General features: G+C 41.2%; 2 protein-coding genes and 1 long non-coding RNA gene across 5 annotated transcripts in view; all 3 read left to right on the top strand.

The window, feature by feature from the left end:
• The first annotated feature begins 685 nt into the window (after nucleotides 1-685).
• Nucleotides 686-4,748, top strand: LOC125381080 (cytochrome P450 3A19-like). Its single transcript, XM_048397275.1, has 3 exons — nucleotides 686-1,056; nucleotides 2,184-2,334; nucleotides 4,065-4,748. The coding sequence occupies exons 1-3, from the start codon at nucleotides 920-922 to the stop codon at nucleotides 4,158-4,160; spliced, it is 384 nt and encodes a 127-aa protein (XP_048253232.1). The 5' UTR covers nucleotides 686-919; the 3' UTR covers nucleotides 4,161-4,748.
• A 28,554-nt stretch (nucleotides 4,749-33,302) lies between these two features.
• On the top strand, nucleotides 33,303-69,092 carry LOC124140833 (acid phosphatase type 7-like). Its single transcript, XM_048397588.1, has 9 exons — nucleotides 33,303-33,694; nucleotides 53,205-53,413; nucleotides 55,605-55,697; nucleotides 56,576-56,725; nucleotides 58,890-58,965; nucleotides 59,576-59,696; nucleotides 61,744-61,941; nucleotides 64,539-64,735; nucleotides 66,234-69,092. The coding sequence occupies exons 1-9, from the start codon at nucleotides 33,574-33,576 to the stop codon at nucleotides 66,764-66,766; spliced, it is 1,698 nt and encodes a 565-aa protein (XP_048253545.1). The 5' UTR covers nucleotides 33,303-33,573; the 3' UTR covers nucleotides 66,767-69,092.
• Nucleotides 69,093-70,258: 1,166 nt separating this feature from the next.
• The window catches only part of LOC124140832, a 3,943-nt gene continuing 2,112 nt past the window's right edge, over nucleotides 70,259-72,089 (top strand). The window contains exons 1-2 of one of the 3 annotated variants that reach the window (XR_007221728.1): nucleotides 70,259-70,738; nucleotides 70,885-72,089. The exon at nucleotides 70,885-72,089 is cut by the window's right edge and continues 2,112 nt beyond it. This is a non-coding gene — a long non-coding RNA (uncharacterized LOC124140832). Of the gene's footprint in view, nucleotides 70,739-70,780 lie in introns of all 3 variants that reach the window. The other 2 variants (XR_007221727.1, XR_007221726.1) reach the window with 2 other exon arrangements.

The raw sequence follows: 72,089 nt of genomic DNA, 5'->3' as shown, positions 1-72,089 counted from the left end.
TAGATCTAAATATGAATCAGATGAGGCAGCATAACTACTCACTTTTATTTCTTGCTTAGGTGGGTAAATGAATGGAAGCAAATTGGCTATTGAACATCATTAAACGATATCAGATCATCGATATATGGAAAGCTGAAATTGAACGTCTTGACCAATTGCCAGTGTTTTGAGTTGCCAGATCCGACTCGTATGCATAAAGAAAGATCAGCAAGAAGGGGGGCACAATTGGTGCCCACGGGGATGCCAGTTTCTTGCCTAAATGTCCGATATTAACAGTGCCATACTTTCATGCTCATCTGTTTTTGCAACAGGAGGAACCGACCTATGAAAAACTACAGGAGATCGAATATCTTGATCACTTCATCAGAGCAACACTTCGCCTTTTCCCTCCCATACCCTTGTAAGTAGTCTATGAGATTTTAAGTGATTTTATTAAGTTGGTTGGTTGGTTTGTTGTTTAACGCCACACTCAGCAATATCCCAGCTATATGACGGCGTCTGTAAATAATCGAGTCTGGACCAGACAATCCAGTGATTAATATCATGAGCATCGATCAACGCAATTGGGATCGATGACATGCATCAACCAAGTCAGCGAGCCTGACCACCCGATCCCGTTAGTCGCCTTTTACGACAAGCATAGTCGCCTCTTACGGCAAGCATAGGTTGCTGAAGACCTATTCTACCCCGGAATCTTCACGGGTCGATTATTCGAGAACTTAGAGACCGAGCATTTCATATTCCGGCGGGGGCGTGGGTGTCTGTTGAAGTATTGGATTTTGTATGGAGACGAGATATATTTTCAGCTGAAGCTGCAAAATCAGATATCTGGGGTATAATTATTTATATTTTACTATTATTTTTTCTGCGACAATTTCACCCATAACACTGTGTGCTTTACACATCTTTTAATTGGAGAATGGGCAGAGAAACAGCAAACGCAATTACCATCAAGGGTTACACATTCCCCAAAGGTTCAATTGTAATCGTGCCATTGATGGAGATGCAAAGAGACCCAGAACATTTTGATGAACCAGATGCCTTTCAGCCCGATCGGTAAGTATATGCAATGGTTTTATTTTACGAACAGTGGTAACCATACATGCATGTGTACTTGACTGGTGTAATTATGAGTGAGGGAGTTTGAATTTAACGCCGCTTTGATTAGTACGTATTCAGTTATGTCATGGGGCGACAGTGGGAGGAAATCATAGATGATGCTGATAAAAAGCTGTTTACATCTGTGGTGCTGACAAGCATAGAAACATATTCAGGACCGATCTGGAACACTAACTCACGATTATAGGTTTCCGCCGGAACACCTAGGGGATGCAACTCTGCACAGTGAGTGAGTGAGTTTGGTTTAACGCCGCTTTTAACAGTATTCCAGTTATATCACGGCGTGTCAGCTTAATGTGGGAGGAAAGCCCGAAGTGATGTAGGTCTCAGACGTTTACCACTTCGGTGAAACCCACGAGCACGGATATGGTGCTGACAAACCTAGAAACATAATCGGGGCGAACCGGGATTCGAACCCACAATCATAGATTTCTGGCGTGCCTAAGGGACGCAACTCTGCACAGCGAATCGCGGCGCCTTAGACGACTGGGCCACCCGTGCCCCCCTGCACAGTGATATGTAGCCCCTCAGATGACTCGGACAGATAGCAGGCACAGCAGTGATAGATGTAAAAGAAGTTGTTGTAGGTTTATTGACGTCGTAGTAGTAGTAGTAGTAGTAGTAGTAGGAATTAAGAGTACCATTTATAGTTCAGGTTGATTTCAATAACAGGAGTAGAATATGGATAATTATCATATTTATTAGTAGCAACAGATTTATTTGAAGAAATGTTAGTATTAAGATTTGTTTGCAGTTGTATTATTAATGGAATTATAGTAATCTTTTAATAAGGTGTTTGTATTAGAATTATTTCATATGTAATAGATTTAATTAAATGTGTCATAATATGCAGGGAACATTAGTTGCCAGAACTAGAATGTATGCTAGAAACTTTAACTGTAATGATTAAGTAAAACTCACATACATAAATGGGAGAACAGAAATACAGTGTTATTCAAAGTACCTGCTTCAGGACAAACTACAGTAGAACACAAACAGTATCACTAATGAAATATTTATTAACTATCACATAAACTTATAGTGCATATTTTCCTTGTCCTCAGATGGAAAGGGAACATTAACCCACTTGCATGGCTTCCATTTGGCTATGGTCAACGCCAGTGTCTCGCAGGCAGATTTGTCATGTGTGCGTTGAAGATTGCCCTCATCCATGTCCTCAGAAAGGTCAAGTTCGTCAGACCGCCTGATATGCCTGTGAGGGTGTTTTGCTTCATCTGTGTTTCTAAAGGGATATTAGGCTCTGGCAAAATGGCTGTTCTAGCAAGTTTCATTCAGGTCATTCAAAAACCACTTTGCGTGTCTGCCAACTAATGTGTTGCATATAAATAAAAGCGACAAAAGCCTTTCCATAATCATAAGAAATATCTGCTGGAAGTGGAATCGATACATGAGCACGTGTTTATGAATCACTTTCAAATAGTGACAATACAAGGTGTTTTTGTGAAAAGATGAGCGTATGGTGTCATACGGGTGGCACCTGTAACAAAAACATACAAAGTCAAGTCAATTGTTCTCTATAAAATACACGGGAGCATATGGTACAAGTCACAATAGGGAATTGCTTTGGACATCATATTTGTCACAAATGCGTCAAATTTGGAAATGTTCTCCACATGTCTACGATAAAACCTTTTGAAAGCTTTACTGAGGCTGGTCTCCTATAGTTCTAGTTCAGGTGGATTAATCATTGGATGGTGATTGAACGGACATAGTGTCCTAAACATTTGAAGATATAGATGTAACTATACTACTCAAAATTTGATAAGGATCACTAGGTGATATGTGTGTAAGTTACCACAAACATAACAAAAGACATGACTCTGACTCAGAAACGTGTTTAATCATGTTATGAATGAAAATGCATGAACGGCATGAACTTGTATCAATATGGAATGTTTGAAATCTGCAAACACCAAAAGGCATTTCATTAAAAAATGTTAACAGCAAACAAGAGAAAGAATTACACAGTTATGAGGGATAGTCCATCATTACACTTAGTCGATGAAGTGTCAATATCGAGTATGACCTCCCCTTGCATCAATGACGGCCTGACAACGTCGAGATATGCTGTCAACAAGCACCCGGATGTTCCCAATGGGAAGGTTGTTCCACTCTTCCACGAGGGCATGTCCGAGCTCTGCCAAAGTCGTTGGTTGTGCTCTACGGCGTGAAAGGGCAACCTGCAGCATGTTCCAGACATGCTCAATCGGGTTCAAGTCCGGCGAGCGCGCTGGCCAATCCATGCGGACAATTGTCTCCTGCTCAAGGTACTGCTCAACCACCCTGGCGCGATGAGGACGGGCGTTAGCATCCATCAGGATGAACTCAGGGCCAACAGCACCAGCGTAGGGTCTGACGTACACATCGAGGATCTCATCCCGGTACCTCACCCCCGTCATTGTTCCTCTCTCCAGGACATGAAGATCTGTCCTTCCATCTCTGTTGATTCCACCCCAGACCATAATGGAACCACCACCATAACGGTCATGTTCACTGATGTTGGCATCATGGAAACGTTCACGTTGTCGTCGCCACACCCGCTGCCTCCTGTCTGTAAAGTCCAAACAATACCTGGACTCATCGGTGAACATAACTGGAACCCAATCGTTCCGTGTCCAAGTGACATGATCTTCAGCCCATTCCAATCGCTCCCGCCGGTGTCGAACTGTCAGGGGGATTCGGACACATGCCCTTCTCGAGTAGAGACCTGCATTGTGAAGACGATTCCGTATCGTCTGAGTGGACACATTCACCCCCGAGGCGTTCAGGAGGTCGTTCCGTAGGTTAGTTGCTGTCCAGAAGGGATGACGTCGTGCCTGAAGAGCCACAAAATGATCTTTGCGTTGGGTTGTCGACCTCTGTCGACCTCAACATCGTAAGTAAGATACAGATGTTTAAAGATTACATGAGATGCTTCGTTACAGGAAATGTTGGAGCTGGACTGCCTAACCATAGGACGACTTGTGCCAAAAGAAGCCATCAAGCTCAGGATTGAACACCGGGACAAAGCCCAAACATAGCATTTGTGATACTTTGTTTAAACCCGGATCAGCATGTATTATTGTATTCCTACTTCCTTGATCTATTATCAGTTGGTATTAAGAACAGGGTATGACAGGGAACTCGCCAGAGAGTTTCGAGTGTAAAAAAGAAAGGTTCAGTATTTGTCCATTTTAACACGTTTTCTGTAACTTTAGAATCTAACATTTCCAGTTGACCAAAGGACCATTGACGTACCTCACCCATTGGGCAATCTGCATCCAATCAGTGAGAACCTCTGAGTTAATTTATCATTTTGAACTTTCATTCCCTGTGTTCAAAATTGATAAAAGGATTACATCTGATGGCTAAATATCCCACATGTGATAATTATATGTATTTGTATATTAACCAGACACGAAGCGTTAACTACACGGTGGAGCTTCAGTTGCATACAGCAATGTAAACTTGAAGGTATATATCTTAAACCAGATACACGTATATAATGTAAAAATATTTATTTTATTGGATACATGGTTAACTTGCGTGGCTTGTGAATGTCTCAAAGAGAAATGACTTGTACAGCATTTAGCCTAATAAGCCTGGATTATAAATAAACGAGACAAACTCTTTCCACAATCATATGATCTTGTTACTGCAGTAAGGCAATGTGCGGTCATCGTGAAGACATCTGTTGGAATAAAGAACATTAAGAAGAGTGTCCCTTTACCAAACACATTTTATTTCTGTCTTGTTAGGTCGAATGAAGAGACGTGTCCCTTAGCCGTCATGGGATCATTGAGGCCCTATTGCATCATTGAGAATACCATTGGTTGACATTGAAGCTTGTAAATATTCCTTCATCCTGCACTATTTGAGACACGATTTTCACCAAAACAACAAAGTTTCTAAGGGGGATACTGATCTGACTTTAAAGTGAGTGAATATTGTTTTACGCTGCTTTCAGCTGTGTTCCAATATATATTACGTCGGGGGACATCAGAAACGGACTTCACACATTGTACCCATGTACCCACGAGCACATGTGTGTTCACCACAGGTTTCAGTGATTGATTTGCCAACACGGTACAATTATAGGAACTTTCATTATGAGCGGCGCCTATCAATCGACTTCAATGTGAGTGAGTGAGTTAAAGTTTAACGTCACATCGGCAATATTTCAGCCATATCGTGACGAAACAAAATTTGACATTAACAATATATAGTAAACTGTATTAGATTCTGCCGACGAAGAGCAGTAAAATAACTAGAATATCACAGACTAGTTTGAGAACAAGTAAAAATAGATAACTAACTAATCATTCAACAACACATTATAAAAACGGGCTATAAATCGCAACCAACTGAAGGTTGATCACCGCGCTGGGGACCATGGGGACTTACAGTACTTTTGCTACCTGCATTGACCCCAGTCGGATTTACTTCATCCCTTCAGTTGTTGGCGATGGCTGACAAATTTAGCCAAACATCAAAATAACACATATACTACTATTAAAAACGTGGAAGAAATAAATATTCTTTGAAAGACGAGGTCTTACATTCCCTCTCAGGGGGACAATAATTTTACACTACTTTAACTCCCTTCGGGGATATTGCCACTAACAATCTCAGTTACTGATTTTTTCAGCCAATTATAAACATGAATTTATTTATTTACAAAACATTGTTATCAAAATTTATGAATCAGTTGAATTTCTTTTACGAAAACAAGAATTAAACGAGAACTTACCTGATTAAAAAGATCCTTGATGCCTGAAATTTTGAAATATTGATCCCTTCTGATGGAAAAATCAATGCAGTCAAGCAGGACATGCTTGACCGTGATTCTTTCATCACAAGGGATGCAGATTAGGGTATCTTCACCTTTTAATAAATATTCCTGAGTATATCTAGAATGGCCAATAATACCTCGCTTAATACGACCTCTTCAAATCTGGACTGACAACCCAAGTAGGTATAACCGATATTTGCTTTTATTGCACGTAATTTATTGAAACCCACTTGGGTGTCCCACTTCTTCTGCATTAGATCTCTGATGTAATATCTAATGACAGGCTTATAATCACTGTATGGTATAAGAAGTGGTGTCACAAATTTGTTGAATGCTGTTTTTGCGGCAGCATCAGCCATTGTATTACAAACAATTCCAACGTTACCCAGCACTCACAACAGGGGGTGTTGCTCTTCACAAGTGCCAATTGAAAATAGGATCTGTCCACTAGCCGTTCCTGTCTGGGTATGCGATAGCCTGCCATATCCATTGTCCGAGTAGCGATAGGTGTTTTGGTTTGGTTTGGTTTGTTGTTTTACGCCGCACTCAGCAATATTTCAGCTATATGACGGCGGTCTGTAAATAATCGAGTCTGGACAAGACAATCCAGTGATTTACATCATGAACAGGGATCGATGACATGCATCAACCAAGTCAGGGAGCCTGACCACCTGATCCCGTTAGTCGCCTTTTATGACAAGCATGGGTTGCTGAAGACCTATTCTACCCCGGATCTTCACAGGTCGTAACGATAGGAGTGGGGTCTTGACGCATCTGGTCTCTCTACGAGAAAGGCCTTACTATTAAGAATACTTGACTTTATCCAGGACGAAGACGTCTTTGACAAAACTGTGCCTGACTATACCAAAACCGCGTCCGCCTTTAGCAAAATCCCGACCGACTTTCACAAAATCTTGTACGAGTTTAACAAACGTGAGACAAACCATTCTAAAAGTATGTCGGGGTGTTCTAAAAGCGTGACAGATCGTGTCAAAAGTATGACAGACTGTTCCGAATGTATGCCATTGGTAGTGTGTCTTTACAGCACATTTTACTACTAAAAAAGATAATAGAATGTATAACCCAACCAAAAGTATGACAGACCATTCCAAAAATGTGACAGACCGTTTTATTGCATGATGGCTTGCTCTTAAAGTATGACTCGATATTCTAAATTACGTCTCACCTTTACCAAAAGTGGGACACACATTTATGAAAAGTATGTCCCGGCTTTACCTAAACCCTGTCCCAGTTGACCCACCCCTTACCAACCCGAGACCAATACTCGTGGTATAGCGTGTTTGCCACTGGACAGGAGAAAACAACTTGATCGTAGGATACATTTCAACGGATCACTCGATCTGTTCATTTATTTCACACGATGAATATTTGTTATGGCAAGAACATTTATCATTATAGCAATGTGACACTCACGAGGATCGTAAACACCGTTGGCAGGGTGCACGACCTGTTTGTCCATAAAACGTTACTGGGTAAAATGTTCACACCTGGTTGTCACTTCCCATTAACTCAGCCACGAGTCTCTGCAATTCAGCGTCCAGTTCGACCGTTCTTTCTTCTTCCTCTCAGTGTTTGCCGACAGCCGACGTACTAGATTTATTCTTCGCGTAATGCGCCGAGAGTAACCTGGGGTCCTCTCGTTTATCACCCCATCCCCCATCTCCGTCGACGGGGATGCCTTTTTCTTATGTTTCTTGACGAGAGGTGCATTCTTACCCATCGAGGATGACGGTGTTTCGAAGTCGTGGTCGCTCGGTACGGCGTTTCTTTTCTTGCCGTGTTGGAAAGTGGCTGGTTTCTGTTTCCGTTGTTGTGTTTGGTCGTTATGCTTGGTTTTGCTGGTGGTAGGTTGATGCTCTTCATCGTTGCTGCTGTTGGTTTGATCGGTAGTTGTCACCGGAATACCCGTCCGGTGATGGTGGTGGTGGTGGTGTTGTTGGAGTGGTGGGGCGGGGTTTGAGGAGTTCAGGCTGTGTCGGAGAGCTACCATGACGTGTGACAGGGCGATAATCAGGGGTTACTGACCTGGAACATGTCCACATTCTTACACATCCTGTCGTTTGATTGTTGAGACATAGTGGTAGGTACTATACTGGGGCTGGGGGTAGACACCAACTGACCGAGCATACTTGTAACAGGGTGTTTGTAAGACTAAAATAGCGAGTGCGTCGCGGGGACGATGGACTATTACTGTTCCAAGACACGGGATGATATGGTCGAAAAGGGCGGATCGACGAATCACGTGGTACTGGTGTCATTCCTGAGAAAATGTGGGTATCTGACGCGGATTTTTGTTCTAGCGTCCGGAGCCTGAAGAGCTGTCCTGAGCAAGGCCTTGAAATTCAAAAGAGCCGAGGCGTGATAGTTTAAGGTAAAGTCTCGGATCGTGCATGGGGGAGGGGGGTTGGGGGTTGGTGTAGACGGTAAGCATCATTTTTAGGCCCACAGGTGACAAATTCGTCAATCCAGTTACCTTCTTCTATCTCGTCAGTCCACTCGCCTAGAGAATCACCGAGCTCTCTTTCTCCACGTAAATTACCGAATCGGTGTCAAAGTACAAGACGGCATCACGGAGAGACTCTAAGGCCTCGTACAGTTTTAGATGGGCTTGCGCTGTGACCCATGCGCCAATTACGGGATTGCTGGCAAAGTGTGGAACTCGGTGTACTTCTACAGGCGAGTAGGTGACGAGCAGAGTGTCTGGAGAGACCAAAACGACATTTTTAAGGTCTATACAACCGTCGTGAAAGAGGTCGTACAAAAGACGCCCATTCGTGATGTACAGACACTACGTCTTGTTATAAGACTGACCAAATTTTCCCCAGTGGCTGTTCATCATAAATTTGGTTATAGACCACATGACGGGGTTGTGTTCGATTTTGGAAGTGTCCAGACGAACTCCTTCCTTTCGAGTGAGTGAGTTAAAGCTTTACGTCACATCGGCAATATTTCAGCCATATCGTGACGAGAAATTATACTTTTTAATACATATATTATACTTAAATTAAAACCTGTCATCGATGGACAGTAAAATTACTAGAATATCACAGATTAATACTATATAAAACTAGCATACAACTATAAAAGATATCACAATATATAACGGTACAATATAAAAAAGGGCTATAGATCGCCAGCAGCTGAAGGTAGATCACCATGCTAGGGTCCATGGGGACTTACAGTACTTTTGCTACCTGCATGCACCCCCGCCGGATTTACATCATCCCTTCCGCTGTTGGCGATTAATGACAAATTTAGCCAGATTAAACGAAAATATATACTACGATTAAAAAAGGGCAGAAATAAACATACTTTGAAAGACATGGTCTTACATACCCTCTCAGGGGGACAATAATTTTACACTACTTTAACCCCCTTCGAGGATATAGCCACTAACAATCTCAGTTATAGATTCATACCACCAATTATAAAAAATATTTAGTTATTAACAAAATATAGCAATCAAAATTTATGAATTAATTCTATTTCCTTTAAAAAACCAAGAATAAAATGAGTTCTTACCTGTGTAAAAAGGTCCTTCATAGCTGAAACTTTGAAATATTTATCCCTTGTGATGGAAAAATCAATACAGTCAAGCAGGACGTGCTTGACCGTGATTCTTTCATCACAAGGGATGCAGAATGGAGGATCCTCACCTTTTAAAATATATTCATGAGTATAACGTGAATGGCCAATACGACATTGTCTTAAGATGACCTCTTCAAATCTGGACTGACAACCCAAGTAGGTATAACCAATATTTGTTTTTATTGCATGTAATTAATTTATGCCCACTTGGGTGTCCCACTTCTTTTGCATCAGCTCACGGATGTAAGATCTAACTATAGGTTTATAATCAGTGTATGGTAAAAGAAGTGGTGTCACAGATTTGTTGACTGCTGCTTTTGCAGCAGCAGCAGCCATTGTGTTACCGGTGATACTAACATGGCTTGGTAACCAACAAAAGACGATGTCATATTGGCCAGTCGCAAGATCATTAAATAACTCAAGAATTTCAATTAAAAATGGATGTGCACGAAAGTGAATCTGAAAAAAATAATGAATTCTTTATATTTGGATTTGTTCTTGATATATTTGAGTGCTGTTAAAATTGCGTGTGCTTCTGCTGTGAATATGGAACTATTATCTGGTAATCGTGAAGATACTGTTCTGGATCCAATGACAGTGGCACTAGCAACTGCGCCACCATCCTTGGATCCATCTGTAAATATAGATTTATAAGTGTCATTAGTGTTTCGTAATTGATTGTATTCTTGTTTATAAATTAGTGGATTTGTATCAGATTTCTTAAGTCTAGTTAATGTGAGGTCTACATTTGGCCTTACCACCTTCCTTTCGAAATACTTCCTCGACAAAACGGACCTTGCTATCCTCCGTCGTACATTCGGGAGGATAGCCACTTAAATTTAGCTTCATGCTTCAGTTTGTAAAAATTGTCCACGTAGCTGGCGAACAATCCTTTCGCGCCGAAGAAAGGAATACCGTCAATGCTAGTATCTGGCTCGTTGGTTCGAATTGGGAAAAGTTCCATGCGGAGAAAATATGTCTGACCGTATAGCCCAGTTCCCGAACTGCTTTGTGTACCTCTATTGTCATGTACGTACTCACCCACGATCTCTGATCATCGGTATGCTGACATTCTGACTTGGCATTTGACTCAGCACAAGTCCGGCAGAGAGGAAAGTAAAGCTTACCATTCGCGCGATATGGTAAAAAAGGATGATAGAGACATCGAGGCGCGAGAATGTCGCATTTGAAGAGACATCCAATTCCAATTCGAACAAACTTGTCTGAGGAGGAATTGTGTATAATACGAGGATGCAATACAGGAAAGCGTCCTCTCTTACACACGTACGGGTACCATATCTTTTCACCCTCCCCGCACTTTTTGTGTAATTGGATACCATCAGTGCGGCCCCCATAAAAAGCGTCCAGAGCTTGGAGAGGTACCGTAGCCTCGTCGGGTAGTTTGTCCTCCTCCTCGCCTCTACTAGCCTTGTACTGACACTCCCATATCGCGTGTATGGCCTTTACTTGCGAATGCTGGCGCACCAGAGCTAAACGATACATAGTACGGTCGTGTCTGTCAGCCAGAGTAGAGCCTGAACCCTAGTGTAATTTGACATTCCGCTTATGCGGGAAACACATCGTACACGCTTGCCAGAAACAACCTAGGAATTCGTACACAACTTTGTTGACAGGATCGTAACCATCTACTATGTATGTATGCTGTCTCTGTCCGGTCGTTGGATCGTAGTAGGCGTGATTGCCACCGTCGACGCCGCAGCTGAAGGACACTTCACGGTCCAGCCTCAGACCTCTGTTTCGTTCGAGAGACGCTAACCACTCAGCGCATATTTTTGATTGCCGTGGATGATTGTCCTCTTATCCACCGGGCGGTATTATGGTATACATGCAGGAGTGGGGCAAAGTCAGACACTCAAAAAAGGGGTTGATGTCGTTCAGAGACAGGAATGTGTCTATGAATTTCCCACAACATTGTCATAAGATGTCCACGTCTTGCCGACATTACTTTATGAGTTCGACCTGCATATTGAAAGAGTTTTGCTCATTTTCCCCATACCCAGACATAAAAATGGCGCGACCGTCTCGAGACATACCATCCGGATCGTAAAAGTGTGAGGGAGGGGTGTAGACTGTCAAGGATAGCTGACTGATTTGTGCCGACCTTATTGAAGAGATGGGGAAAATACCCCTTTTCACCTCCGGCCAAGCCAAATGTCTTACAGAAGTTCTTCAGAGCAGTAGGGATATAGTTGTGCGAGTCGCGAAAGAGAAGTCTACCGGTAACCATGTTCAAAATTTTACCACCGGTCAAGATCACCTCGGGCTTTAGTGTCAGATGGTAGCAGTGATTTCAAAATGAAATGATTATCGTAACCCTTGGCATAGTGAGCCACAACCACGATGCTATCGTTGCCACCTTCATCGCTAGTGGTAGAACTTTAAATTGGGTTCTTCGGCAGACTCTCCCCCCGTTGACGCGACAGTTTTCTCGGTAGCCGTTCGTTGCAATTTTGAAGAGAGAAAAACTGGCCAACGTGTGTGCCGGTGTGAGGACCGTCTATGACTATTTCCTGTTTAAAATCTGTCGGTACACAGGCTGTTCTCTTCTCGGCACGCCAAGGGCATGACTGACGCAAGTACTCAGACTCGGTACCCATGCACTTGCCGCAACCGAGCTGGAGAACGCATAGGTTAGGTATATGTTTACCATTTTCGTCACACATGGATTCGAAATCGTAAAAGATATACTTGGTCATGCTATAATCTGGACGATCTTCCTCTTTGACGATGTCGACAGACATGTGACACCGGTGCGATGGTCCTAGAAGACTCTTACACATACGACACACTCTGCCATCGTCTTCTTTCAGACACTCGTGAGTGAGTGAGTGAGTTGGGTTTAACGCCGCTTTTAAGAGTATTCCAGTTATATCGCGGCGTGTCAGCTTAATGTGGGAGGAAAGCCCGAAGTGATGCAGGTCTCAGACGTTTACCACTTCGTTGAAACCCACGAGCACGGGTATGGTGCTGACAAACCTAGAAACATAATTGGGGTGAACCGGGATTCGAACCCACAATCATAGGTTTCTGGCGTGCCCAAGGGACGCAACTCTGCACAGCGAATCGCGGCGCCTTAGACGACTGGGCCACCCGTGCCCCCTCAGACACTCGTGACCCGCATTTTTGTCAGTTTTACATTGTCGGCAGATACCGTTGGCGATATGAGCCGAGTGACAGTCCCTCCTAGGGAACCATACGCGACACTCTTTGTCTCGGTTGACCGAACAGGTTCGAATCCTGACCAACACCGTCACCCCGTGCCACGCTGTGGCGGGAAAGTGTAAGGGCAGTTTATACCCTTACGTCCACATTTTCCGCACGTATATTCTTTAGTACAGGCATGTGTATCGTCGGACTTATATCCCCTATGACATAGCCTGCAAAATTTGTTATCACTGTACACCCCCACTACCGAATTGATACAGTCGTAGTGACCAGCTGGACCACCCCTGGGAGTATTTGCAGGCCACCAGAAAATATCAATGCAGAAGGTGTGTTCGGCTATACCAGGAGGGGTGTGCGGAGCGTACAGGATAGAAGGGCCTTTACCGGGAGTGATAGTGTGTACCTGCAAGCGTGCCTCGTCCCTCAAGCATGCCTGAAACGCCTCCCACGCGGGACGACCTTCCAAACACGCATCCGGTCTGAGACGTCCGTCTGTACAAATCTTCCGTGGCTTTGGTCTGTGCACCACCTACATCCCCCAGGTAACGCTTCTCGTTCCGTGTACTGTTTTCTATGTTCCTGCTTGGTTACATTCTGTGGTAGTGACGAATACCTCAGGAAAAGAAGGATGACGGCAATAGCCCGACCTAAGCATAAATGATCATCATTCTCTATTTTAGTGATACAACTACCCCTAGTTGTTTTATGCATGGTAAATGCCTCCAGTGATAGTAGCTCTTTCTTGCTGAGACGGCATCCATTACCCCTACCCACAGCGTCAGGATTCCTAACTATGTGCAGTTTCACTGTCATAGTACAGTCAAACGGGCACTGGGCCACATGGTCCATCGCTCTCAATATCGTGGCACCTGTAAGGTCTGAAAACCTTGTGAAAGGGATACATACGGGGTTCTCGAGATCGCTCTGCTCTAAGTACAGAGTAATCATGTCCGCGGGGTTGACACGAAAATAAAAAAGGTGAATAAACGTTCATGTGACACGTACTAGGGGTGTTCTACAGACATCCTTGGGTTTTGATAGAGACATTTAGACAGCTATGTAATTTTCAGAAAACAAGTTGGGGAAATAAGTTTACTATACTAAGTCAAATTAAAAACTTCACATAATTATTAATAATTAAAATCCTTCTTTAGACATTAATGAACGGTGGTAATCATAATTTGTTCCAAGCACCTACGGTATTCGGTAATAACATCAACAGTTTAAATCATAAGTCCAAAGCACAAGAATCTGATGGCACACAAGTTCAGTAGCGTGTATGGCCACCAAGTGCGTTGACAACTGCCACACAATGCCTCCGCATGGACCTTGTGATGCTTGTGAACACATGATTGGGAAGACGAAGCCATTGTTGCTGCAAAATGATGCCAAGATCTTGCAAATTCTGTGGTTGGTTCTGGAGAGTGCGCAGACTTCTGCCAAGAGCATCCCAGACGTGTTCGATGGAATTGAGGTCGAGAAACCTTGACGGCCTGTTCATGACTTTGACTCCCGCATTCTGAAGGAAATTCCTTGTCAAAATTGCTGTGTGGGGTCTGGCATTGTCGTGTTGGAAGATCAAACCGGGTCCATGTGCTGCCATAAAAGGCAGAAGTTCTGGTGCCAGTACCTGGTCGCGGTAAGCAGCAGCGTTGAGGTTGCCGCGGATGACAAGAAGCCTGGAACGTGCATTGCCAAAGAAAGCACACCACACCATGACACTTCCGCCTCGAAATCTGTCAACTTCCTGTACACAACACTGGGCGTAACGTTCATGACGGCGCCTCCACGCCCTCGCCCTACCATCAGCAAATCGAAGATTATATCACTGAAGACGGCTTGATTCCAATTCCTCTGAGTCCAACGTAAGTGTCGCTGTGCCCACAATTGACGTTGACGTCTGTGTAATTGAGTCAGAATCGGCCGGCAGTATGGCCGTCGTGCTTGAAGGTGAGCAGTTCTCGGACGGTTTCGAACAGTTTGCGCACTCAGTCTACCCCTAAACAGTTCATTTCTGGTTGATGTAGCCGTCAAAAATCGGTTACGGGGGTGACGTAAGACAATCTGACGATCCTCTGCATGTGACGTCACACGTGGTCGACCTGGCCGAGGGCGATCAGCGGTGGTACGCGTTTGCTGTAGACGCGTCTTTAAATCATAAACAGTCCGTCGTCCTTGCGTCTTCAGCTAAGGACGTTCCCGTCTGCAACATGCCGATGGCACGTTCACGTTGCACATTTGAAATGCGTGGCATGGCAAATGGCCGTAAAGACTTTTGTTTTCTTGTGTTTTCCTTTTTTTTAATGACTGCTAACAAGTATGGCTGAAAACACGTGCGGTATTATGGCCACGTGACCAGTTGCACGTGAAAAAACACTTTTGCCACTATAGTGCTTTGCACATGATTTTGATCGATTCACCTGCACAAAAACGGGTGTTATCTGAAGACAATACGTGGCCATTACTGTTTATATACACAATAAGGGCCCACAATGATAACTGGTCAAAATGTTAAAATGTTAGGATTGTGAAGTTTTTAATTTGGTTCAGTTTATTACAACTTCTAACTATTTGCAAACAGCGATGTAATATTTACTCACTTTCCAGATTACCCAGGTGGGCGACAAGGGCGTCGAAACCTCGTGTCAGGACAAGTTCGGGGTCTGCGCTGCCCTGTACATTATCCAGGAATTCATGTAAGAATTTGAACTGGTACGTGATGTTCGACACATGATATCGCTGTATGTCCGGCGAGTAGTCTGCTTGGGTATCGTGGTCGTCGATGGTGTCGTCTAGCTGTTGTTGGTGCGTGATCGGCACCGTCATGCTGTATCTGATCTTCTTCTTCCATAACGTCGTCTTCCCGCCCGCGATTATTAAGAGGAGACGAGGGGTGTTCTGCCCCAGATTGTCGTAATCTTCGTCGTCGGATGAAAAATAAAGTAAAATATTGTCCTCTTCCTTGGGGTCTTGTAGGAGGGGTATGATCCTTTCCATGTGACTGTAAAACTCATAATCAGCATCATTCTCGTCCACCATCACCAATAGATCGTCTATTTCGTTAGACATAATACTGTAAATCATGAAATTAATGCGTCTCCAATAGAATGCGACCACTAACCCCTAGCCAAAAATGCGACTCAATATGAATGCGACTTTTAGATGTTTGTCTGGATGAAAGTGCTGTGCGTGTTATGAAGAAGGCTTATGCTAGTGCTAAATCTGCAGACAAACCAGCTGAAGTGATGCAACTTACTCATAAGAAACGTGGTCGACCATTGTTGTTGGGCGAGTTGGACAAACTTGTGTACGAATATTTGTCTGAAATCAGAGCAGCTGGGGAATTATTAACCGGCATTTTGTAATCGCTACTGCACGTGGCATTGTGGTACAATTCTTACCCCTTCTTGCTGAAAATGGTGGCCACATCCTACTGAATATGACGTGGTCAGATTCCTTCCTCATCAGGCACCATTTTGTTAAAAGAAAAGCTGCTAGGAAAATACCAGCTGACTTTGGAAAGAAACGGGACGAATTCATTTCGAATGTGGGGGAGGCAGTTGTGTCAAAATCGATCCTATCTGACCTAGTCATTAACTTTGACCAAACTGGTGTCAAAATCGTCCCAGTTTCGAATTGGACACTAGCAAGTCAAGGCTCAAAGCAAATCATGTCCTCACCCCTACCCTTCCACCTCAATCCACATCACTCTTCACTACACCCATCAACAGCAGCAAACACTTCCCAGGTCTAACCCCAACACATAATACAAACCCTGTGCCATTTGATTTTGGCTTGGACCTGGAAGACCTTATTATACATAAACAAATGTGGCAGAGGGTACAAAATTACTTTCCCCTCCCAAGAAACACTCACACATGCCAGCAGACAACCCATCGTAGAGGACTTAAACATCACATGGCAGGTACCCAACTGGTTCACACAAATTCAAGGAGTAATTCACATTGACTATAGAGACACCCAAGAAGATATACAAGAATACATACACATGGCTAACAAAAACTCAACTCAACCCCAAATCATCAACTACAAAAACATAAACAACCGCACACCTATCCCGGGCAGGACAACCACACAAACAGTCTTTCTCACCTTCAAAACAACCAAACTTCCCACACACATTATTTTCACTGCATCCACTGTTAATCTGAAGGACACACGGCAACACAAAAGACCTGCCCCATAAAACAAACACACATACTCAAACTCAACAAACACATATCAAAGGAACACCTTCCCTAACCGGCAACCATAACCACTTACAACTCCTTACCTGACTACTACGAGCTCAACACGACCTCCAACTCTACATCCAGCTCCCTTCCTGACCCTCCCCCACCCCCAAAACCATACTCAAACAACTCTCCTCCACCCCCATTCCACCCATCACAACCCCTACTGTCATCCCCACCTCCCAACCTTCCCTCCTAGTCTCTCCCCACCCCTCCACCCACCCCCCTCCCCACTAAACCCCATCCCAACCCCCCTAGCAGGCTCAACCAACAAAGGGAAAAAAAGCCCCCCCCCCCCCCCCCCCCCCTCCCACACCCAAACTGCACCCATTGTCATATCCCAGAAAACCTAGACCACATACTCAACCACTGACCACAATACAGACAACAGACAGAATTATACAACTCCCTTCCCCCACAATACAAAAACAACATAACACTACTCTTACAACCCTCCAACGACATATCAAAATACTCTTATCTTGCCAATTTCCTAAAAACAACAAATCTCATCAAAAAACTTTAGACCAGTCCCAACAAACCTACCAACCTTACTTACTTACTTATATTGGAGATTTTACGTGCGCTTTCCGGCTGTAAGCGTATGTCGCACACGGGACCGCCAGACCATTTAATGTGTTTCCAAAAGGGGAAAAAGGAATTGGTGGTGCAACCCAGGAGGTGGGTTTAAGGGTTGCTTATACAGTAATTTTGAGATTGAGATTTGGAATAAATGCTAAGAGTGGTTGGGGGGCGAACTAAGGGAGCTGTGTGTGGTAGGTTTTTTTGTTTACGTGATTTGGATTTGTAAGTTTATTGGGGTTTAAATGCGACTTATTAGTCCTGTTTTGATTAAGTATACGCCTAAGGCTTTAAATTTTTCTATTTTATTTTGTGGTTATAGGATTGCTTCTAGAGTAAGAGCCGTATTTAGATTTAGGGTGGTTTGTAGTGTGGTCTGGTGTGTTTGCTAGTGGGTGCAGTGAATGAGTACGTGTTCTGGGGTTTCTTGTTGGTTGCAATGTGGGCAGGTTCCTGTTGCGTGTGATTTCAATTTTTAAGGTGGTTATTTAGTTTGGTGTGGCCTGTCTTTAGTATAGTGATTATTCTGTCGATTTTTTTGGATGGGTGTAGTATTTTTGTTTTAGTTAGGTTTTTTTTTAAGAACTTTTCTGATTTGGCTATTTGAGTTTAGGTATATATTTTGCCATTTTGAGATAGGTAAGTTTAAGCTTATTTCTGGTATTTCAAGGGATAATTTTGCCGTTTTATCGGCGTTTTCATTGCCGTAGATTCCTACGTGGGCGGGGATCCAAATGAATTCTACGTTTGCCTGCCTTACTTAAGTCGTTTGAGTTTTTAAGTATTTGATTTATTAGTTTGGGGCGTTTTTTTTTGTGTTTTTATTTTAGAGGGCTTGCAGTCCACTGAGGGAGTCGATAAAGGTAAGGAATTTTTGGTGTTTTTTAGATTGCTGATTATGAAGGGCTGAGGCCATGTCCATTAGTTCGGCCGTGAATATTGATTGGTTGTTTGGGAGTTAGTAGGATTGGGTGGTTTCGGTTGGTTGTGCGATTTGGACTCCGCAACCTGTGTGTTTGGAGATCGGATCTGAAGATCCGTCTGTGTATATGTGACACCAATTTGGCCAATGTTCGTGTATGTATGCTAGTGTGGTGGTTTTAGCGATGTTTGGGTCAGTCTGTTTATTTATTGTATTGGCTAGTGTTGTGTCTATCTTGGGTATTTTAAGTTTTGGGGTGAAGATATTTGATTGTTTAATGTTTTGTTTAAGATTATTTATTTGGTGTTCGTTTAGGTAATTGATTATTCTTTGGGATATTGGAGTAAGTAGTGGATGTTTCCGGGCTAGGGCTTGGTTATTGGGGCTGTTATTTTTGTTTATTAGGTTTTGGATAAGAGGGTTTGATTGAGACGCGGCCCAGAAATTTAGGGTTAGTTGTTCCCTACGTAGATTTAGTGGTATTTCTCCTGTTAAGGCCTTGAGTGTTTATTGTAACTTGGATGCCGTTTGCTTCTAGGTTTGGCGAGTTTATCTTGATTTCTTCATAGTTTATATCTTCCCTGATATATATTATTAGGCCTCCTGCGGCCCTACCTGTTATGGTTTTGGCTCGGTCTGTTCTAACTGAATTATAGTTTGGTAGTGTAAATTTGGATTTTTTTGAGAATTTAGTTTCCTGGATGCAAGCAATATGTGGGCCTTTATCTTGTTTAAATTAAGTTAACTTTTTAATTCATGGCCGGGGGGGTAGTCCGTTGGCGTTCTACTGGAAAATATTTAAACATTCCATTATCGAGGTTTTGTGGTTGGAGGTTAGGTTTTGGTTTTTTAGGTTTAGTTTGTTGTGGTTGCTGCTTTTAGGCTAAGGTTGAAGGTTTCGTATGACTGTTGTTACTTTTAACTTATAAGCTACTGCGTGGAGGGATTTGGCTCTAGCGTTTGAGTATATTTTATGGAGCATGTAAGCTAGTAGGACATCTGTGGGGTTAGTGAATTTTGATTTTGGGGGGATTGAGAAGGTGATTTCATTAGATTACTCCGTGATTGTGTAGTCGTTGTCTTCGTTTAGATTTGTTTTAGTTGCCTCGCACTCCATGCGGGTGGTTTGCGTGCATGGTTGTGTTTGTATGTCGGGTATAGCTGTTGATTCCCTATTGTCTGGGTTTTCGGGTTGTGCTTGCTTGTGTTGAGATGTTGCTGCCATGGAGGCTGTGGTGTGTTTGGTGCTTGGTTGTGGTACGGTGGTCGTCTTGCGATTTGTTTTGCATGCGGGTGTGGATGTTGTGGCTTCGGGTGGTATGGGGGGGGAATGGTAGAGTGGGTGTGAGGGATGCGTGTTTTGAGTGCAGGGTGTGCTCCTTGCGGGATGTTGTCCCATACAGAGTCTGGGAGTTTGTTTGTGTGTGTGAGTGGGATGTTGTTTGGTTGGGGTGTGGGTAGGAGGTTTGGATGTATGCGGCGTTTGTCTTTTAGTTTGTACTTTGGCCGTGTCTTTGTTGATGTGTTTGTTGGCCTGTTGTGTTAGGGTGTGTCTGTGTGGGCATTGATTGGAGTGAGTGAGTGACTGAGTATTGTTTTACGCCGCTTTTAGCAATATTCCAACAATATCACGGCGGGGGACACCAGAAATGGGCTTTACAGCATTGATTGGAGAGTGAGGAGTGGTTTTTGGTTTAAAAGTGTATGCACTGGGGTGTGCATGCCCCTAGGCAGTCTGTTTGTGCGCATTTTTTACATTTTAGATTTTTGAAATTTACTTTGGTTTGCTGTGTGGTTATACTGTAGACAGTTTGAACATTGTTTGACTTGTTTAATGTAAGGTTTGACTTCTAATTTTGTTTCCGCTCCAAAGGAGATCAACTTTGGGGCTTCTGGGTGTTTTGCGGATTTATGGAAATTTACGATGACTATTGGAAGATGAGATATTTTACCGTTTCTGTTTGATGTTATTCTACGTGTGCTGGCAATTTTGGGTTGAGGGTACATATCCTGATTTTCATTAGCTTCTTTAGTGTACATAGATTCTTTTGGGTTTAGGTCGGTCGGGTAGCCTAGTGGTTAAAGCGTTCGCTCGTCACGCCGAAGCCCCGGGTTCTATTCCCGACATGGGTACAATGTGTGAAGCCCATTTCTGGTGTCCCCTGCTAAAAGCGGCGCAAAACCATACTCACTAACTTTTGGGTTTACTCTAATTACGCCGCGTGTGAAAAGCTGCCAGTTGGGGGTTTGGTGGGTTACCGTATATTGGAAGATTTGAGTGATTGTTTTGGTGTCAGCCCGATCCGTCGACATATGAAAAATGTGTTGTTGTTAACCGTCGACAAAAGAAATTACCCGGCCTGTCGAAATGGTGTGGTCACTTAACCGTGACAGTGTTAATTAACTGATGAGAATGCTTTCTTAGTGATTACTGATGGCTACTGTTCGTAAAATGAGTAAAGGGATTAAGTTAAGGACTTCAACTTTCTCCTGATGTGTTCCAGTTGGACTTTGAACGTGCGTCTCACAATGCAGCTGGTGTTGTGTTTCCAAATGCTCAGCTTCGTGGGTGCTTCTTTCACTACACCCAGTGCATCTGGCGTCGCACACAGGAGCTAGGCCTTACGACAGACTACAAGTCAGACGACAGTGTGAAAAAACTGGTGCGACGAGCTGCTGCTTTACCTTTAGTGCCACTTGACAAAGTTGAAGATGTCTGGATTGATGCCATTGCAGACGCACCACAAGATGACTGGGCTACACAGCTGATGGACTACGTCACTACCACCTGGATAGTGAGTGAGTGAGTATGGTTTAACGCCGCTTTTAGCAATATTCCAGCAATATCACGGCGGGGGACACCAGAAATGGGCTTCACACATTGTACCCATGTCGGGAATCGAACACAGTCAAGCAGGACATGCTTGACCGTGATTCTCTCATCACAAGGGATACACAAATGGAGGATCCTCACCTTACAATAAATACTCGTGTGTATATCTGCTGTGGCCAATACGACATCGTCGCATAATGACCTCTTCAAATCTGGACTGACAACCCAAGTAAGTGTAACCGATAGTTAGTTTAATTTCATGTAATTTATTGATGTGGAGTGTCCCACTTCTTTTGCATAAGATCTTTGATGTAGGATCTTATAATAGGTTTAATATCACTGTATGGGATTAAGTGGTGTCACAGATTTGTTGATAGCTGCTTTTGCAGCAGCATCAGCCATTACGTTACCAACGATTTCAACATGGCTAGGTAACCAGCAGAAAATGATGTCATATTGGCCAGTAGCGAGAACATTATATAATTCAGCAATTTCGATTAAAAGTGGATGATGACTTGATGTATTTTCAATAGCCTGAAGACACGAAAGAGAGTCTGAAAATATTATAAACTGCCAATGCTTTGACCAATTTTGAATATATTTAAGAGCTGTTAGAATGGCATTTGATTCCGATGTGAAAATTGTGAAGAGGTGAAGAAAGAAGGCGGTGAGAAGAAATATTTTCAAGGTTTATATTTGCAGCAGAAATGGCAGTTTTTACCCTTATTCCAAGAGGGGGAATAAGAGAAGATTTATTTTGATAAAGATCTTCATAATTGGGATGAAAAACACAATCGTATGCAGGATTAGATTGATTGGAAGATAGTTTGGTAATGTACTGTAAAGATAGTTTCAGACGTCTAAGTTTTAGTGATCTTGCCGATAGACTTACCGAGTTAAACTACACAGACCATGTGTCAGAGCTGCTGCATCTTGGCTAATTTTGCTAAATATTCAAATGGATGGACTTTATGAATGATCCATTTCTCAAATTTAACTTTGTGTAATATTGCATGATAATATGTTGGCCATATGATATACATGTATATGCATGTTATTAAATTGACTGAATAAATTAATAATAATGTGCACTACATATCTCGCACTGTTGATAATTGCTTTGTTAATCTCGGGAACACTGTGAATTCACTCATGTGTGACATCATCTCCATTTCCTGGACTGTCGACACATATTTGGACTGATTATTTTGCTATTGTCGACAGTCCGGGCATGATCAAACGGCCTGGCGGGCCCGTGTGCGACATACGTTTGCAGTCAGAAACCGCACTTAAAATCTCCAATATAAGTAAGCAAGCTTACTGCCAGTACAGACCCTACTCTCCTCTCACCATTGTCTGTCAACCAGTACTTCTTGGTAACGAGATGTCTTCCCCTACTAACACCGAGGTTCCTGCTATCGCCACCGAGTTACGAGACAACACCAGATCTAAAAACCTGTATTGTTGGAAATGTCCAGGATCTGTGGACCACGTATTCAACAACTGTCCAAAAGCTATATGCGGGAATAGGTGTGGTAATTCTGCACATTTGGGGGGGGGGGGGAAGACAGTGTCCCATGCCCTGTAGCCGCTGTAACAGGAGGGGACACTGACAGATACCTGTCCGGATCTTTGTCAAGCCCTTGATGTGAGGCACGGAGTTGCCGGTGTAGTCGACCCTGTCCCTGCTGTTCGTGATGCTGCTGCTGCTGCTAGTGCTCCTACCGGTGTACGTGGGAGACAAACTGTTTCCGCGGACCTGGTTCCCGCATTCGGTAAATGCTTCAGATGCGGGGTTCCGATCATTGGGCCTCTAATTGCCCCCGTACCAAGTGTTACAGGTGCAACACTAACGGACACTACGCCAGGGACTGTATGAAGAGTATGCGCGATGGAAATGTTGCTGGTGTTTCGGACGAAAACCGTGACGGGGAGGGTGAGATGGCGATACCTGTAGAGAGGTGTGCGAAGTGTTGCATAAAAAAAAAGGCCGATGTCGGCACTCAGACTGCAGGTCGCGCGATCCTAGGCTCGCATTACAGAAAATTAAAGTGTATTACGGGTCTGGGACGACGTTTTAGTTTAAATGAAGATCCGGAAGATAGAGCTGAAACCACTGGGGTGGTGGCTCCCATACCTCGACTACCCCCCGATACCGATAGAGGCAACCCTCCGGAGAGTGCTCAGCGGGTATTAAATTGTAAGAAAAAAAGCTCTTCATACCCTGTGTCAGAGACGTAGGGTGTTGCATGCCCATAAAAGAAAAACATTGGTGCAAAAAGGAGGTATATCTTACCCTTGTTATTACCCTTTTGGCACCAGTAGTAACAAACCTTGTGTCGAGTATGGTAGGGAGTTAACACGACACCATGTCTTTTGGGGTGTTGGACTATCTCTACACGACCCGCGTATTGTATTTTCATCGAAATGGAGAGGAGAGAATTTATTAGGGAAAATATTAACGGAAGTCAAAGACAGTCTCATGACTGAACAAGCAACGACAACAAAACCAAGCATCCAGCCAAGCACAGATAACTTAAAAACAACAACCGAAACAGAAACTTCCCACAACAGCAAGAAATGAAAACGCCGTACTGAGTGACCACAACGATGACTTGGAAACACCGTCATCCACGATGGATAAGAATGCTCCTCCCGTCAAGAAACATAAGACATTACCGTCGACAACGACAGAGGGTGATAGACGAGAGGACTCCATGTTACTCTCGGCACGGGGCGGTCGGGTAGCCTAGTGGTTAAAGCGTTCGCTCGTCACGCCGAAGACCCGGGTTCGATTCCCGACATGGGCACAATGTGTGAAGCCCATTTCTGGTGTCCCCCGCCGTGATATTGCTAAAAGCGGCGTAAAACCATACTCACTCACTACTCTCGGCACATTACCCAAAGAATAAATCTAGTACGTCGGCTGTCGGGAACACCGAGAGGAAGAAGAAAGAACGGTCGTGCTAGACGTGGAATTGCAGAGACTCGTGGCGGAGATAATGGGTAGCGACAACCCCGTGTGAATTGAACGTTTTACCTATGGACAAACGGGTCGTGCCCCGTGCCAACGTGATTGCGACATTGCCATAATGATAAATGTTCGTAGCACGAGACCTGTGAAGATTCCGGGGTAGAATAGGTCTTCACAAACCCATGCTTGTTGTAAAAGGCGACAAACGGGATCTGGTGGTCAGGCTCGCTGACTTGGTTGATGCATGTCATCGACCCCAATTGCGTGGATCGATGCTCATGATGTCAATCACTGGATTGTCTGGTCCAGACACGATTATTTACAGACCGCCGTCATACAGCTGGAATATTGAGGAGTGCGGCGTTAAACAACAAACAAACCAATCGTAGCAGGAAATAATGACTGCCATAACAAATGTTCATCGTTGCTGTGAGACATAAATGAACAGATCGAGTGATTTGTTGAAATTTATCCTTCTGTCTGGTTATTATTCTGTCCAGCGGCGAACACACTGTACCACAAGGTTTTGTCTCGGGTTGGTAAGGGTGGGTGAACTCGGACACGGTTTGGGTAAAGCGGGACATACTCTTCTTAAATAGTGTGTCATACTTTTGGTAAAAGTGAGACGTAATTTAGAATATCGAGTCATACTCTAAGAACCAGCTGTTTCGCAGTGGAATGAAAATGAAATCTAAACTTTTCTTATCACCTTGTATTATCCCACAATTATATATTTACATACAAAACAATTGAAGGCAGAACACACCATGAATATAGCAGCATTTCCTTTCCGAAATCAGTCCGAATATGACTGGTTAAACTAGAACCAACCGACTATGATGATCATCGTCAGTCTAACCATGTGTTCTAACATCTAGCCACCACTGTGGTTGGTTGGTTTGTAGTTTAACGCCGCACTCAGTAATATTCCACCTTAATGACGGTCTGTAAATAATCGTGTCTGGACCAGAAAATCCAGTGATTAATATCATGAGCATCGATCCACGCAATTGGGATCGATGACATGCATCAACCAAGTCAGCGAGCCTGACCACCCGATCTCGTTAGTCTCCTTTTACGGCAAGCATGGGTTGGTGAAGACCTATTCTACCCCGGAATCTTCACGGGCCCCACCACTATGGTTTATGCTTGACTCTTTCAAATATTAATCAACATGCTTTTATAACAAACATTCAGGAAAAGCACGTGCATTTCAGTGTTCTTTCCGCGAAGCTGATGCGTTTGTGAAACAACAGTTTTCCTGAACGTTCCTCCGATACACTGAAATCACATGCACCATAAACGTCAATCCGCGAAATAAATTACATTGTTGTATTTTAACTACACAACCGACAATCCATAAACAGTTCTTCAGTCCACGAACTATCACAGTTTTAGAACGGCCAGTCACACTTTTAGCTGGGTTATACATTCTCCTGTCTTTGGTCGTGTACCATTCCTGAACATTTTACTACTAGCAATGTCATACTTTTGGAACGGTGTGTCATACTTTAAGAACGGCCTATCATACTTTTGGAACGGGCTGTCATACTTTGGTAAACTCGTATCCAATTTGGGTGAAGTCAAATTAAGTGAAAGACGACTTCATCTTTAATAAAGTCGTGCATTCTTTATAAGACCATTCTCATGGAGAGACCAGTTGCGTCAACGCATCAGCGCTGGTAAGAAGTGGAAGTGTTCTCGTCTGTTCCTGTTAACAAATAATAGTTTATCGGAAAATAACACCGTACATTATTAGTAATAGTACCTAGTACCGACCTCTCAGATTTCTATCTTACCCTCACTAACCCTAGCGAGGTGCGACCTGTTTTAGATAGGCGTGTCTGCTTACCAGGCTTCCATGCACTGTTTCACTACAGGTGTGTCCGACACAGTAGACACTGACACAGCGTTGACATTGGTAAGAAATGGTAGTGGTCGTCGACTGTTCCTGTTAACAAACAATAGCGTATGGGTGAATAACCCCGGGCAGTATGAGTGATAATACCGACCTGTAAGATTCGCAAGAAACTTGCCCGGTAATGAGCAGCACACATACACCATAGATTTGCCACATCCCCTGAAAGTGGACAGAAAGGATAACTAGTGAGTGGGCGTTAGTTCTCTACAGTTACCCGTGACATGGCATACTTTACCTGCTCCATATAATTCTTTCGGGGCGTGGGGGAACGGATGGCCCAGTCGTCTAAGGCGCCGCGATTTGCTGTGCAGAGTTGCGTCCCTTGGGCACGCCAGAAACCTTTGATTGTGAGTTCGAATCCCGGTTCGCCCGATTATGTTTCTAGGTTTGTCAGCACCATACCCGTGCTCGTGGTTTTCAACCAAGTGGTAAACGTCTGAGACCTGCATTACTTCGGGCTTTCCTCCCACATTAAGCTGACACGCCGATAAAACTGGAATAATGTTCCAACCCAACTCACTCACTCACTCGATCACTCTTTCGGGGCGTACATTACGTATCCTGTCAGTGAGTGAGTGTATAAAAAACAGGGTAGTGGTCAAGGCGAGATATGGTTTAGAAACTAAACTAGGCCTACCACAAAGGAATTATACAGTGACAAGACGTATGAACAGTGCCGTAAATGTGCGGATACAGGATGCTCGGGTTTACTACACTTGTGTCCGAGACCGTAGACGATGGCGTTGACGGTACCAAAGTATGTCTGTTAGAACCCAGAACGAGTGCCGTGGCCGATACGTGTTAAAATTTCTCAAAAGAAGGGCTCTTATGCAATATGAGCGTCTATTCGGAAATTATCGGCGACCAGTTAGTCGGTCACACTCTATCACATCTGTTCACTCTGATACCTGTCAAATGGAAACGTTGAAGGATGTAGTACACGTGAGAGATAAGAATGCTTTACGGTCTGTAACTATTCTTATAACAGACATAGCGGGCGGTTCGCTTGTGGTCAGTCGGTGATGATACTTCATTTTAAAAGGGAAGGGTAAAGCGTATAATGCACGTGGAAGTAATGTACGAGGGTCGTAGGGGTCGCATACTCGTGTATGTCGGTCGGGGGGGGGGGGGGGGGGGGGGGTGCTGGTCTGGGTAATATTCTAGGCGCTATAGGTAAAATAGCGATGCCCTTGCTCAAGTCTACAGGAAAAATATTACTGAGGGAAGGCGCCAGGGCTGCTGCGAGTGTAGTCGGCGATGTCGTGACCGGTAGTTCGAATGCCACAGAAAGTATAAGGCGGCGAAGTAAGAGATGTTAAAAGCACTATCGCCGATGTTTTGGAACCAATTCCGTCAGGAACGCGGAGCAGTAAACGCAGAAAAATCAGTATAGGCACTCACCCATCAAAGAATTACGCAAGGCAAAAGAGAGGGCTTTGGCAGTTGCAACCGCGCTATTTAAAAGAAAGAAACGTAGAAGAAAGATCCAGAGACGTTTGGTATTCTAATAAAGACAATATATAGATTTTATCATGGTGTCTGGGGATATGAGTCATGTACAATGCGGTAAAAGCGAGCTGGATATATTTTCGCTACCAGGGATGGTCTCCACAATGACCGATTCACATTGGACCAAGTATGGTCCCGTGACCGGCCTGGGCCATTTGGACGATACCATAAGATTTGAAAAATATCTACAGTGGTATAAGTAGTAGAGATACATTGGAAAAGGACCGTATTACGGGTAGATGGGTGAAAAAGATTGCAATGAAATATCCTTAACTGTTTATTTGCAACACTGACAAGAAAGGTGAGTCGGGCAGTCACTGGTTTGCACGTAGAGGCCAGAGTGTAGAGGCGCCCGGTAAATTACACATACACGACTCGTATGGTATAGATTACACGCGAATGTGGCCCGAATTTCCCGATTTTGTGTCAAATATGGTTATTTGACATATTCCTGTAATCCATTGCGAGTACAAGGTCTAGCGTTGATAACTTGTGGTCATCATTGTCTTTATTTCGGTAGTATTTATGACGAGTGAGTGAGTTAAAATGTAACGAGATAGTGAAACATTACAGAAAAAAAGGCATGGTTGAAAATGATTCCATGGTTTTGAGGTGGTAAGACAAGAGCGTGAAAAGCTTACTGGAAAAAAATCTAAAACATGTGTAAGAGACCGTATACCGGTAGAGAAAAATTATTGAGCCGATTCGATTAACCCCACACCTGCGTTTAATGCTTCGCGGATAAAATCTCACCCTCTATTGTTTGAGATAGTATGTACCTTTTCAAAGCCAGTAACACGTTACCAGAGCGGGTACACGAGTATGTAGAGAGGATGATTCTTACCATTAATATTACACGAAAAGTGTGTCAAATGTGAAGAGTAATATACAGGTTGTAGAATTAAGTGAGTGAGTGAGTTGGGTTTAACGACGCTTTAACCGTATAAGTTATATCGCGGCGTGTCAGCTTAATGTGGGAGGAAGGCCCGAAGTGATGCAGGTCTCAGACGTTTACCACTTCGGTGAAACCAACGAGCACGGATCTGGTGCTGACAAACCTAGAAACATAATCGGGGTGAACCGGGATTCGAACCCAAAAACATAGGCTTCAGGCGTGCCAAAGGGACGCAACTGCACAGCAAATCGTGGCGCCTTGGACGACTGGGCCCCCGGTGGAATTAAGAATGTTGAAGAGTTCAGAGACTAACACGTTAGAGCTAGGTGTTTGCGGGTCCGAGTAGTGTATTGCATTGTTGCACGGTTCTGTTATAATAATATACTCTTTAAAAAAGAAACTCAATATTTTTGGCTTTAAAAGCCAACTTAGCGGACCAAGAGGTGCAAAATGAAGAGGTTAAATGTGTTATGGTGTCAGTGACAAGTTTCCCGGATCAAAATGATCACAACAAGGATATGCAAACATGTAGTCGGGAAACACGTACGATTCGGAAAAAAACGCACCCAGTGCATTAACAAAAGGGCCATGGAGCTGTACGCACTGCAAGTGCAGCAGCACTATTAACGGTATTTAAGTGCAGGGTTTTATACAGCCTGGCACCTACGTCAATCGGACAGTGGCAGTTCAACATGCCAAGATTAACAGAAGTGCAAAGAAGCAACGTCACAGGCCGCTTGCAGGCAGGGGAATCCCGATCAGGTGTAGCCAGGGTTTTCAATGTAGTGCCCAGCACCATCACAAGGCTATGGGATCGGTTTCAACGGCATGGGTCAACACGGGATCGGCCAAGGTCGGGACGACCAAGAGTAACCACCTCGCCCAAGATCGCTACATCCGACTGCGACCACAGCCACCTCAACCGCATCCCAAATACCCGGACTGCGCAGAATCTGCAACCAGACCGTACGAAACCGTTTAAAAGCAGCAGGTATACGAGCAAGACGTCCTGTTCGACGCGTCATATTGAGTCGACAACATCATTAACAACGACTGCATTGGCGTCGTCAACACAGTGTATGGCCTCAACTGAGATGGAGAGGTGTCTGATTCAGCCACGAATCAAAATTTCTCCTCCGTCGAGGGAATGGATGAGCACAGGTCTACAGACGTCGGGGAGAACGTTACGCCGGAAACTGCGTACAGGAAGTGGACAGGTTTGGTGGGGGTAGCGTTACGATGTGGTCGGCTATCTCTCATCATGGCAGGACAGGTTTAGTCCACATCCAGGGCAATCTTACGGCTCAACGATACATCAACGAAATTCTCCTACCACATGTCCTCCCAGTTGCAGCCAACGGCGTATTCCAGCTGGACAACGCTCGGTCGCACACAGCACGGATCACAAGAGCCTGTCTACACAACAACAACGTTGATGTTCTCCCCTGGCCATGTTAAACAACGCAAAAGCCAGCAACACTTCCAACTACAGCCTATGTATCACGATCCATCTAAATACACGGGTTCAAGTCAGACAAACCAGTTACTGGCTGCTTGTGCACGATCCAAACAGTAGTGAGAGGGTGAGTTGGGTTTAACGCCGCTTGGAACAGTATTCCAGTTATATCGCGGCGTGTCAGCTTAATGTGGGAGGAAAGCCTGAAGTGATGCAGGTCTCAGACGTTTACCACTTTGCCGAAACCCACGAGTACGGGCATGGTGCTGATAAACCTAGAAACAGAATCGGGGCGAACAGGCCTAGGGATTCGAACCCACGATCATAAGTTTCTGGCGCGTCCAAGGGACGCAACTCTGCACCCGTGCCCCCTCCACACAGTAAAGGCATAATGAAACATTCAGTAGGGTCACACATTCTATAAACCAAACTGCTCGAACCCCATTTAAAACTTCAAAAGACAAACATGATTTTATGGGATCCGACAACAGCTCGACAATACTTGGCTATTCTAGTATTGTGTTGAATATTGACAAAACATGGACGGAGATATAAAAAGACAAATACAAAACTAACTTTTCATTCGTAATTTCATCATATCTTTTTTTAAAGTGAAAACAAATCTACACATAAAACTATTGTACAGACAGTTTTATGGATCATAATTGTCTTACATTTTATTATGATATCGTAACTATCGAAGATGAGACTGATATCCTTCAAGGGTTTATATGTATGTATGTACATTATTTTCACAAGTGACAATTTATATATATATAAATATATTTGACCACAAATTTACAAGCCTTATCGAAACGGTACTAGGCTGACCTGTTGTGATATACTCATTGATATGTTGCATGTAATAACGCCTATGGTACCCGTATCAAATACATCACCATCGAGTAACCCTTTCTTGTTTGCTGCTGTGTAATTATATTTAGTGAGTGAGTATTGTTTTACGCCGCTTTTAGTAATATTCCAGCAATATCACGACGGGGAAACACCAGAAATTCATATTTTACTATCATCAAACATAGGTGTGTACATTCTTTCGCCCGGTCGTTTATAAGGCCACTTTTGGATGCTTATATCCTTATTCTATCTCAGTATTGATAAATTGTTCGATTGGCAAGTGGTTGCTGTTTGCTGTTTTTAAACCATTATGATTTCAGCTTTACTAAATAAAATATAATTTAGTTTCAATTTATTTATTTTCTATTATAGGTATGCACAGAAAGAGCAACATTTGTGATTCAATGCTGGTTTTAACAGGAAAAAACACAGTACTTAGGATATTTACAAAGTAATATTTTGATAAAAAGTTCATTAATCACAACCAAGAGAAATGCTACTGGTCGATACATATTGATAAATGGATGTTTGTTATTCGACATTTCCTACTTACATTACATTGTAACTTTTCTTGGTCATGATCATCTCGAAATATATGTTTTATTTATCAGTTGTGAACATATTTTCTTAGTAAAGATTAATGGATTCCATCCATGGATCTTGTACAGAAAATACAGATGCCTTGTCGTATTATCTACATGTTAGCTGTACTCACGTGGAAAGAGGAGAGTATACCTGTTGTACACAAACCTTACAACGATCTTTCTGCCAATGTTCACGACTCATAATTTGTCATTCGAATACTATAGGTGTAGATATTATATTGATTGTCATAAAGACCCGATGTAGTAGCATATGTGCCTGGCTTCAGAATAAGATACATCAGTATGGAAAAACGACACTAGGGTGTAATTTCGATCAAAGTATATAATTCGTACAGTTATGAATATTTCATTGAATACCAACGTGTGGTAAATGTTGCGTGTAAGCATGATAACCATCAGCTTGTGTGAAGATCCATTCCCGTGTGTGTGGTTAACCCCTCAGACAGACGCACACACGCGCACGCACACACACACACACACACACACACACACACACACACACACACACGGAATGTTGGTCATAATGACAATCACTGGTTTGTCTGATTCAACAAGTAAATGATGTAAGAACCTTATTTTTTACAGGACCTTTATGTTGCTCTTCTCCACGACATGCATGAGTTCGATTTCATGTTTTGTTGGTGTTACACTACAGCTGTTTTCATCACAGAACATATGGACATCAATTCATCGATGGCTATTCCTACATTAATCAGTTGGATCCGTTATCAACACGCAGATGGCCGACAAATAATGACACGTGATATTAATAAACAATAATTTAAGGCCTTGGGAATTTCCCCTGCGGGCATGAGCGAACATACAGTCACAGCTGTTCACATGCAGATGACACACTGTACCTTTAACTAGTACGAATACGGATAAAATTCACAAACGTGCACATAAATGTTTTACCGTTCTTTGCTTACCAGAGTGTTTGTGATGTTTTGTCAAGCAGTTTTGATGTCAGTAATAAAGAAGTAAACACTAAATGTTAGTGAGTGAGTGAGTATGGTTTTACGCCGCTTTTGGCAATATTCCAGCAATATCCCGACGGGGGACACCAGAAATGGGCTTTACACATTTTACCCATGTCGGGAATTGAACCCGGGTCTTCGGCGTGACGAGCGAACGCTTTAACCACTAGGCTACTCGACCGCCCCTCCTAACATGTTAACTGAAAAAAAAAGTAAACACAATAACACAAACCATATTTATAGTTTTTACACACTAATAGAAATGTTGCTTCAAACATCTCAAGCCAAATACTTATTAGGTAATACATTTTAGGCAATTCTAACTATAAGGATCATATGGAATACGTCTATTTATATGCTCATGATGCCAATCACTGGATTATCTGGTCCAGACTAGATTATTTAAAGACCGCCGTCATATATAGCTGGAATTGAGTGCGGCGTTATACAACAACAACAAAACAAAAGGTATTTTATCGTTCACAAATGATAAGAGTCTTTAAGGCTTTCTTGTTTGAAAAGATAAGATAATATTCTACATTTGCCTTATCATGCCACGCACCTGTATTTCTGAAAACCGCTGATAAATGCATGGATAAGTTTAGAGGCCTATAACTAATTTCTTTGTACTCATCATTGTCTTATCAACTGAACCACAACCAACGTCGACATAACCAGATAACTGGTAAATGAATGTTACATAATCAATGGACAGAGTTGCAAGCTGTTCACAAACTCCGACGGGGGCAGCCAGCTGTCTAAACCCTCTTTTTTGAGGTGTAACACGTTAGATTGCAATACGCATGCGCGGCGACATTGACATTGGGATAGTGTTTATATCGATCGGGGCAAGAATTATTTCGTTCAGCGGATAGGCTTCGCGTAGATTAGCCCTACATATGTTGTCGACACGCGTCACGTGGATCCCATGTCGTGCTTTGTGAAGAAACTACCAACAGGAAGGGATGCGACATCCTGAACGTGTGATTCTACCAGTTGGCTTGTTGTGAGCGTGTACGAAAAGTCGTATCAGGAAACGCAAGTTGTTTCAGTTCTAAACTTGGGTGTACACATCTAACAGGACGATGTTTCCAGAAACTGGTGTCAGCACTTGGAGCACACGTGGACGACAGATCGGAACACTGGTACTAGCGCTTTTCCTCACGAGCACCAACACTGCGACATCCACAATCGATGTTGACGAAGGTGAGACGTCGATGTTGACGCTTTCTGACTCCTCTAGTCATAGTGACCAGACACAGGACCTCGTTATTGGTCATTGAATAAAACTATACCCCCTTTATATAAGTAGAGACTATATATAGGGGGTATATTTTTATTTACTGACCAATATCGAGTTCCTTTGTTTACATAGTTGTGATGACAATGTATAGTCAGTCAAATCCAAATTTCATACTGCAACATGTCATCATATATGGTCATAAAATATATAAATGTTTTAATTTTTTTTTGGAAATTGCCTTCACTGTAACCATGTTAACAGCCGCATGGGTCCAAACGTAAATGAAATATAAAGAATTGTTGATGTGTATTCTTACGGTGGCCCATCTACCCGCCACTGGTGAGATCATTTTTCACTGTATGCCTCTATATTTTGTCAGATACTTTTCGTTTCAAATTGGCTTACCACATGCGACCAGAATTACTTCCAGATCAGTGTCCTGGCAATTGACAGGTTGAAGATTGTATCCATAAGATTGAACTTTGATTCTAAAGTAGGTATCAGCTGGACGATGAGCAATTAAAACTAGGAGTATCTGGCAAAATATAGAGGCATACAGTGAAAATGATCTCACCAGTGGCGGGTATGGTCCACCGTATATTCCTGCCCATGATAAGACATTTGGTATGGTCATATATAAAAACAAAAACTGAAAATTTGGATATTCACCTCATACTGACTACATATGTTGCTGCTCTCATAATGATTTTCAATTTAATCTGAGCCCCACTCGATGTTTGGTACACACTTTAATACCTTAAAATAAAACAGCTTTTTGTATGATAGAACACACTCACTCACTCACTGTTCAGCAAATTCGACCCACAACTTTCAAAAACATTAAACATGACCAACAGCTGGTGCTCATGTGTTATTGCTTTCTTCACAGCTTCTGAATATTGTCACTACAACGATACTTTCAAGCTAAACTTTATGAGGGATAGTCATGATAATGCTGCAATATATTTCAAAATTTAATACCAGTTCCTGGTATATCAAATACTGTTTATGTAGAAATATTGTAGTCATGCGTTTATCTTGTTTACTCAACATGTTCAAGTGGTTCATGAAAATTATCAAGCTGGAAGGAAAGTTGAACTTTGGTGCAAGATATTGATAAGTACCAAACATAACATTTGCGTTTCTAAAACACATTTTGTCTGATACACGTACACCATGTATACTTTGGCAGCTCGCTGAATAGATTAGCTTTTCTTATCTGAAACACTTGGTGAATGTTTTAGTTACCACAGCCAGTAAGAGTCACTTACCATATTCACTGTAATAGTTTACACACAGTTACATACCCCCATGTACACTGCTGTTTTTTCTGTCATATACTTGGGGTAGAACGATAAAGCAAGGTCACGATATGATGTGTATCATGATACATAGGTCATGATACGATACGTATCGCGATACACATATTTTACGTCAGATCGAGTGGAGACTTCTTGAGTTTAAATATTGAAGAGCAAGTTCAAAAGGAAAATCTAGCCGTAGACACATGTTCTTATCGTCTATTTTAGTGGTGAACTTGCAAAACTAATTGCAACACATTTTGCAATATTTGACTGACAAAATTGCTGGGGTGTATCATCTCACCCCTGGGCGGTCGGGTAGCCTAGTGGTTAAAGCGTTCGCTCGTCACGCCAAAGACCCGGGTTTGATTCCCGACATGGGTACAATGTGTGAAGCCCATTTCTGGTGTCCCCCGCCGTGATATTGCTGGAATATTGCTAAAAGCGGCGTAAAACCATACTCACTCACTCATCTCACCCCTATCACAAACTATGGACTGTCCTGCAAAATTTAGACCTTAGTTCTGGGTACTGACAGATTTGTGAAGTAGCTGAAGAAGGGGTGCTAATTGAAGCAGGGCACTTGATCATGTTAATATGGTAATTCAAAAGTAAAAACAACCCAATGTTTGCAAAGCCTAACACTGACAAAATCAAGAATATCGAGGCACATGTTGTTTTTATAAAATAATGTAGGCAGGTTGGCAATGGTCACATGATGGTAGATAAATAATTATGCATGCTTAGGAAGGAATCTAGACTGGCTTCGGATGATAAATCAATATACTTATCACCACCATGGAAGGAGGACTTGCGATATGTTGTTGAGAGGAGTGTGCTCCCTTGACTATATAGATGCAGAGATGGCAATTAATCAAGAACGTCTACGAGCCTGAATAATGAAAACATATGCATATAATAATAGTATTAATACCCCCAAAATGTTTGAAGCTCTACTCGCTCTTTATCATGTTTAACATTAGCCAAACTGGTCAGGCTTGTGCTAATTTCATTCCCTGCAATGACTCATACACCGTATTCGACTTAATAAGCTCCCCGCTCTAATAAGCGCCCACAGTGATATTTGCTAATATATTGGCAAGTGAACAATCCCAATTAGCACCTCTTCCGGTTGATCAATGTACACAAGACTTGTTTATTCGTGTATAAATAATAAGCACTCGTGTGTTATATGCACCCTTAATTACGGAAAAATATATTTGTCATGTATAATACGCACAGACTTTTATTTTGTATCATTTCAGGCTGTCAGCATAAACCACAAAATTTACGATCTTTGAACACTTTCACCAAAATCATATTCTAATAAGAGCCCCCTATTTCTAATTTTGAGAGCACCCTGGGTGCTTATTACGTTGAATACGGTAGGTTGTCTGTCTACGCTTGACCTGGGTCTTGTATAATGATTTTATTATCAGTCATGTGAATACATTAATTAAGGAACATATTGAATAGCATTATACATTCTCTTATTTTGATTTAAACTGGTTGATTAATTGAAAACAAGGTAAAATGAGAATTGGAATGTTAACATTCTGTTCTTCAGTGTTCAGTGCTGTGATACTTTGTAGGGGAGGTAGGGGAGGTAGTTGTTATTTAGGCCAGTGAAGACCTGGGGTAGAATAGGTCAGCAACCCATCCTTGCTGTAAAAGGCGAATGTGCTAAATGGATCGGGTTTTCAGGCTCGCTGACTTGGTTGATGCCCGTCATCGTATTCCAATTGCATGGATTGATGCCCAAGATTTCAATCACTGGATTGTCTGCTCCAGACTCAATCATTTACAGACCACCGTCGTATAACTGGAATATTACTGAGCGCAACGTAAACATCAAACAAACAAACTGTTGTTTATTTGTCTTTTATTGAGACACAATAGATGTGGAATTTGTTGAAGTTAGTGAGTGAGTGAGTATGGTTATATGCCGCTTTTAGCAATATTCCAGCAATATCACGGTGGGGGACACCAGAAATGGGCTTCACTCATTGTACCCATGTTGGGAATTGAACCCGGGCTTTGGGCGTGACGAGCAAACGCTTTAACCACTAGGCTACCCCACCGCCCCTGTTTAAGTTAGTGGTGTAATGATACAACAATACACTATTGTATCCCAATACGAGGCCCACGATACAATACATCGATTTACAACCCCTGTGTCGCTATACATTCGACACATTTCATTACAAGTTATATTGGTGTAAAAACATGTGAATAATAACAGAAACTGTTCAACCACCAGCTTTTGCAGGTTCTCTAATATTTCATGATTGGACATAAATAGCATTGCATTCACAGTGCCCTCTACCAATATGTTTCTGTCCTACAATGCCCCATCTTTGATCTTTAATATTCAATAACAAATGATTCAGGGTTGTGATTCACCTGGAAAAAGAAAGAATATCAACTTGTGAAATAAAGGTACTGTATCAGGATATGAATCATATCACACCCATAGTATCAGGATATGTATCGTATCAGGACCCCACCGTATCGTTTCACCTCTATTCGAAGTCCATACAATAATGAATGGTCATATTGTCATACACCATGTATACCACCATGGGCCAACTCAGTGGTTTAGTGGCTATTATATATAAGCGTCTGCCCAGAGGTCAATCAGTCGTTCCCTGGCCACATCATACCAAAAGACATTAAAAGGTGGAACGTGTTGCCATGGTTACCCTGCCTGGCGCTTGACATTAAGGAGATAAGACAAGGACAAGTCGGCTTGGAGTCAGTATACTTGGTCTGAGTGGGGTGTCCATGTTAAACTGGGGTATCTCAATCGACGAGCACTACCTGTCCAGGCTAGTTCAAGCAGCAACAGATGCGCATGCACATCACAATATAAGTGCGTCGCAATAATCTTGAACACAACATTACACCCCCTTTCACCACATCTCACCATGTATACGAGGCGGCAGCAAAATGTCAGATATAACGAGAACATCAATGATTGCTTAGTTTTACAGCAGCTTTCAAATGTCAGTTTTAATGAACCATCAATTATTGCTCAACATGTCTATTTGTCATACCAAGCATTTACATGTTCTCTGTTTTACAGTAAGATAATCAGAATGCTTTGTTCTAGGACACTGTTCAAACAGCAATAGTATTGTTCAAATCAGGGTTAAGCAACTTATATATATATATGATTTGGGGAGTAATGTATGTGTGTATGTTATCAGGAAATATATATGTATGGTTTAGTTATATGTGTATTTATTCCTATTTATCAAACAATGCCATTTTCCACTCGAGGTATAAATGGTGCAAGGAGTGCCATATGGTGGAATGACGCATGAAGTATTATTTGCTAGATTGATCATGAACAGAATGAAGACATGAAACGTTTTATGGATAAACTTCTTTGACGTTTCAGGGCTACTAATATTAATCTTGCCTCTTCATCATTCATTGATGTACAGTAGGGCTAAGGAGTAGCCCTGAAATGGTGTTACAAACAACAAAGAAGTCGTTATCAATAAAAAGATTCATGTGTTCATATACTTCTAACTTCTTAATGCTTTTCGGGGCGGGGAGGTAGCGTAGTGGTTAAAGCGTTCGATCGTCACGCCAAAGACCCGGGTTTGATTCCCCATATAGGTGCAGTGTGTGAAGCCTGTTTCTGGTGTCCCCTGCCTTGTTATTGCTGGAATCGCTAAAAGCGACGTAATATAATACTCACTCACTCAGTCACTTGATGCTTTTCAACATGATCAATATGATCAAAGACTAAATTGATAATGTTGATATATATTTGAGTAAGCAGGCAAAGTGGATTTCAAATTTCTTCATTCAAACAGGCTTGGTCTACCAATTGCCACCCTTTAAGTTTTTCTGTGGGAAGAATCAGAAAACCTTGGCCCCTCTACTGATCGTTTGTCATCGAGGTGGCCATACAGACAATTGGATAGTCAAAATTACTGTGAAACCATCATTTTACCTGATGAAATTGTGAAATCCCATGGTTCCTTGACTACTTAGAATTTTTAGACAGAAAACATGAAGTAATGACTAATATTGTGTAATATATTTCAGTAACATCTTGACATTTGACGCTACTCGCTTACTGTGACGTCATGTCAACTGCATTGCAGTGTATGCGCATCTGTGTATGTAGCATGTTACAATATCCTTATACTGGTGTACTATGTCTACACATTGCAAAGGTCACTTTATTTTCTCTTGTGAGTAGCATTGGAATAATGCTTACATGGTACTTGGGCTGGAGAATTTATTTGTCTTATGCCTTAATATAATGAAAAAGTATTATCTTGAAAAATTATCCTCGCGGCTCATGATGAAAGGAGACATATGGTGAATTATGCCCGATCAGCATTGATCACATTCCTGAATTGTATTGTGGAACCTGTCGAAAATATTAAACTTGACCAATGGTTCATCACTTCCAGTATTATGGAGAAACATATTATATTACAGAGAAAATCAATTTTATTTTTAAATATCTCTTTCGGGGGTTTGAGCCCCTTGTTTAAATCTGTAAAGTTTTCACACTGGAAATCTCACTTTGCTATATTCAGTCTTAAATGGGAGGGAGGGAAGTTCTCAGTCATATTTTTTTAGAATGACTTATTGAAATACCAGTACGTGTATATACACTTGATACGTGCTGCAACCATATGTTATGCTCAACAAAGAACTGGGTCATCACTGACGTAGACTGACTGACATCTGGTCTTTGAAATGAAAATATTTTACAGGGAAAAAGAGATGTTCAGTTATCTTAATACAATATACCTGAAACTGCAGTAATCTAGACTTGCCATCTGTTCTAGACTTGAATTGGCTGTACTGGATATATTTGCTGCAGGGTCTGTATGACAGACTACAGTGTATGACTTAATGTGATCATTTGTTTATTTATGTAGAGACCGCCTCCGTGGTCTTGTGGTAGAGCGTCCGCCCGGAGAGCGGAAGGTCCAGGGTTCGATCCTGGGCCGCGTCATACAAAAAGACGTTAAAAGATTGTACTTGTTGTTACCCTGTCTGGCGCTCGGCATTAAGGGGCTAAAACAAGGACTGGTCGGCTCGGAGTCAGTATACTGTGTCTGAGTGAGGTATTCATGTTAAACTGCGGCATGGTATCTCAGTGAGCTAGCACTATAAATCGGCATCAGTCCGGACTAGTACAAGCAGCCACACACACACATACACGTGCATGCACGTCGCTATATAAGTGCAATAATCTTGGACGCGACGTTAAACCCAATTTCACCTCACCTCACCTTATTTATGTAGACAAACAGAGAGGCAATCTCAAAATTAACATGCTCAAGATTTTGAAAGATGTTATTAATTATATTTTTATTCATGACTGAGGAATAAACTTTTTTTTTAAAAGTCTGCCAAATAAACATTACAGGATTGATAAAGGGTTTATTAATTCTTCTTTAAAAACTGAGAATTAATGCAGATAACATGAACTGTGGGGCTATGGAAGCTTAAAAGGTATTGGTGTTTCCATAAGTTAAACTTATCCAGTTGCAGTGTGAACAGGTCAAAGTGTGTGTGACAATTTGTTAACCCTCAGTCACGATGTTTCAGTTCAAACAAGGAAATCCCACCTTAAATAAACAAAGACTTTACAAATACATTTTTTTAGATTTGTTGTTGGTAGTGATAATTCAGAGCCCCCATATACATTTCTAGGACCCCCAACATTATTGCTGTAAGTCCCAAGGACCCACAAATGAATTGACAAAGTACCTGGCTTACACCATTAGAGTTAATTTTGTTACAGTCAGAATTCACATCAGCAGGATATCCTTTCAACGGCTTTCACTGCATCCTGTTTATTGCCCTTTGTTCTGTTGGTAAATTGAAACCGCTATGTTGAGATGTTTCAGATAATTTGTTTTGTGTTCAAGTTTATTGTCAGTCACAGTAAATTGAAAATATTGATTAGTTTAGGCTTGGTAGAATTGTCTGCCTGTACTGTCTGCTGTATACAGATTTACCCAGCTGTTGCAGACGTGACAGCCATATTGGATGTCTCACAAACACCTGAAATGCTGCATGAAACAAAATCTATTGCAGATCATTGGCAGACGCAGACACAGTGTCAAGGGTCTTTTTCTCTTTTGATTTTTTGTAGATCTCTTTCTTACTCTCTGAGTTTCCGATTATGTTCCCAAAACATAGGGTTGGTAGTTAAAATAGATTGTTTGTAGGGATTTAATAACGTGTATGAAACAATGTCTGGAAGCATGAATTATATCAAAACTGATAAATGGTGCTTTTCTTACTGAAAAGTCAAAGGGCTGACATTATTCTCTTCCCTATGTTGTCCTGCTGTGTCATTTACTCTTGATGGGTACACTCGTCCTTAAAAAGGGGGAACACGTGGACCAGTGATTTAAGGATTCACTATTCTTTGTACTCAGTTGCCTCCCGCAGCCATGCCACGATCTGCTGATCATTGATTCAAATCCCCAATTCTCCTTAATTATATCCTTGGTCTGTCAGCATCGTATCCATGCTTGTGACCAGATATTGCAGCAATCTGGTAAACGTTTTCAGCCAGGGCCTTGTTCCACAAAGCGATCTTGATCGTAAGCCAATGATGAAGTATGGGAGTTACGACCAACTTAGCGCTAAGATCACGTTGTTGAACAGCTTCCAGGGCCTTGTTCCACAAAGCGATCTTGATCGTAAGCCTATGATGAAGTATGGGAGTTACGACCAACTTAGCACTAAGATCGCTTTGTGGAACAGCTTCCAGGGCCTTGTTCCACAAAGCGATCTTAGTTCTACGTTGATCGTAAGCCTATGATGAAGTATGGGAGTTACGACCAACTTAGCACTAAGATCGCTTTGCAGAACAGCTTCCAGGGCTTTGTTCCACAAAGCGATCTTATCACTAAGGTCATCGTAACTCCCATACTTTAACATGGGCTTACAGTAGTTGAGCGCTACGATCGCTTTGTGGAACGGAAGCCAGAAGATTTGCCTTATTCCCTACAGTCAAGCTTTCCTTACTAGCGTTTAACTGAAATACTCTCAGAGCGACATAACATCGATCAGACTCAATCTCTTCTAGAAAATTCCACTCTCACCGTATCATGCCTTCTGAATGCTCAGAGCACCTGTTGCCCATGTAACTACACTGCCTGATAGATTGACTATAACCCAGCAGGTAATGAAGGATAGACTTTGTTCTTTTATATTACAATTCCTCCGACCGCTTCCCTGCCTGCTCATCTGCATATTATTAACTCGGACAACATGTGGATAGGAAAATGACAATATCCCACTAGGGTCGTTGTTTGTTTTATTCAGACAGCTGTGAATGTTTCGGGAACATTTATGGATGTCACTCCCATAAATTGATTAATGGCTTTAATAATCCAAGCAATTTTCCAGGTGCTAGCACATGGTTTTCTGTTTAGATGTGGGATTATGAGGGTGGTGTACGTGTACAACCTTATGGCATGTATAATGCGCCATATCAGTTGTGCTAGTTATTGAGAGGAATTTCCACGATTTTCATGTCAAGCTGTCTGTATGGTTAATCAGTCATTGTTTGTAGGATTGTTGAATCAGGAGTGTACAAGGGTGGTATAACGGTCACTTTATTGCATGTATAAAATGATTAACAATGTATAGTGCTTAGGCCACACTGTTATATTTTAAAGTTGATGGAATTTTGCTGAATAATTACCTTCAGTAAGTCAAAATAATGGCCAGTATTTTTATTATTTTATCAGTTTTATTTGGTAAAATGTTGCTTGATTCGGTTGGTTTGGTGTGAAAAAATATAAATAATGTTTAAAGTGTACATGTTGTTGGCTTTTTTATATTATTTACATTGAAAGGCACAGCTGTCGCTGGGTTTTGTCCACTGCTAAGACCGCATTTTAACGATGCATTTAATCAAATATCATCATGATCATGATGTGAGTTAATATTTTTGTTTTGTTTAAGGAAGAGGAATAATAATGGTTTGCTTTTTTTCTTTTGTGGCTTTTTACACCCATTGGTTTAAGTCATAATCATCCATGAAATTAATGACATGTCACCTTACGGTCTATAGTCTGGTCATGCAGTTTGATGTTTAAAAAGTGTTCAATGTTTAGAAATTGTGACTGTCAATCATTGATTGTTATAGAAATATGTGTGTCAGTAAACAAATCATTACAATTGTTTAAATGTTTATTAAGATATGTGAATAAAGAATTTTAGTGGAAAAATAAACCTGCTCCAAATTCTGACGAAATGTTTCATATAGATTTTATGTGTTAATCTTATTTTTACTTTTCTTGGCATTCTTGGAGGCCTGTTGACAGCCCAAGTTTTGCAATAAATGTCAGTATTTATTCCAAAATTAGAATAAACAAATCCTGTTTTACTTAAATAACCATAACCAATAAAGAGAAAAGGGCTTTATATTATCCTATCATTTAGACAATAAGAACTGTGAGTACATTGAAAACTAGCATCCTAGAATTAGTAACAATATGACTATTTTGCTGAAAAAGCCACAGTCAGAATGTGAAATATAAATAGTTGTGGTTTAATTGCCCTACCACTCTGTGATGGATTAGCAAAGCAACGATGTCTGATGATATGCAGCCACCAAAATCTACCAGGAAGTAACTGTTTCCTTTTTGAATAATTAATGATTAAATTCATTTTATGCCCTGAGGCTATGTGCAAACACCTTAATGTCTAATATATCCTTTTAGTTGATTTATGAGACTGTTTTCCTATTAGATGACATGAAAAAACACGAAATATTTCATAACCCCTGTACGTAAGAAATTGTGAACAATATACACATGCACAAAAGTTAAGCGCCACCATATTCATAGTCTCTTGATTTCACGTGTGGGAATCAGAAATACGAAATATGATGATGTATGACTGAATTAGGCTTCCATAGTTTCATGAACCCAAATTTGTCCAGATGCCACAAGGAAAGCGTGCTTTACGCGTTGCTGCAGTTCCCCTACCCTATAAATAGTGAAATTCAAGTTTCAGACACGTGGTTTCATTTTGCTCCTGTGTGAGATTCCCCTTCCAATAGAGGTTGAAAATCAGCCATGGTGAGGAGAAAGTTAACGAAGGCTGAAAGATGGCAAGTGATAGGCATGAAAAATGCTGGCATGTCACTTATCAGCTACATTGTGTGTCATCATGCCCTGCATGCATGGGCATTGTTCATGATATCAATCACTGGTTTATCTGATCCAGGCACAAATATTTGCCTATGGCATAACTGAATAATTGATAAATTTGGCATTAAACAACCATCACTTTTTAGCTACATCGCCAGTCAAGTAACATTCAAGATGTATCAAAATTAGAAATGTCTGTGCTTTGCTATGTCAACTGACTGTCTGCATGAAATAGTTATATAAATGACATCCATGTGTAGAAAATCAATATGTTCATAGTAGACAACCTCACTGCAGATGATCCACAGGTAACTTGAATAGTCGTGCATGTTATCTGTAGCCATGATGGTTGTTCTTGTTAGGATCTAATCACAGGGGATGGATAGCCTTGTGTATATGAAGCCCAAATAATTGTAATTTACGTTTTTCGAAAGAACCTTTGCTCCCCTGCTGTTTTCATATCAAGGAGACTGCCCCTGTGGTCTAATGGTAGAGCATCTGAACGCAGAGCAGAAGGTCCATGACCGTGTCATTACCAAAAGACGTTAAAAGATGGTACTTGTTATTACCCTGCCTGGTGCTCGTCATAAGGGTCAAAAAGAAGAACTGGTCGGCTCGGAGTCGGTATACTGTGTCTGAGTGGGGTATTCATGTTAAAATGCAGCATGGTATCTCAGCGGGCTAGCACTATTAACTCGGCATTAGTCCAGACTTAATAAGTACAAGCAGCCACACATTCACACACACACGAGTGTGTGCATGCACGTCATTATATAAGTGCACTCAAGAATCTTGAACGCAATGTTAAATCCCATTTCACCTCACCTCATATAAAAAAAGGACTTGCTTTTTGTTTCAACTAGACTTGTCTAGGCTTTTAATACAAATTAATTGATAAAATTGAAATATCAGGTGCCCGACTACCCAAATTGATGTGAAGTGGAAATGTATTTTTTTCTTTGGGGAAACCTGCATGGGAATGGTGAAGATGAATCATAAACAGGGTGGGCCTGGGATACAAATGAAATGAACCATGAACATGATGAACATGTTGTACGGCTATGGTATTCTACAAGCATGTTGTGCTGCCATAGATCACAGGACCACCATCAGAGCCCTTCCAGGTGTTGAACAGGACACAGGGAGAGCTGTTGCTGTCTATAACAGCTGTGGGTGGACCCTGGCACATCAGTCAGCTCATGGCTAGACGTGGCGATCATCATCAAGATCCTGGAGATTCATTGATGATTGTGAACATGATGATGATGATGATGATGATGATGATGATGATGATGATGATGATGATGATGATGTTGATGAGGAGGAGGAGGAGGAGGATCCATCACCAATTTCCTCCAGTGTGTACATGGTGTAATATCAAATTTATTGACAATTTGACTTGTTTCTATGATACCACGATGAAATTTGGAATTCTGAATGGGCAGTCAGAGGTTTCAAATCAGAGGTTTCAGAGGTTTCAAATCACAATAATCACTTCTTATTCAGTTGATTTTTGACAGCCATGTCATTGCGGAAGCAAATATTCAGAGCAAAGTGCTTCTTTCATAGTCATTGTTGGTGGTCATTTTAAGATAATTATGTGTACACTTGTGGGTTTCAATTGCAGATTTGTGCTTACTGCAATATTTAAAGTATATATTATCGAACCTTGTGTCGAAATTGCATGTGTCGGATTCCTGGTTGTCTCGACCTCACCTTCTGCTCCCTGCAAATTCCTTCTGACTCAAAAAGTTCAAAATATAAAACAAGCACCAACACTCGCCAAACTTTCAACTCACTTCTCACACAATTGACTGACTTCACTGTGAATGATGCAATGACATCAAAGGTAGGATTTTTTATATTCCTTCTAACCACAGGCCAATATCCAGTCAAGCACATTTTACGTCAATGGTCCACGCTGAATACTGTATACACATCCGTCGCAAGTTATTTAAGTTTTCACATGCGACTGCAGATGACACGTGAAAATTGACAATTGAGTAAAACGGATTAAGATTATGTTAGTGGATCTAATATTCAATACAACATGTACAACTTTAACATTGATCACTCAATCTGATGGGGAGAGTGTGATCAATGATACGGCTGAGTTGCCACCCCATCCACTACCAGCAGCCAGGATAATGAAATTAATGTATGCCTTGAAATCTGGTGCTATGTCTGGTCCTCGTAGTATATATGAATATATAAATTTGGTGCCTTTCTATTTCCAACTATTTAAGGACGTCATATCTTGACGTCATAATAGAGACGTACTTTGCAGAATCAAACCATGTGAACCTTAGCATTCTTTGGGGTTGCCCACTTCATGTTGGCTTCCGAAGTTACTATGCTGTAAACTTCCAATGTGTGTAACAGTGTAAAGTATAATGATTTTAAATATTAACAATGTTTGAGTGTATTCAACACCATACTTTGTTTGATGGCTATTATAGCTAAAATGGATAGAATGATCATTAAACTGCCCGCATGTTATCAGAAATGAGCAGGCCACTGTAACTTGATTATGCCCTCATATTGCTTGACGACAGGCCATTATCACACCCATTGTTAGGCGACATCATAGGATAGGGAACGGTGATGTCACGGTCAATAGTGACGTCGTCTGGTTTGTTCTCTGGTGGGTCAGTGACATTCGTGTTGATTGCAGTAAATGTTTCCAAACCGATGTTGTTGTTTCTTTTTATCTTATCATGCTTATGGCAAATGCCATCCATTTTAGCTATAATAACGGTAACGCTATTTTTCAAGGCATCATCATTTGCAGAAGCCCTCGGTCTTTTCAACCGCCCTCCTTCGTCGGGCAGTTAATGGAAGACCTCGGGCTTCTGTAAATGATAATGCCCTGAAAAATAGCGTTACCCTTATATTATCGGTGTTTCATTAATTCGGATCGACAACCCACCCAAAAGATTGCACTCAACCCTTGCCACTTTTCTCTATATCGTGTATATCTTGTCTAACACCAGAGAGTTTCACTTAATGTTGTCATGGTCTTGATGGTAGAATGAAGATTAACATACTGGTTTCAATGTAGTGGTAGGTAGGGTATCTGTACATTTTAACTCACTATCTTGAACAATGGAAGCCTCATCCCCTTGTTCATTTATCATCTATTTAATGGCATACCGTATTCGACGTAATAAGCGCCCCGCTCTAAAAAGCGCCCACGGCGACATTTGCTAAGATATTGGCGAGTGAACAATCCCAATTAGCACTCCTTCCGATTGATCAATGTACACAAGACCAATTGTTTCGCGTATAATACGCACTCGTGTGTTATATGCACCCTTAATTTTGGGCATTTAATTCTGGAAAAATATATCTGTCGCACATAAACATTTCAGGCTGTCAGCATAAACCACGAAATTTATCTTTCAACTCTGAATTTTTCACCAAAATAACATTCTAATAAGAGCCCCCTATTTCTAATTTTGAGAGCGCCCTGGGCGCTTATTACGTCGAATACGGTATTCATGATTATATTTATAGCTGTATCAGCCAAACCTCATCACCTTTCCACTTACTGTTCTTACTTATTCAGTGAAATAATTAACCTATTAACTACTCTAGGTGAGGCCATTATGAATTAATCATGAGATTTTTTGCATTTTAAAAAACAAAATGTGAAGGGGACTTGTGCTGTAATTTTTTATGTTTGTATCTTTTTTTGCTAAACCTTTAAAGTTATCTGCATACATTAACTATGTTAACAGTCGACTGTGATTCACTGCGAGACTACTTGGCAGAACCATGTATATGGTGTGTCATGGCCTGTAGATACTTGGGGACAATGAGGTTATGTGTGGCAAGGTGTCTGGGAGCGCAGTCTCATTGAAATCAGATCTTATTTCTCTCTACTGCTAAACAAAGATCTGAGGAGATCCATTACCATAACGACAGGTCACGTTGGAACGACCGTTCTTCCGACCATTCAGAGTGTTGCTTTCCAGATTGGGAAAGTCACAGTTATTCCAATGTTTTTCTAATCTTGCGACCTTGAAAAGGTGAAGATATTTACGATAACACGACTGAAGTACTGCCATACAATCTCGGCCGTCTGTTAGACATTCCAGAAGGTTTTTTTTATCAGTTTTCAAATTTTTATTCGAGATTTCTGTCAAAATTATTTTTCATAGCCTAGTCTGGATCTGATGTCACCAGTTTGAAACCAGTGCCGTTAAGCTCAAGAAAGCTTCTTTCTGATTCACTAATGTCGACTTCCTGTCACTCATTTCTTTGGTTGGTCAAAGTGTGTGAAAGGTCGCTCTGACTTGACCTGTAATGGGATGCCCTCAGATCTTTATTTGAGTAGCTGGTTGTGCAGGAGGTGATGAAAATCTAATTATTTGAAATCTGAAATCTATTGAATGATCTCATGAAATATACAACACAATTCCAAATAATCATATGAATAACCATGATTAAACCAATTGTTATACAGTTTGTCATGTATGAGCTTATAAGTAGTTCAGTCATTATTCTGCATGCAGGCCTATTTATCGTTATTGTTTTAGTCTAAATAAATTGCTTTAGTAATGTCAGCTTGAAATCAAAACAGTCCCTTTAACTTTTGAAGTAATAGAGAATTTAACCCTTGTGTCTCTTTATGTTAAATATATCAACATCAGTCGATATAATACAAGTAATCCCATTTATTCTGGTAATAACAGTTATTAGAACACAGTAAATATAACACAGTAAAGTGAGTGAGTGTGTGAGTATGGTTTTACGCCGCTTTTAGCAATATTCCAGCAATATCACGGCGGGGGACACCAGAAATGGGCTTCACACATTGTACCCATGTCGGGAATCGAACCCGGGTCTTCGGCGTGACGAGCGAACGCTTTAACCACTAGGCTACCCGACCGCCCCTAACACAGTAAATATAACACAGTAAATATATCACAGTAAATATAACATAGTATTAGATATAGCACAGTAAATATATCAGTACAGTATGTATATCACAGTGAAAATAACAGTACAGTAAATATAACACAGTAAATATAACACAGTAAATATAACAGTACAGTAAGTATATCACAGTGAAAATAACAGTACAGTAAATATAACACAGTAAATATAACAGTACAGTAAGTATATCACAGTGAAAATAACAGTACAGTAAATATATCACAGTAAATATAACACAGTAAATATAACAGTACAGTAAGTATATCACAGTGAAAATAACAGTACAGTAAATATAACACAGTAAATATCTCACAGTAAATATAACACAGTAAATATAACACAGTAAATATATCACTTGTACCATCAAGCCTGTGAAAATCCTGGTTTGAATAGGCCTTCAGCAACCCATGCTTGTCGTAAAAGGCGACTAACATGATCAGGGCCCACTTGCACAAACTGACCTTAGCGCTAAGACTATTGTAAGCCTATGTTAAAGTATGGGAGTTAAGATCATCTTAGCGCTAAGATCGCTTTGTGCAAGTGGGTCCAGGTGGTCAGGCTCGCTGACTTGGTTGATGCATGTTATCATTACCTAACTGCATGGATCTATGCTTATTATGTCAATGACTGGATTGACTGGTGCAGACTCGATGATTTACAGACCACCATCATATAGCTGGAATATTGCTCAGTGCAGCGTTAAACAACAAACAAACAAACAAAACTTGTACCATCACAGCAAATATATCAGTTAAGTCATAAGTAATAACCTTTTTAATCTGGTAATATCACAGTAATATCACAAAGTCATATATAATAACTCATTTAATTTGGTAATATCATGACCAATTTAATCTGGAAATGACACAGTTAAATTTCACAGTTAAGTCATAAATATTACCAATTTAATCTGGTAATATCACAGTAATATCACAGTTAAATCATGAATAATTACCCATTTAATCTGGTTATGTCACAGTTAAATCATAAATAATAACCCATTTAATCTGGTTCAGGTCACAGTTAAAATATCACTTGTACCATCACAGCAAATATGTCACAGTACTAGAACAGTTAATACCTAAATACTATCCTGGCAATATCACAGTTAAATCATAAATAATAACCCATTTAATCTGGTTCATGTCACAGTTAATATATCACTTGTACCATCACAGCAAATATGTCACAGTACTAGAACAGTTAATACCTAAATACTATCCTGGCAATATCACAGTTAAATCATAAATAATAACCCATTTAATCTGGTTCATGTCACAGTTAATATATCACTTGTACCATCACAGCAAATATGTCACAATACTAGAACAGTTAATACCTAAATAATATCCTGGTAATATCACAGTATTCATGTTACTATTGCCCTAACAGAATTCTATAATGTGCACGCTAATCGCATGACAATACATGTATTTTTATACACAGAGCTCCAGATAAGCTTTTGGTGTTGTGGGTATTTTACCCATGCATTTTAAAATCAATGGGTATCAGTAATTCTATCTGGGTATTCAAATTTCTGTTACCCACTAGTTTTTACACATGTGGGTATTTAAGTTAAATATTTAAAAACACTATTCATCTAGTCCCTGCAAACTGGTGCTGTGTGGGTTCGAGAGCTTTATAGGACTAAACAACACACGATACTTCCACAAGAAAGTTTGATGGCAAATGATCATGATGTAACTGTCATCGTGGAGTTTGGCAAGGTTGACGGAATGTCCGTTTATAATTTCAAAATAAGTTGCTGATTTGCTAATCGAATACGCAGGGTTACTTCACAATATTTTGATGATACGCACAAGTTTTATTTTTGTAGGGAATCTGTAATGTTCGTTGCGTATTTGATACGCTTGGATTTTATTTTACTGCGTATTTCTGCATTTTTGATGCGTATTTTACGCAGATACGCAGCTTATCTGGAGCTCTGTATACATCATCAGGCAAGTTTTCAGGAAAGGGGTTTTCTTCATGTGATAACCGGTTTTTAGCAGCACTGCAACAATTGACTTACAATTATAGTGTGCATGGATTGTGAGACAAGAATGGGGAAAAGTTATGAATCTGGGAATATTATCCAAACAGCTGTTGTGGGGATTACCAGAGTTTTAATTTAAGTTGCCTTAGCAACCATTTCAGGAAAACAAGATGCCAGCTGACACACGTCTGGATAGTAGTAATTGTCATAAACTCAACCAGTTGTACGATTTGTGTTTCTATTAGTTTTTATGCCATGTATATGTTGACTTAATAGATGAATAACTATGTTTTATGATTGTGAAAAATAATGATTATCTGCATATTTATTGAAGCAACCAGCATAAAATGTATCATAGCGGATATCTGTCCTTGTTTGGATGAATGAGCGTCAGTTTGATCATGGCTTATGTTGAGGGGCAATGATGGTAGCCGACTGTTAGGATGACTGGTGTTGATGGTTATTATATGTGTGTCACACTATGCAGGGGACAGCAGGTGCTTGTGAGCCCAGATCAAATCTAACACAGGCTGGGATACTGATTGTATGAATAGTGTGCTTGCTTCTACTTATGTTGTATATGTAACAATTAAGTTGATGATGGTTGAATGTTTGGTCCTCATGATGCTTCGGCCAGTGGTAAATTGTAGAATTTGGTCTGCCTTTTTCGTGCAATGGAATCTGTTTCGGCAGATATTCAAGACTCAGGTCTTCTGGTGTTGACCTTTTAATGTTTAACATGTTAAGTATGCTGACCGCAAAAAGACACACAAATACCAGGGGTCCGGAAACCGTCATATGCGCCGGACATGTCCAATTGGGAATCTCAAATGTCCGGTTTAAAATATTGCTTACCGGACATTTAAAAAAGTATTGTCCGGCCTTTTCTTAAATTTTGACCGGACATGATCAACAGTTAGGACTGAGCAGTTTCTGTCGGCAGTTGTAACACAATGAAGATTATCTACACTGACAAGCTTTGTTTGTTTTGATTGCTGTAAATACATCGTACCTACATGATAGTCCAAGCGGTCAATCACTGTAATAGGCAATAAACTGAGTTGACACTAATTAATCAAGGATTAATTACTGAGAACATCTTTTTAATTTGAGTGAAAGGGTTTACAACAGTACATAAATACCTTGCATCATCGATGTACCTCATTATCCTCACAATGTTACAATACGTAACCTCAGACAAGAAGCGAAAGCGTGACGACAGCCACTCGACCGATGCAGATCAGTTGTATTTGTCAAATACCATACATGTTAGTTAATATATGGAGACTTACTCATATTTAAGAAACATAGATTGGTTTGATGCATAAACGAACACACTGGTATATTGTGTGAACAGACACTCATGAACGCATCACATGTCACATCATAGATGCGCCATTTGCCTTGTGCAAGACTATAGCGTGTAAAGTTTGGAAATCACGTGCATTTCAGCATTTCGTGATAAGAATAAAGTCACTCTGAGGTAACACTTGACTGATTCTTAGTTTTGTCGTTAATTGGTACACATTGGAAACGTCTCTTCTTAGTGTGCATTACTTCTCTATATGTTTCTGTGGTTCGCGTTTCTTTTGGCGGTGAGTTTATAATGCTTATATCATATCTCAGAAATTATACTGCTGTTGTCATCAGGCCAGAAATACATGAACAGCTGATTTTCAAAGTGCTGTGGATTTTTCTCTATCTTGAGCGTTGTTGAGTGTGCAGTAATTCAATTTATGGGATATGGGAATGATGGGAGAGAGTAGAGTTGTGTCCCTTTGCTGCCAAATTTTTGTCAGTCCCAACTAGTTTTAATTCTTTCAACATTGTCAACAGTGTTTTCTACGTTCATGGTTGACAAATTGAGTGATGTCATGTTTCGGGACTACTTTACTGATGCTTTGTTCAACAACAAAGATTTATAAGGTACATGTACTTTATTTGCCGGTCCACAGGGACTGACAGTCACATGAATTACCGGTCCAAGATTAATTTTACCAGTAATAAAATGGTAATTAAAGGTAAACAGGAACACTGTTCTGGAGGTATTTCATGATGTCTCCCTCTGTTTCAGAACGATGTATGCCAGAACAGGTTCATCTGTCATTTGGCAACGCGCTGTCAGAGATGGTGGTAATGTGGGCGACACCCAGCAACTGTTCTACAGCTCTGGTGTATGGAGACTCAGAATGGGGCTTCCATGACACAGCTGAAGGCAAGACCATCAAGTTTGATCTAAAGAACCCCAGCGGCGTCCAGTATCTACACCAGGTCAAGCTACAGGTAGGGGGATTATTGACAAGAGGAAGTGACATTGCCTGTTGAGGAAATAGAGGTTATCACGCGAGTGTGTTTGGAGATGGTAAATATCCTGCATTAGGAATAAACATTGTATTTAGCGAGCCTTGTTTCTAAATTCATATCTCCAAAGTTGCCAAAAGTTATAAAATGCCTTAGCTACATCACAGTTAGACACTGATTTTCAGTATATTAGACTGTTCTTTTGATAATGCAATTATCCCTTTAGTTTATGCAGATTGCCGAAGGTTAATTCTGACTCGATCGCCGAATGACAAGGGCGACGCCATGTTTGTTTGTAAACACTGAAAGTAGTCCCTACTTGACCTTTGATAATGATATTTGCATCTCTATCCACATATCATGACATATGATCCCAACGGATATCGTTTTTATCCATTGGCTTTATCCTGCCAAGAAACCTACCCATTATATGATAAAGAAAGTTATTTGTACATACCCGGTCCATTATCTGCTTCTGAACAAATTTAAGATTCTCAAATTCCGAAGATATGGTACATTGCATATCTAGAGATTTGTGTCATTTTGGGCTGGAAATACCAAACTATTATGCAATCCCATTATTATACGATCTGGTTATAAAATTGTGTTCATTGTATATCTGGACTTATGTTTGTGAGATATTTTATGAATTTTATTCAAATTTTCATTCAATATTGTTTACAATAATTTTGGCGAAATCGTGTCAGATTACTGCTATTGATGCCTTGAAACAAACTTTAGTTGCCAGAGAATGGATACATTTATCAAAAATGCCATACTTTGACTCTTTAAAAGTCACTTTTGTTGCAATGTGACTATTATATGTCAACATTATGTTATCGCAATTGAAATACACATGGCGCAGGAAGTCCCTACGGTGACTGGTCAAATTGGTCCATATGTCAAAAATATCCTGCAGTAGCAATCAGTTGTACCAAAGTGTTACGCTTAAAGTTCTTATAATTATAAATGTATATAGTAAAAAGCCGCAACTAAAATAACACGATTTTGGAATATATTATTCCTGGTAAAATAATCATTTCCGATACAGTTTGTTCAAAATTCTTTGAAGTTGTATCAATGGGTACTTTTTGACTGAATCACCGGTAGATTGTTGTGAGAACGTGTGCACAGCTGATGTCTATTTCCGGCTTAGTTTACGAGAAAATACACACGGTAATCTTCATCTCTGCCTATAAAACAATGCCTTGGAGAGCTGGAAATACAATTTAAATGGTAAATCATCATGTCTAGCGAAGTTTTATATCAAATTTAATATTTTTATCGACCAAGTTTGTTATCATGGTTATACCTGTTTGTTCACCTGAATTTGCTGAAGCCAGGTTTAGATCAACACGTGTTTTATAAAATACAACACTTGATAGATACATAAGTCTAATATATACAATTTCAACCTCTCGGGATGTAGGTCAGTGTGCCTGTGGTGATTGATGTTGACCGAATATTAAAATGTCCGGTTTGCACTATTTCAAGTTGGACATTTTGCAGTCACAGTCGGACAAGTCCGGCGCACAGACCGATTTCCTGATCCCTGGTCCTGACATAGCTGAAATATTGCTGACTTTGCTGTAAGACAGCAAGCAAACAAAGAAAGCATTCAGTGTCTTTGTGCTAGTCACTGGTCGGTGATTGTTTAGGACTTTCAGCTAAGAGGCAGGCATATTTTTAAAAAAGAGTTATTTTTCAAAATTGGGTGTTCTTATTTCTTAAATTTATAGGTTTTCAGCTTTGAATAAAATAAAATAGTGTAAAGCTACATTTTTCTCTGAATTGTTCCTGTTATCAGTGAAACAAATATAAAACGTCAACGCAAGAGAGTAACCAGTTTCGATTATCCACGAGAAGCAGATTCCAATTGGCGTAAGGGCAAATAACGTGAAAATTATATGAATGGGTTACTGAAAATCAGTGATGACATCAGGTGGTCGTAAAAAGGGTAAGCATAAAACATTCATTTTATGAAAATCTACATTGATAAATTCCAAACCTTTTCGCTGACTTTGCCATAGACCCTGGAACAAAATGTGGCCTCTGGGAGGACCTAGTTGACCCACTGCTGTTAAGATTGTGGTCTACAAACGTCCAGCATCTGTCCTCCAAACTGACTTCATCTTGCTATCAATGTTGCAGTGCATGTTGAATGTTGTTTCAGAATCTGAAAGCAGAGACAACGTACCACTACCGCCCTCTCAGTAACAACATCGGTGCTGGCCCTTTCTACTTCAAGACTCCACCAACTGGACAGGTACCCAACATAAATATACAGTTGCGGGTGCAGAGACATCTTTTTGGAACATGACGGGTGCATTTTGTGATTTGGCAATCCGCTTCAGGAATCATTCAGGAATCAAGTTATCACCAAATGAGTCATAATATGTGAAATGTTTACTTTTAGTATATCCAGTCACCCAGTAAATTCCTGCATGATTAAACAACCACACACACACACACACACACACACACACACACACACACACACACACACACACACACACACACACACTGACACACACACACACACACACACACACACACACACACACACACACACACACACACACACACACACACACACACACACACACACACACACACAAACTGACACACACACACACACACAGACACACACACTGACACACACAACCACACACACTCACTCACTCACTCACTCACTCACTCACTCACTCACTCACTCACTCTCACTCACCCCTTTTCTGTAGATTTGCATATGATTCGCTTGTTCTCAATGAAAGCCAATGTTGCCCACATGGGTACAATGTGTGGAGTCCATTTTTGGTGTCCCCTGACAATAAATTGCTGGAATATTGCTAAAAGAGGCATAAAACCAGCCAACTCACTCATTCATTCAATGGGTCCTCATATGAGGTGATATGTTGTGTCTTCTTGGGCTACCTTGAAGTTACCTGAATATGGACATGAAATTCGACATGAGGTGTTGTTTCCTGCCCCTTGTGTTTATACCAATGTAGATTCCAACATAGTTCCCAGCCCATGATGTCAATCACTGGATTGTCTGGTCCAGGCTCGAGTATGTACAGACTGCTATCATGTAGTTGGAATATCGCAGCTTTAAAGAACAAACAAACAAAAACATCTTTCCAGGACTGGTCGCCTCTGTTCCTGGTGTACGGAGACCTCGGTATCCACTCCTACACCATCCCCTCACTCACACAGGAAGCGCTGACCGGGGACTACACCGCTGTGCTGCACGACGGGGACTTTGCCTACAATTTGCATGATGAAGGGGGAACGGTAAGTTGCCATGGTTTGTGATTGAGACAGTGTTATGATCATGATGATATCTTATGAATAGAATGTACAGTTTTAAGGACAAACATTTGAATGAAGTGTTTGTTACTCAAATTAATGCCAAATCTTCAAAAACTGGTCTTGATCTATAACTTCAAGGAATGTAATATGGAATTTATGGCATCACAACCATTGGTATTTGCTAGGCAATGCAATAGAAACACTTTCACATAATTATGTGTGACGCTGCAGGCAGTAGGGGCATCATGAGTCGCTAATGTATCACTGCATCGCCAATTTTCACTGCGACTGAAGACCCTCCTATGCAAGTATCATGATTGAAGTGTTAATTATGTATCAATTTCTAAAAGTATTATTTCTGAAATTTTGCAATAACTCTAATACCTAAGCTTGTGTTGTCTTACCATCTATCATGAAACAATCAACTATATCATACGTGCAAGGTCTTACCATCTATCATGAAACAATTAACTATATGTGATTGCATCATACGTGCAAGGTTACACAACCCGATTAGTAGCAACATCAGCAGGTTTGTAACACTGTAGGTAGGAACACTTCCACCTGTTTGTAACACTGTAGGTAGGAACACTTCCATCTGTTTGTAACACTGTAGGTAGGAACACTTCCACCTGTGTGTAACACTGTATGTAAGAACACTTCCACCTGTGTGTAACATTGTAGGTAGGAACACTTCCACCTGTGTGTAACACTGTAGGTAGGAACACCTCCATCTGTTTGTAACACTGTAGGTAGGAACACTTCCATCTGTTTGTAACACTGTAGGTAGGAACACCTCCACCTGTTTGTAACACTGTAGGTAGGAACACTTCCACCTGTGTGTAACACTGTAGGTAGGAACACCTCCACCTGTTTGTAACACTGTATGTAAGAACACTTCCACCTGTGTGTAACATTGTAGGTAGGAACACTTCCACCTGTGTGTAACACTGTAGGTAGGAACACTTCCACCTGTGTGTAACACTGTAGGTAGGAACACCTCCACCTGTTTGTAACACTGTATGTAAGAACACTTCCACCTGTGTGTAACATTGTAGGTAGGAACACTTCCACCTGTGTGTAACACTGTAGGTAGGAACACTTCCACCTGTGTGTAACACTGTAGGTAGGAACACCTCCACCTGTTTGTAACACTGTAGGTAGGAACACCTCCACCTGTGTGTAACACTGTAGGTAGGAACACCTCCACCTGTTTGTAACACTGTAGGTAGGAACACTTCCACCTGTGTGTAACACTGTAGGTAGGAACACCTCCACCTGTTTGTAACACTGTATGTAAGAACACTTCCACCTGTGTGTAACATTGTAAGTAGGAACACTTCCACCTGTGTGTAACACTGTAGGTAGGAACACTTCAACCTGTGTGTAACACTGTAGGTAGGAACACCTCCACCTGTTTGTAACACTGTATGTAAGAACACTTCCACCTGTGTGTAACATTGTAGGTAGGAACACTTCCACCTGTGTGTAACACTGTAGGTAGGAACACTTCCACCTGTGTGTAACACTGTAGGTAGGAACACCTCCACCTGTTTGTAACACTGTAGGTAGGAACACCTCCACCTGTGTGTAACACTGTAGGTAGGAACACCTCCATCTGTTTGTAACACTGTAGGTAGGAACACTTCCACCTGTGTGTAACACTGTAGGTAGGAACACCTCCATCTGTTTGTAACATTGTAGGTAGGAACACTTCCACCTGTGTGTAACACTGAAGGTAGGAACACCTCCATCTGTTTGTAACACTGTAGGTAGGAACACCTCTATCTGTGTGTAACACTGTAGGTAGGAACACCTCTATCTGTGTGTAACACTGTAGGTAGGAACACCTCTATCTGTGTGTAACACTGTAGGTAGGAACACTTTCACCTGTGTGTAACACTGTAGGTAGGAACACCTCCACCTGTGTGTAACACTGTAGGTAGGAACACCTCTATCTGTGTGTAACACTGTAGGTAGGAACACCTCTATCTGTGTGTAACACTGTAGGTAGGAACACTTTCACCTGTGTGTAACACTGTAGGTAGGAACACTTTCACCTGTGTGTAACACTGTAGGTAGGAACACTTCCATCTGTTTGTAACACTGTAGGTAGGAACACTTTCACCTGTGTGTAACTCTTCAGGTTGGGGACACGTTCATGCGGCTGATACAAGGGATATCCTCACAGGTTCCCTACATGACGGCAGTGGGCAACCACGGTAAGTCACAAGTCGCATGTGGGTGTGGGTGGCTACCTGGGGAGGTAGCAGGTGGCTGTGGGTGGCTACCTGGGGACAGTAGCAGGTGGGTGTGGGTGGCTACCTGGAGACACTAGCAGGTGGGTGTGGGTGGCTACCTGGGGACAGTAGCAGGTGGTGTGGGTGGCTACCTGGGGGCAGTAACAGGTGGGTGTTCGTTACACCATCTGAGCTGATACCAGAATGTGTCTGTTGTTTATATAGCCTTTATGGCTTCCATCACTCTTTTCCATGTTCCACATAAGCAAACCTTCTCCCATGTTAACAGTGCCAGGTTTAAAAAATTGCTCAACATTTTAAAAGGTATTGATTTTAGTCATTTATTAGAAGATTTTACACTGAAAAAAGAATAAAACAAACTTATTGTTATCATTTGAAAGAAACATCAATATGAGTATGATTATAGCTGTTTTGTCTTCATGAATACAATTTACAATTAATATTTTGCAGTCTAACCAGATTAACTATTTGCTATGTTCACTTTTGTAGACTAAGGACCTAACATTGGTAATGGCGCCATTATGTTTGGATATTTGAATTTCAACATTGTTCAATTGCCTTGGTTTTTCAGAAATCAATGATGACACATTCTCACACTATCGCCACCGTTTCTCTATGCCTGGATCTGATTGGCCAATTCCTGTAGATAAGATGTGGTACAGCATTGATGTGGGACCCGTGCACTTCATCAGGTGGGACCCCATGGGTATTCGGGGTAGAATAAGTCCTAGCAACCTGTGCTGGTTGTAGGAGTTCGTGGGGGACCGGGAGTGTCAGCTTGGGTGCCTCGGATGATTGTGTGTACCCCAATGGCTTGTATCGTTGCTCACAATATCAATCACTGGTCCAGACTTAACTATTTTCAGACTGCTGTCATAAAGCTGGCATACTGGTGACTGAGGCGTTAAATAACACTCAAACAAACAAAACAAAGCATGCACTGTGACCGAACTCTACAACACACCTACCCATAAGATCCGGGGTAGAAAGGTCTTCAGCATCCCATGCTTGCCGTAAAAGGCGACTATGCTTGTTGTAAGAGGCAACTCATGGGATCGGGTGGTCAGGCTCACTGAATTGGTTGATGATGTTGATGTCATCGTATCCTTATTGGGTGCGACCGCCTCTGTTGTCTTGTGGTAGAGAGTCCGCCCAGAGAGCGTAAGGTCCGGGGTTCGATCCCCGGCCCGCGTCATACCAAAAGACGTTAAAAGATGGTACTTGTTGTTACCCTGTCTGGCGCTCGGCATTAAGGGGCTAAAACAAGGACTGATCGGCTCTGACTCAGACTACTGTGTCTGAGTGGAGTATTCATGTTAAACTGCGGCATGGTATCTCAGTAGGCTAGCACTATAAATAGGCATCAGTCTAGACAAGCACGCGCGCACGCACGCACGTCGCTATATAAGTGCAATAATCTTGGACGCGACGTTAAACCCCATTTGACCTCACCCCAATGGGGTGGATGCTCATAACATCAGTCACTGAATTGTTGGTCCAGATTCATTTATTTACAGAATGCCATCATTTAGCTGGAATATTGCTGAGTGCGGCGTTAAACAACAAATGGACAAACAAACAAACAATAACAAAGTACATTGCCTGCCATTAGACAATCTGTAGAGCAGACAACCACAAGGCTGTCAACCATGTTGCACATGTCAGCAAACAAGAAACATTGTCGGTTGTGTGACACAAGCTGAGCACTTTCGGGTTGAGCACTCAGTGGCATTTCTCTTGCTGGAACCAGGCCATGCTTTGTGTCATTGGTTAAAAATAGTGACTACATCGTGTATGGTCACATGGTATGGAGGAATGTAGTGTATGCAAACTCATGACATATTGACAATGCTATATGATTACTGTTGTAAAACAAAACCTAGACTTGTTCAGGTCAAAAATATCCTGACTTTAAAGGTCACGTTTACAATATGGATGGATTGGGCTGAGCTGAACTGACTGTGTGTTGAAAGGAGATTGTTTGTAGAGTGTTGTTTTTTACAAATTAACCTCCATAAAAGGGCCTGTTTCGAGGTCACTTACAAGAAAATCAGGCTGGACTTCTAGATTCAGAAGAAAAGAAGGCATTGTCAGTGTGTATTGATTTACTTCTGTATTGATGTACTACATGCATAAGTGATAATCTTGGTATTTTTTCTGAGTGACGATTGGATTCAGATTTCTACAAAATACATCTGCCTATGTGTCTCTTCTTGTCTTAGCATAATGGTCTCAAAACACACAAAATACAATTCAGGTTAACACAAAATATATCTGCCTATGTGTCGATTCTTGTCTTTAGCATAATGGTCTCAAAACACATAAAATACAATTCAGGTTAACACAAAATACATCTGCCAATGTGTCGATTCTTGTCTTTAGCATAATGGTCTCAAAACACACAAAATTCAATTCAGGTTAACACAAAATATTTAGGGTGTAGCCATAAAGTAGACTTGTAAAATATGATGAAGGCTTGCAACTTTGTTTGTTAACAAGCTCTCATGGCCAGTGAACTTTGGAAAATAATATATAGCCTGGCAACTATTTGTTTGCTGGGCCAAAGGGCACATAATATATCATGATATGTATCATATTGTGGCTGATTAGGATATGTATCGATACGCGAGGTACGCATATCAAGACACACCTAATAGCTTGATCAAGCTCTCATCCCTAGCACAGGATTGTAAGACTTTTCAATAAAACTTGTAACAAGAAATTGTACTTTGTTTTCAGCTATTCGACAGAGGTGTTTTTTACTCTTGACAAGAAGAATGTTGGCAAGCAGCATGATTGGCTAATTCAGGATCTCAAACAAGCCAATGAGAATCGAGCTAACTGTCCATGGGTGGTAGCCTATGGACACCGTCCAATGTACTGCTCCAATGATGATGAGGATGACTGCACCAAGCCGGACTCCCTGGTCCGAGCAGGGTAAGTTCAGACAGAGAGACAGACTCAAGACACCGCAGCGTAGGCTCACACATGTACAAACTCAGAAAGTGTGAGAGAGTAGGTGGATGAGTTAGTGGATGAGTGGGTGGATGAGTGAGTGAGAGGATGGATGAGTGAGTGAGAGGGTGGATGAGTGAGTGAGAGGGTGGATGAGTGAGTGAGTGAGTGGTAAGTCAGTGGGTGGATGAGTGAGTGAGTGGTTGGGTGAGAGGATGGATGAGTGAGTGAGTGGGTGGATAAGTGAGTGAGTGAGTGGATGAGTCAGTGGGTGGATGAGTGAGTGAGTGGATGAGTCAGTGGGTGGATGAGTCAGTGGGTGGGTGAGAGGGTGGGTGAGAGGATGGATGAGTGAGTGAGAGTGGATGAGTCAGTGGGTGGATAAGTGAGTGAGTGAGTGGATGAGTCAGTGGGTGGATGAGTCAGTGGGTGGGTGAGAGGAAGGATGAGTGAGTGAGAGGGTGGATGAGTGAGTGAGTCAGTGGATGAGTCAGTGGGTGGATGAGTCAGTGGGTGGGTGAGAGGAAGGATGAGTGAGTGAGAGGGTGGATGAGTGAGTGAGTCAGTGGATGAGTCAGTGGGTGGATGAGTCAGTGGGTGGGTGAGAGGAAGGATGAGTGAGTGAGAGGATGGATGAGTGAGCGAGTGGGTGGATGAGTGAGTGGGTGGATGGATTAGTGAGTGAATGGGTGGATGAGTGAGTCAGTGGGTGGATGAGAGTGAGTAAGTGGGTGGATGAGTGAGTCATTGGGTGGATGAGTGAGTGGGTGGATGAGTGAGTGAGTGGATGAGCATGAGTGAGTGGGTGGATGAGTGAAGGGATGGATGAATGAGTGAGTGAGTGGATGAGCGTGAGTCAGTGGGTGGATGAGTCAGTGGGTGGGTGAGAGGAAGGATGAGTGAGTGAGAGGGTGGATGAGTGAGTGAGTGGGTGAGAGGATGGATGAGTGAGCGAGTGGGTGGATGAGTGAGTGGGTGGATGGATTAGTGAGTGAATGGGTGGATGAGTGAGTCAGTGGGTGGATGAGAGTGAGTAAGTGGGTGGATGAGTGAGTCATTGGGTGGATGAGTGAGTGGGTGGATGAGTGAGTGAGTGGATGAGCATGAGTGAGTGGGTGGATGAGTGAGGGGATGGATGAATGAGTGAGTGAGTGGATGAGCGTGAGTCAGTGGGTGGATGAGTGAGTGAGTAGGTGGATTAGTGAGTAAGTGGGTGGATGTGTGAGTGGATGAGTCAGTGAGTGGATGAGTCAGTGAGTAAATGATGTACTCACTCAGATAGAACAACAGGTAAACTGGGTGAGTGCGTTACACAACAAACAAACTAAATAAAGTTACAGTATATGTATTACATGATACATGTATCTGGCCCCGTTGTCGTCAGATGTTGCACACCAGACATGTAATGTCATAGTATCATGTAATGGATAGTGTCATTGATAAGTTATACCATTCCAATAAACATCATATCATGATCCAATAAATATGCAAATAAGGTCACCATGGTGACCTAGCAGGATCATTTTTCAAGCCCCATGCATCAATGTAATGCTTGCTTGCTCAATAAACCCACTGACCAGTGTTGCCATACGTTTAGATAGGGGTTTCCTGCGTATGTGTTTCCATCTTCTTGAGGCAAGGGAGTTAACTGACTATTAAAGGCTGGAATGATGGAGTTATATTTTGGCTGGACTAACAAGTCTATGCATAGTCCAATCAAAATCAACATCCGGTTCGTAAACAGCAGTGTAGATTTCAGTCGATTGCAAGATTTGGAAATCATGTGTACCGTCAACTTAGCGCCTTCAGATATTTTCTAAATCTTTTCATATTTCTAATCAAGGTGCTCATTTGATTTGATGCAATTCACAAAGTAAGGCCCCTTTCATAACAATATGGATCTTGATTGTCGATCAGAGCATCTTCACTGGGCGCTGCCATTTTGTGGAAGCAAATGCAAGTGACATGAGAAGTTGAATCTGATTGGTCAATAGGAGAGACATGGAATGGGACATAACTCATAATAGCCGTGGGGCGCTATGATTGAACCCTGAAATTCCAGCCTTGTTCGGCAAGAGTGGAAACTTTTACAGTCAGTTACTTCACTTGCCTCGAGAAGATGAGGTGTTTCTAAATGGCTGTAAATCATTTGGCACCATAGAATAAATGGGGTGGTTCACTCAAACTCTGTCTTCATATGCAGTTTGTCATGCTAATTGATGGAGTGACATTACGTGTTACTGCATTATAAATGTCATGTTAGGAATGCAATATATTTATTATGCTCCCATAATACACCTTTATTCCTTATATGAGAAAATTCCCATTTAGAATGTCCACAAATAATCGTCTATGGATTTTTAAAACCACCATGATACAGAGAGACATTATATAATACTTATCACCGTATCTGACCCACAATGTTATATGATGTAATAGTTAACTTGAAAAATAAACTGCACATAATTTCAATTTGACGAACAAGGAATAGTGTGTAAATCACAAACATTCTTGCATTACGTAATACTTTTTTCAGATATGTTATGAAATGTATCTGACATATTCTTACTGATTTCTAGATTGGAGGACATTTTCTACCACTTTGGAGTGGACATCGTTCTACAGGCTCACGAACATTCCTACGAGCGTCTCTGGCCTCATTACAAGGGTGTGGTCATTGCCAACAACTACACCAACCCTGGGGCTCCCGTACAGCTCATCACAGGTGCAGCAGGCAGCAAACATGGGCTGGACCTCATGGCTAACAGGACAGATGGTAAGTGTAGGGAGCCTTACCACAGCAAGACAGCTTGGCTGCAAATCATTAGAGTTGTCTCCCTTGTATCAGTCTCTTTCACATGTTTTGAGCACAGTAATTTGTGAGCGGGAAATATGTTTTACAAGAAATAGTTATTTTTAGTGTAAGGACATGGTAATTTAAAAAATGTATGTGAGTTGCTTATTAGGAATGAATGCAAGTGAGTGAGTTATGGGGAATTGAACCGGGGCCTTTGGCATGATGAGCGAATGCTTGAACCACTGGGCTATCGAATTGACGCTATGCAGTTCCCATTTGAGGAATTATTTATTTTTTACGACTGTTAATTTGTGTATTCACAAAAGAAATGTGCAAAAGTCAACAAATGTTTTACTCTTTGTCTTTCAAGCTATTAATTATTCCTGCAGTAGAATTGGTCACAAGTAAATAATACATGATGAGGGAACTAGCTGAAATGGGGATCATTGGGTCTGACTGATTGTGTGTTCTTTGTTGTTTGTTTGTTTGTTGCTTAACGCAGCACTTAGCAGTATTTCAGCTATATGACAGCGTTCTGTAAATAATCGAGTCTGGGGCTGACAATCCAGTGATTGATAACATGCACACAATCCACGCAATTGGGATACGATGACATGCATGCCAGACACTCTACCACTAGACAACAGAGGCGGTCGCACCCAATAGGGATACGATGACATTCATCAACCAAGTCAGCGAGCCTGACCACCCGATCCCATTAGTCACCTCTTACGACAAGACAACAGAGGCGGTCGCACCCAATAGGGATACGATGACATTCATCAACCAAGTCAGCGAGCCTGACCACCCGATCCCATTAGTCACCTCTTACGACAAGCATACTCACCTGTTGCAGCAAGCATGAGTTGCTGAAGACCTATGCTCTGCCTGTATCTTCACGGGTCTCTTGTGTGTTATCCTGCTATCCATGACATGATGCTTGTGCTGTCAACCCCTGCTTTTCCAGCAACTGATATTGTGAGCAACACCAAGGCTGACCACCAGATCCATTAAGTCGCCTCTTACAAACAGCAAAGGTTGCTATTTACCAGTTCTAACCTAGAGTCCCCACAGGATCATTTTGTTACAGACTATCCTTATTAATCTACAATAGGCCCGTGAAGATCCGGGGTAGAATAGGTCTTCAGCAACCCATGCTTGCCGTAAAAGGCGACTAACGGGATCGGTTTGTCAGGCTCACTGACTTGGTTGATGCATGTCATCGATCCAAATTGCGTGGATCGATGTTCATGATGTCAATCACTGGATTGTCTGGTCCAGACTCCATTATTTACAGACCGCCGTCATATAACTGGAATATTGCTGAGTGTGGCGTTAAACAACAAACCAAACCAAAACCTAATCTGCAATATCGCTGTTATCAGCATTGTACTTGTGATATTTGTCTGTAGGAGGATTCTGATCTTGAATCAAGCATCAGTTCAGTCACTAATCAGTTTCATGTGCCTCATTCCAGATCCTTGGTCTGCCTTCAGACGAGACAATGGCTCCCTCAACAGTTATGGCCGCCTGGAGATCGTCAACTCAACCCATGCATTCTGGGAGCAGAAGTCTGCCATGAACCACGAGCTCATGGACTCAATCTGGATCGTGCAAGAAAACCATGGACCCTTCAAGACAGAGGAACTGCCGGCTAACCTCACAAAAGAAATTGAAGAAACCATTGAGGCCACCGGCGGCAAACCGACCTTTTCAAAAACTGAGACGTCAAATACGGACTCTGCAATTGTTGAAGATGACAATAACCAACGTATGGCTATCGGAATTGCATTTGGTTCTCTGGCTGCTGTTGTGCTCATTGTTGTCATAGCTGTGAAGAAATGTCGGCGGAAAAGGAAGGCTGTCCGGAGGTGGGAACAGATGGATTTTAATTACGGGAAAAAGTTCTACTCCCCTGCCAAAGATCTAGACAAAGAGTTAGATAATGATTTTGAGATCGATATGAGTGACGGAACTCTTCCCACGACCAAATTGCTGTCTGATGACTAGCCAATACTTTCCAAAATATGCATAATGTCAAATTGGATTACTAACTTTGTGATGCCTTGTGTTACCATGGTTACAGACTTGGATATTGTAAGGCTGGATTTTCACCATTCCATTGTGAGAAAACATTTTGTGCCTTATTCACCATCATTCCATGCTTTCTCCAAATGACTGTTTTATGTTGTGATGATGTTTTATTGTGTTGTGCATAATATCCATGACATATGCATTGGGTTGTCGTCCTCCACATGCTGTGTTGGTGACATGAGTGGGTCATGACGCTGCTCACAGTATTCCACAAGTGATAGTTTCAAGGACACTTTCAAAGACGTGGCATAATTGTATAACATGTATGAGGTACTTTGTTATTTTTGTTATTTAAAAACCTGATTTCTGTAAGATGTAAGATAATGCATACCATGTGACCTGCACCGCGAATTTCATATTTATAAAACTCATTTCTGTTGTACAATAATGCTTACTGTATGACCTGTATTGCAAGTGCTTGTATGGAGTGAGTGAGTGAATGAGTATTGTTTAAGGCAACTTTGCTCCCTATGTCCTACACTTTTTGCATGACCCTCCCTGAAAAGGCAAAATGCAAAATCACCTTATGTTTTATTATTAAATATCCATTTTTTCATGACCCTTCCCAAGTACAGTCAAGTCTCGTTAATCCGACACTCGTTAATCTGACAATCAGCTTAATCTCACACTAATGATGGAAACCGATTAAATCAGTGCTATTTAGACCCGTTAATCCGACAGTCTCGCACTCCGACTCCAACACACCTAATTTGCAACGAATTACCGAAATCACTCATTAATCAGTCTTGTTAATCCGACACAGTGATCAGCGTACTCTGTGGTCATCTGCCCGGTAGCCAAACTGTGAAAAAAGTACAGAATTTTCTATATTATTATGGTTCTGGAATGTGAGTTTCATAAGATTCAGGTTTTAAATTTTAAGATCTTACTTGTTTACATATTTTCTATTCAATTCCATACAAGTACAGTCCATCCATTTCCTTTAGGAAAAGTAAATCAAAGAGGCACTCTTCTTCCCCTTATATCTTCAAAGTCTGTTTTTTAAATATTTAAATATGGTAGGGAGTTTATGTTCAATGTTGCCCTGTTGATCAGTGAAAGTAATTAGATATAACGGCCTTGAAGTCGTGTAATGTGACGTATGCGAAGTGAGCAAATAGATGAAGTTTATTGGATGAGTGCCCTTGAATGGTCAGTTGTATGATGTGGTCTGTTAGATACAAGTATAAGACTAGCCTTAGATCATGCTCATGCCCTTCAAGACTGTAACTACATGTATGTGGCTGTGCCTTGATACAGAGACAGGTACAGAAGGTGTCAGGTTAAACCGTCACACACAGATCAGACCCAGATGAATTCTGCTGTAAAATTATCAAATTCTGCAGTAAAATTACCAAAATTCGGTACTTAAAATTACTAAATTCTGCTGTAAATTCTGCAATAAAATCATAACTATTTTCCCTTCAATAACTACCGGTAATACGAACTCTTTTTTTTCTTTAAAAATTATAATCTATTGCATTTAGACCATGTAGACACTTCAGGTTTGGTTTAACATGTAAACTTCCTGTAGCCTTTCTGTTCCGAAAGATTTTGAAAAAGTGAGAATTTTTGTTTTCAATTTTTATTTCTATTGTAGGATTCATATTTCTATTTTTTAATTGCATTATAAATGCTTTCAAGTGCAAAATTTAATAGAAAAGCATGAAAATAATGAAAATTAGTGTATTGATTCATAAAAATGGAATTCATCTGGGACTGACGGACATGTATCAACAGGTATACCGTGTCAGTCCGAGTGTCAGTTGGGAGATAATGGGAGGAGCCAGTGTGGAAGCATGGCCTGTGTGTGATAAAGGAGGTGTAGCAGTTTGAATTATTGAAGGGGCGGTCAGGTAGCCTAGTGGTTAAAGCGTTCGCTCGTCATGCCAAATGCCCGGGTTCGATTCCCGACATAGGTACAATGTGTGAAGCCCATTTCTGGTGTCCCCCGCCGTGATATTGCTGGAATATTGCTAAAAGCGGCGTAAAACCATACTCACTCACTCACTCACTTGTATTATTGAAAAGTCTTCCATGTGTCATACATTCACTGATGTTCTGTTCTTTCTGTGCAATCATTTTGTACAGCATTACAGGACTTGACAGTTGGTTGTCAAATATTTCTTGTTCCTTGCTGTAAGATTACAGGGATTTATCTGGTCCTGCTCAGAGGCTGGTATTTCCCAATTCCTACAATTTTACAAAAGTAAAAAACATTAAAAATCAAATTTATGATGTATATCACTATTTGTTCCCAAGTTTGTGCACATATGGATTCAATGGAGTGTGTCCCCATTCTAGAAGCATGCTGATCATGTTTGCATTTAAAAATCGTTTGAAGACATGTTTACCGCAAAATAACAATTATTTGACTTGTTAATGTACCATGTCTAGCATCTGTTACATTTCAAGTGCACCAACCCTTCACCCCAACCCCTTCATCCCTACAGGCTACCCTTTTAAGAAAGCTAAATCTTTGTGGATCTTGGTTATGTACTGGAATTCCTGCAGTGGTATTTCAGTGGATGTTCAAAGAATTTTAGAGTATTGAAATTTCTATGGTTGCAATTGATTGATATTTTTCAGGTTTGATTTCAGCTTGTTTACTGAAGCTGTATTCGTTCTGCTATCCCATACTATGTTTGTTGGAAAAATGATAAAACAAGTAGGGAGGGTAGGAATATATTCGGGAATATGTTTCATGGTAGTATTCAAATTCATCTCAAGCCGCAGCAAATGACAGTTAAAAATCCATATTTGAATTAAAAATTCTCAATTCCTTTGAATTGACAAAAATAAGAACATTGAAAAAATATTTTCCCAATTTTCCTGCCAAGGGCACTTAGTTTGGAACTCAGGAGTCCGTATCTAAAAATAGACGCCCTCATGCATATTCATGACCATCTCGCGTTTGGAGATGGTCATGAATATGCATGAGGGCGTCTATTTTTAGATACGGACTCCTGTGGTTTGGAATCAAAGATAAATCCCTGCATTCACAGTGGTGCGTTCATTAATGCCTAAACTCTATTTTGTAGACTGTGACTGTAAGATGACTACCTTTGCCATCTGTGTTTAGTGGTGATAATAATTATTTTTTTATTAAAGAAGTAGTAGACCGGCTTCATTTGAGGAATAAAAGTTTTAGATTTTGCTGGTGGAATGTATAAGTCATTTGAGATCATTGTTTGTAGATCATTGGCCTCACAACTGCACAGGGTCACTGGGTAGCCTAGTGGTTAAAGCGTTTGCTCGTCATGCCAAAGACCTGGGTTCAATTCCCCTCATCAGAACAATTTTCGAAGCCCATTTCTGGTGTCCACCGCCATGATATTGCTTGAATATTGCTAAAAAGTGGAGTGAAACCATACTCACTCACTCACTATCTCACTCATAACTAGACGCTGCTCATGATGTCAATCACTGGGTCACTGGTCCAGACTCGATTATTTTACAGACCGCCGTCATATAGCTGGAATATTGCTGAGTGCGGCGTTAAACAACAAACAAACAAACAAACAAACAAAACTAGACGCTGAGTGAAACAATTTGTACTCAAAAACCTACCACTGCAGGTATTCTCAATAACCCATCACTGCAGGTATTCTCAATACCCATCACTGTAGGTATTCTCAATAACCCATCACTGCAGGTACTCTCAATAACCCATCACTGCAGGTATTCTCAATAACCTATCACTGCAGGTATTCTCAATAACCCATCACTGCAGGTATTCTCAATAACTCATCACGGCAGGTATTCTCAATACCCATCACTGTAGGTATTCTCAATAACCCATCACTGCAGGTACTCTCAATAACCTATCACTGCAGGTATTCTCAATAACCCATCACTGCAGGTATTCTCAATAACCCATCACTGTAGGTATTCTCAATACCCATCACTCTCAATAACCCATCACTGCAGGTACTCTCAATAACCTATCACTGCAGGTATTCTCAATTACCCATCACTGCAGGTATTCTCAATAACCCATCACTGTGGGTATTCTCAATAATCCATCACTGCAGGTATTCTCAATAACCCATCACTGCAGGTACTCTCAATAACCCATCACTGTGTGTATTCTCAATAACCCATCACTGCAGGTATTCTCAATAACCCATCACTGTTGGTATTCTCAATAACCCATCTCTGTGGGTATTTTCAATAACCCATCACTGTGGGATTTTCTCAATAACCCATCACTGCAGGTATTCTCAATAACCCATCACTGTGGGTATTCTCAATAACCCATCACTGCAGGTATTCTCAATAACCCATCACTGCAGGTATTCTCAATAACACATCACTGTGGGTATTCTCAATAACCCATCTCTGTGGGTATTCTCAATAACCCATCTCTGAGGGTATTCTCTAGACTAACATCTAGTCTCTGAAATGAACACATCCTACAGTGGCTAAATTATTGTTATAAAACATAATAAGGAGCTGAGAGACTTACATTCTGAACACATGTATACCTGACATTTTCAAAAATTATATAGGTGCAATATGTTTCTTAAATATGATTAATAAGAACAGGGTTACAGTGTTATGTAACAATATTCATTATGGGAAGTAGTGTATTTTGGTATTAAAATTTTAGAGCCAGCTTTAGAAGCAATTTAGTCCAGTACATATCTTCAGGTTTCAAGTTTTGTGTTTTAAGAATTGTGGTGCTTTTTAAGTTAGTATTTAAAGGGATTCAAGTTTACTTGTTAAAGAAATTCACTCATGTGGGGAGTCAAACCTGGTCCTTAGGCGTGATGAGCAAACACTTTAACCACTACCCCACCAGCCTGTTTCAGTGAGACACAAGATATATGAATGAAGATTCACAAGGAATACAGAAGATGAAATCCGCTTGTTTCGTGTCTCTATTCACATTAGTTACAATTTACCGTATTTCCTATAATAAGTGTCAGCCTCTGATAAAGAGGACAGTCTGGGTTTTTTATAAATGAGATTTGATAATGGCCTGTTGCCCCATTTTACAAAGCGATCATAGCACTGTGACTATTGCAACCCCTATTCCTAACATAAGCTTATTACAGCCGTAGCCCTACAATCGCTTTGTGAAACGGAGCTCTGTCCCCTACGGCTAATGATTCCTCCCCATTACATCAGACTGTTTGAATACTTTGAACATATTTACCCGTTTTATCCAAATGGTACATCACCGAAGCTTGTTTACTATTGTATGTGTGTAGTAAAGATACATCTCACTGATTTT

This window comes from Haliotis rufescens, unplaced genomic scaffold, assembly GCF_023055435.1.
Source record: "Haliotis rufescens isolate VD_foot unplaced genomic scaffold, xgHalRufe1.0.p SCAF_17, whole genome shotgun sequence".
NCBI lineage: Eukaryota > Metazoa > Mollusca > Gastropoda > Lepetellida > Haliotidae > Haliotis > Haliotis rufescens.
Note: the sequence above shows the minus strand (reverse complement) of the source record. Positions and strands in the feature narration are given on the sequence as shown.

Excerpts from the sequence above, each read along its gene's own strand:
- LOC125381080 (XM_048397275.1), top strand. The coding sequence starts at position 920 with ATGGGCAGAGAAACAGCAAACGCAATTACCATCAAGGGTTACACATTC. Across the intron at positions 1,057-2,183 it reads GATGCCTTTCAGCCCGATCG|ATGGAAAGGGAACATTAACC; the intron begins GTAAGTATATGC and ends CCTTGTCCTCAG. Across the intron at positions 2,335-4,064 it reads TCAGACCGCCTGATATGCCT|GAAATGTTGGAGCTGGACTG; the intron begins GTGAGGGTGTTT and ends GCTTCGTTACAG.
- LOC124140833 (XM_048397588.1), top strand. The coding sequence starts at position 33,574 with ATGTTTCCAGAAACTGGTGTCAGCACTTGGAGCACACGTGGACGACAG. Across the intron at positions 53,414-55,604 it reads TACACCAGGTCAAGCTACAG|AATCTGAAAGCAGAGACAAC; the intron begins GTAGGGGGATTA and ends ATGTTGTTTCAG. Across the intron at positions 55,698-56,575 it reads AGACTCCACCAACTGGACAG|GACTGGTCGCCTCTGTTCCT; the intron begins GTACCCAACATA and ends ACATCTTTCCAG.